This window comes from Gordionus sp. m RMFG-2023, chromosome 5, assembly GCF_954871325.1.
Source record: "Gordionus sp. m RMFG-2023 chromosome 5, tfGorSpeb1-WG-v2, whole genome shotgun sequence".
Classification (NCBI taxonomy): Eukaryota; Metazoa; Nematomorpha; class Gordioida; order Chordodea; family Parachordodidae; genus Gordionus; species Gordionus sp. m RMFG-2023.
Genome location: NC_088779.1, coordinates 21364297 through 21436385, shown reverse-complemented (window position 1 = coordinate 21436385; position 72089 = coordinate 21364297). Strand labels below are relative to the sequence as shown.

Genomic DNA, 72089 nt, shown 5'->3' with positions numbered 1-72089 from the left:
GGATGTCATGATAGGCAAACTGATAGCAAATTTAACATTAGCGGAGTTGGAAGAGTTTCCCCTCTTAAATAATCTTGACAACCAAACTGGCACTGATGATGTCAATGACAATGTATTACGTTTCCATTTTCCCAATATGACGTTTTCTACTACTAGTTAGCTCTTCATTAATTAATTTCTCTTCAATTTTTAAAAAATTTAGGTTCAAAAATAAGAGATTTCACCCAACCTTAAAAAATTAAGGATATATTTTTCCCCAAAAATTAGCTATAATAACTGAACAGCGTTACTATTTAAAAAAAACAACTCGTTTTTGTATCTATATTATTCTTTACTTTATATTTTAGCGATGTTTTAGGTTTAAAGATATTCTTTATTTGAAAAACCTTAAACAATTTCTAAATATTAAAACCTTGTTTATTTATAAAATATGACATACTCTTGCTATCCATTCACGGAACCTATTGAACGGGTGTTCAATACAGCGAATGCAACGCTGAGAATCGAATAAAAACTTTGAAAAACAATATTAATGGTGTTATATTTTTTAAAAAGTAACGTAATTTTTTAGCGACGATAGCACTTTTGTAAAGTAACGTTATATGTAACGACATTTCATTTTATGAGTAATGAAAACTCTAATTTTGATGCATTCGCCAATAAATAATATACTTTGGGGGGGGGGGGGCTCAATTAGCATTTTAATATTTTTTTATGATTATTTTTATTTTTGTATTGCAAATATAATTTTTTTTAAATAAAATTTATAATTTTAAATTCTTGTATTGTTTTTTTTTGTATTACAAACAAAGTATTTTAAAATAATTTTATGGGAGGCAATTAAAAATTTATCAAGCCTGTAATTTTGCATAAATTTCAAATTATATTCTGTTTTTTTGTTAATCTGAAAAATTAAGTTAATTTAATGTTATTCTTTATTTATATAATTTCTTGATCATCATTCTAAACTTTATAAGGTCCTATGTATTTAAAAGAAATTTCTTATTTATAAAATCTTGATTAGCTTAAAGGCCTACTACTTATTATAATATAAGCCTTTTTTTTATTAATATAATATTATACATACACATTAGTTATATTTAATAAATTATTAAAATGTAACTATTTAAAAAAATATATGTAGTTTCAACCTCAAATAGTACTGTAAATGATGATGACTATGATGAAGAGGACACCAATACAACTACATTAGATGAAATGACAGATATTTCAAAAATATCAACTATACAAACTTCACCTATGGCTGATTTCGTCACTTTAACCAAACCCTTTACGAATTTTGATATTTCTAACAATCATATGAACCCAAACTTAACAAATTCACAATTCATAAGAATAACAACCGCTATTAAACCTAAGCAGATTAAATTAACTGTTCCTACTCTAAAAGGCGCCGTTAAAATTAAAAAAAGTCCCTCTCTTTGGCTTACTATAAGCGGAATTTTAACGATATCCGCTGCTATTTTTATCCTATCCCTAATTTGCTTTAAATGTAAACCGCTCCTAAAATGTACTCGATCTTACAAGCCATCACAGAAATCGTTCGCTTATTCCAACTTTAGCGACGAAGAAAATAATCATAATCACACCTCAACTTTGCTGGGGCATAGCTTCGAAACTAGAAATAAAGATAAATCAATTGAAAAGGAGTCCGCGGTGACTTATCATTTTAAGAGAGGATCAAGTAATATAAAAATTTTGCAGACATCATTTAGTGATTATTTGCAGGCGAAAAAGGAAAATAAAACCATTTCACAGCCTTTAGGGAGTATAGTGAATATTTTAGATCAAGGTCATAGTTTAGCCGGGGAGCCAATTGATCCTGTTAAAATGTTTGGTGAAAATGGGAGTAGGAAGTATTGATTTTAATAAAATTGAAATGATACACTTTCTGTTTTAGATTATTATTTTTTTTAAAAAACTTAAATTTAATTTTATAATGTATTAATACAATTAATATAATTGTGAATTCTATAAAATTTATTAAAAGTTATTGTTTATGACATTGTTTTGCGATAATCGAATTGTTTATAAAACAATATTTGAATTAATACGTTATCTAACCAATTTTTTTACAATTATCATCAGTCAACATTTTTAATTCGTTTTTTTAAATACAATTTTTCTATTAATTTTTGTAAAAACAATCATAGGGTCAAATTAGAATTAGTATATTAATATATTATTGAATATCATTCATTGCATTTATAGCCTAATTATTGAAAAAAATTATTAAATCATAAATATGCTCACAAAATTTTAAGAAAATTTACTATTATATGATACCTTATCTTTTTATACAAAGAAAAAAGCTTATGAATAAATGAAGAGTATTAATATTGTTAACATCTTTCTACCATACCTAAAATATGAATCGAATCAAATATTTGCATTATTCGCATTCGGTTCATATTTTCGAATCAAATAATTGTATTGTTTATGTTTGTATGAATTTAATAATTGTATTATTGGTATTTTTACGAATCGGTGAATCCCTTGTTCATATTCCTACAAATAATAAAAACATTAGATTCCAAATTTTTTTATAAAATGAATTATTAAAATTTAAATAAGTGATTTATAGATATGGAAAAAAGGTTTCGCAATTTTTTCATATTCAGATATTGCATAAGAAATATAAATTTTGAAATGGATTTGTAGCTTAGTTGCTGTAATGGTTGTAATCTTATATTATTAAGTTCTTCATTAAGGTGTTGTCGTTTCGTTTCATAAAAAAAAGCAAACGAAAAAATTCATTTGAAGGTTTATAATATATTATGCTTATGAGGGTAAATAGATGAATGAATGTCATAGTGTTTCTGAAATATTTATATAAATGTGATTCTAATAGTATAAATATAAATAAATTATTTAATATAATACTGCTAGATAAATCAAGATCAATAATATTTAAAAAAAAAATTTTTATTTGAATAGTCACTTGGTATCAATAATTATTAATAATTTACTTTGCCGGCGAATGACCTTGTTTTAAGTAATATACATACCCTTCCAAGGGCGAGAGACTAAAGAGCATTTCCAAAAGACGTCCCATAATTGAAGGTTCCGTCCCCCAAACCCTCTTTTGCGGGCCAACGGATACTCGCCCTTCAGCCGGGAATTATCTGATTTTACTTGAAATCTACTCCACTACATTAAAATTTACAAGAATTCTTATCTTTTTAATATTTATGTATGATCCACTTAAAAGAATTATTTGTTCTTTGAGTTTGAATATATTTTTCTTCAAATTAATTCATAAACTTTTGTGTTCATAATTAATGGCATCAAGCTAGGCTGCCTTTATAAATAATTGATTTAAAATAATCTTCCCATATTTTATATATTAGGATTAATTTTATTGCAATTCTTATTTTTTCATGTAATATACTTTCTTTATTATATTTTCATTAATTTAAAAAAATTATTTTTTTTAAAGTAAATATTATATATCGATATATTATATATAATTAAATTGCTAATTTAATGAGGATTCTAAATATGTGAATATATATTTATTTATTAATTAAAGATGCTCAATTATTTAATTACAAAGTTTGCTCAAAAACTGAAAGTATTTAACAATTTTTTTTACATTTTCGTGATTTTGGCCATTTTTCTATATATTATTTTACATTTTCGTGATTTTGGCTAAATATTTTCTAAATATTTTTTTTTACATGTTCGTGAATTTGGCGAAAAAGTTGAATATCCATTTTAGATTTTGAAGCAACACGGCAATGGTGTGCTAATAAAGGGAGCTTGTTGCAATAATGATATATCATTAAGCCGGACTCTAACCTTTTAGCATATGACTAAATCTCACATTTGCCGCAAAAGGTTTGGCCGTAAAAAAGGAGCATAGGAGTTAGACAAAACGAGAATGATTTTTCTTTTTATATTGATGAAATCTATGATATTGAAAAATATCAATATTGGTAATTGTATTAAATTTACTTCTGATTCGTAACATATTTGCATTAGTTCAACATGTAAAAATCGTGCATTCCAAAAATAAGAAAAGAACCAAAATTAAAATATGGTTTATCACTGTATGTATGTTCAATTTCACATATCAGTCATAGATTCCAATATAAAAAAATTGCTAAATGATATAAAATTAATATAAGAAACGATTAAACGTTTACTCTAAATACAATTATTATATTTTAAAATAGTAATTTGAATATTTTGTTTTAAAATATAAAATTCCTTGGTTTCTGATTTAAGTGTTTTTATTTTATCCCCTATTTTATAAAAAAAAATTAAAGTTCAGCTTGAAAGGAAGAGATAAAACGGAAAAAAAAAGATAATTTGTTAATTAATATTTTATTTTTTTTCTCAGCTATATATTAACTGGATTAGAATTTACAACATTTGTAAATGAAGAGACGTAGGTGAAGCCCAAATTAAAGATTTACGTAAAGACCAAGGTACAGAAGTTAAACCATCTGGCATTAAGCAATCATCTGATAATAAATTAGCAGTCTAGGATTTTTGGCATTCGAGCCCTCGTAGGAGAACGACTAATTACTGAATTAATTCCTACATGCCTTCCATGTCTGCCTTGACTATATATACAATTAAACGTCTCCCTTTGGAATCAACTGATATTTTACATCTTATGCATGTATATGGTTGAACTATGTTACATCCAATTCGATGAGCTATGATAACTCTTAATTGTTCATCTGATAAAGGTTTACCTAGTTTACGACTGCTAATGCTTCCAAACATTCATAATTACTAGCACAGACATCATTTTGTAATATTTGAATATATTCCAATTGTATGATGTATTAAAACTGTGGGTAAAATAACTTCAGGTAAAGCTAAAGATATCCAGCAGTCAAGCCGAATTTAAAAGATTATCTTTAGGAGTGATAAAAGAGGATATTATGGCCTTGTTCACCAAACGTGATGCCAGAAATGAAGAAAGAGATATCTAGATATAATGGATATAAATAAACCTTACATTTTCGAGGGTAATTGTTATAAACCAGTTAAAATCTTCCAATTTAATATTTTAAAAATTTTCTAATATACTTTAAAAAAAACGATTATTAATAAAAAAGGAAGTAAATATGTTTTTAAAAGAAAAAAACTTTGGTGTGAAGTCATATCTTTTAAAATATTTTCAAGTCCAATAGGCCTTTATATAATTTACACATGAACGCCTTAAAGTTGAAAAAACTGCTTTGAACCAAGAAGATTAATTTCTCTGAATGATTTTAAAACCCTGGGCTTTGAGGACATTTGAATTTAAAAAAGTATATTTCCGATTTAGCAGTATTTAGAGTGTGACCTATTTTTAGATAATTCAATTCGATATAATCTATCGCTGTTAAAATATTTTTAGATGGTCCGCAGTATTGTTGTTAAATAGCCCGATTCGGGGCGATTTTAAAATACGGCTCGATTGAAATTACAATAAAAAATATATTATTCAAGCCTGGAGATTTTTACTCATAGATGGCAGAAAGATTTGGATTTGGACATCTATTTGCCAAATGACGAGGCTTACATAATATTATTTTGGTTAAAATCTTAATAGGGCCGATTTTAAAAATCGACCAAATTGGGCTTTTTAAAAATAATCCGCAGATAGTGTCATCATCCAATTACAATATTTTTATGTACAAGTTAAGAGTTTTTAAAGAGTGAATTGGGTTATGTATGCCTAAGCTAAATATGAGAGGAGCCAAGGGGTTTTCTTGTTTAATACCCTCGTCAGAAGGAATTTTATAATCACCAAATTTGAGAAGGATTCTACAGCCATATATGGCTGTTCAATAAATTTTTCATTCACTGGAAATTCTTCATAAAAAATGTTCAAAAATATTTTTCTGGATAAACAATGAAAGGCTCCAACTTACAGACTACGGTGTCTGGAGGAGAGCAAATAGATGTACAAGAATTTTTTCCAGCTAGGATCTTCGATATAAATAGGCTGAGTGTGGGCGGCTATTTTGCATCCCCCTTTAGCACCAAAGCCTAGTTGATATTTTGGAACAATTTTTAAGCATCAGGTTTGATGTGCTCAACGATTATCTTAAGCTATTAGTTTCCTAAAAAAATATCTTATTTTATTGGGCCGAACCCCACCATCAAGCTTAGATAGTGCCATTAATCTTGCCAAAAAGGATTTGATGAATTTGGCTAGGTAAATCTTTATTTAATATATTTTCGCTAAGTCTTACCAATGCATCCTAGGATTTTTAGGGTTAATAAAAAATTGAAGATGGTCGCAAAAGGTTAATTCCTCCTACTGAGTTTTTATTAAATGATAAAACTATTTTAAAGAGTTCTTCCGGACTATTTCGATTGAATTAGATTTTATAGGAGTTAGGAGATCCTCAGCAAAAATATGAGGATTCAATTCATTTAATAAAGTACGGGGCCAATTTTTATTAGATGAAGCCATTTGAGAGCTCCACATTCATCCTCTTGGTCTATTTCTTTTGAGATTATTTTACATTTGTGGGAACAGTCAGAGGTAGCACTTATATCAGGTACACAATTTTTTATTCCTAAATCATAAAAAGAATATATTCTATTTCTAATATCATCCTGTAAAGACGTTTTTTTTATCTGTTAGTTAATTAAGACTTTAAAAGAAAAGGTTAAAGGATTTTCCCATGCTTTAAGAGAATTTAAATTTGAATTTACTTACATAATAAGTGTTGAAAGTAAACACCTTGATTTAAAAGGTAGGTGAACAAAGATTGGTGGCTTTTCCCCTTTTAAAAAATTTAAAAAAAAAATCAGGATAAGTATTTTGAGTTATAATAGGGGTCAATTTCAATAATATTGTTGTAAATTATTTTATTTGAATATGATTTAACTGAGTTTATAAATGATTTTAATCTGGGCCCATGTTTACAAAAACAAATAGCTTGGGTATAGGCTATATCATACGCTTTTTTGATTAAAAATTTATTATATTTGTGATATATTTTTTATGGAGTTTATTAAATTAATCGTGAATAAAAAAGGAGGTATAATGACTGAATGATGTATAGCTATATTTCCAAAACTGTTATTTGAAAATTTATATGTTGAAGAAATTATGATATATTAAAAATGTGATTTTATTGTATCACGATTCATGAATATTAGGTGTTAAAAGATTGAGTAATGTTAAAAATAAAAATTTAGTTTAAATATTTTAATAAAAATAAGATAAATTAACTAAATTAGTCATTATTTTACTGATTAAGATAATAAAGGAATCTGAATGTTAAGGATATTTAGCAAAATATAAAAATAAGGTTTTGTGTACATTAATTGGTAATATATTTGGAGAATTTATTTGAGGATGTTGTATATATTTGTATGAACATGGGGTTTCAGAATCTCAATAATTCATTAACTTAATGATATTATTATGCTGGAATACATTCCCGGTAAAATCCATATTTATTTTTCAGAAATATTTTAAAATATGTGGTATCATGTGGATACTAGAGATCCGCAAATTACGGCCGTACCCAGCCCCGGGCCAAATCTATTTTTATAAAATAATTTTGGTTTGGGTTGGATCTGGCCTAAAAAAATTTTAAAAAACGGGTCGAGCTTAAATTTTTAAATATGATATTACATTTGTCAAATAAATTGTAGATTGTGGTGCTAATATTTTTTATTTATAGAATACTTTTTTAAAAAAAATACTGATTTTTACTATATATAAGTACTTTGGAAAAAATAAAAATTCGTGCGGGATTGGGTCGGGCTGTACTTGAAAAATTAGGTCCTATCAGATCACTAATAGATACCACCTCTAGCCATATCAGGACGTAAAATAATTTTAAAATAAGATTAGATGAAGGGGAACATTGCATTGATTGTGCCTCCATCTTAATAATATTTTTAGTTAGAAACAAGTTTAAATTTAATATTTTATAAGTGGTTTCCAATTAATTTATCCTGCTTGAAAAGATTAACGAGTTTTTTGAGGTCATTTCCCACATAAAATTTCTTACGTACGCCCAATAATGATTTTCGAAAAAAATTACTTTCCCAAATGTTTTAAAATGTCATTAATGTTTGCCCGATGTTTAAAAATGATTTGATTGTTGGTCCTTTATTTTAATATATTTTTTTTGTTAAATTTATATAATGAAATATGAAAAATTTTGAAATAAAGAATAAATTTTTTAATAAATATAAGATTTAATGATATTCGCAGTTTTTGATATATCTTGAAATGGTAAATATTATTCATAATATTGATTGCCAAATATAATTTTACAGCCACCGTTCACTATTTAAGTAATATTTTTACCATTTTTTTAAAAGTGGTGGGAAACTAAAAGGGTAGATATTAGTGTTATTAAAGTAGCTAGTGTTTTTGATAATAAGTTACATTTTGGCAAACAATAACTTTAACTAGTTATATTTTTTGGAATGTAACTGCTAAATGTACCAGTTACTTTTAAAATATTCATCTAATATATAATCTCCATAATCATAACACGATCGTTTTCATATCTCCCTAATGTATTTTAAATTTAAGGAGACTATATAGTATAATGTAAATTTTTTGCTCTCTACGAGAATCGAACTCATGCCTCGCCTCCCGTTTCAAAGGCATATGCTTTACCGTATGCACCAACTTGAATATAAATAAATTTAAAATATTAATTATATATATATTAAAGTTTCACGCATGCACCAACTTGAATATAATTAAATTTAAAATATTAATTATATAGATGTTGAAGGGTAATTATTTAGTTTGTGTGTATGGTTATTAAATATACTTTATTAATAAATTTTATATAAATATTAAAATTTAAGAATAAAAGGGAGGTAATAGTTGCAATGCTTACTGTAAGCATGTATTAGAAATATCAAAATTTAAAAATGTGATGGAAATCATATTGAATAAAATTTAAAATAGAGGTGCTTTAAGATATTTGATTTTAAATATGGGTTATAGATTAGTCTGAATTTTTTTTTGTAGACATAGCCAGGCCTGATCAAAAAACCATGTCCCATGCAACTTATTGATATTTTTAAAATTTTGCCTGTGTATTGAATGCACTAAATACACACCTAATATTATACATATTTCTGAATATTTAGGGGTAAATAGAACTCTAAATGCATCAAGTACCAATTCAATAGGAATAAGGTAGAACTTTAAATGACAAGTACCCATTCAATAGTAATAAGAGATTTATTTAAATACTATTGAATTATATAATTTAGGATTTTATACCATTATATTGAGGTTTCAGAAAAGATAAGAGAGATATAGAAGGGACAAAGCACACTTTGGTAACACAAAATCTTATCTAGCAAGAATAAATTTTTAGATTATAAATTACAAATACAAATAAATAAAATTACTAAATATATCATTAACATATTTTATAAAAATAATGGAAAATTTTAGAATAACCCCAAAATAAATATAAATTTTTAAATAAAACCTCATAAGATAGGAAAATTTTGTATATTTACTTATAGCTTCATAATTGTAGAATGTATGTTATTCATAACTTATTATAACATTTTTGATTAAATGTATAACCTTTTTATTTTACTTATATATAATTTGACTATGATTGAAGTTTACCTCCTATTATTTGTTAACTTAGACATATCTTTTTATTTTTTCTATTGTAATTTAATAACAATTTCTTAAATTTAATTTTATATTTTGTAACTAAGTAATAAATCACTTGGTTTGTTTAAAATTTAAATTAGGATGAACATGTTTTCAGAATGGTACTTTAATATGTATTCATGAATTTCATATAAATACCAGGAGCTCACCAGTAGAATCATAGGTAAATCAGATATTTACCCTTCATTTGATGATAATTTTGAAATTAAACAGATTTTATTCTTATAAACGCCTTACATCAGACCTATTTTTCTGGATCAAAATAAATTATTTGGGTTTTCCTGGGCTTGGGAAATATTTTTCACCATTAATATAGACTTGGACATAGCTTGAGAAACATCTTTCATAACTTTTATAGTCTAAGATTCCTGTAAATTTTTTAATTTTAAATATGGGCTAGAAATTGGCCTGAAAATTTCTTTTGAAGACATGGCAATGCCTAATCAAAAACCAAGGCCCATGCAACTTTCATATTCTGATTGTATTTTTAAATGCATTGTGACTTTTTATATATTTTATTTCAGTCCTCAACTATCAAAATTATTATGGTCTTTTGCGGGTTTGAGAAAACCAAGTGTGAGGACCTGGCTTGGGAATTTTTTAATATTAGGCATAGGTGTAATATTTAACACAGAATGTTTATATGGCCCTAAGGTAAAATCTAATTTAAATATATATTTATTCAAAAAAATAGTATTCACTCTTAGTCTTAATGGGTTGGCCTTGGTTGGGGTGAGCTGGGTTAAAATAGACTATGGTTTTTAGAGATTTACCTATCTCCAGGCTTGGAAAAAAAATTTAAATTACTATCGGTTGGCCAGGTTTGAGAAATTTTTTTTATAAAATTATTATGGGTTGGGCTGGGCTTGGAAAATATTTTTATAAATAATATTGGGCTGGGCTTGGGGAAAATTTTTCAAAATTATTATGAGCTTGGACGCTTGAGAATTTTTATTATTATTTATAGGTCAGACATTGGCCTAAAACAAATTTTTTTGCAGGCCTGGGCTTGACCTGATCAAAAAACCAAGGCTCATGAAAATCTGAATTTTGATTGTATTTTTAAATTCATTATGATTATTTAAATATTTTATTTCAGTTCTTAACTACCAAAATTATTATGATCTTTCATTGGGCTTGGGAGAATTTTTCATAATTAATATGACTTTGGACTTTGTCTGGGAATTTTTTTTAATATTAAATATTAGGTATAAGTAATCAGTAATATTTAACAAATAATATTGGTATTATCAAGTAAATGCTTTAAATTTATTTTTACTCAAACTATAGCACTTAGTTTTAATGGATTAAACTTGGCCTGAAGGGATGAGGGGGTAAGAAGAATAAAAATTGGATATTATTTTCAAAACAGATAACATGCATAAAAGTAAGAAGAAAATTTTCATTCTCCGTCATTTTTGACGGGCTATCTACTAGTATATATTATAAATATGCTCAAATAATTAATTTTATTTTAAGGATGTTATATTAAATAAAAATAATTAAACCTTAGTAATTAAAATTTTGATTAAATATCTGATCCTGTATACAGGGCCTTTTTATATAGTTAATATTGATAAATGAATCGGACAGATACATAATCATAGCGGTAGCCTGTATTTTGCTAGGGAGGTAGCACTTTTATATGGATTTTTGCCCCATAAATTTTATTGATAGGTTCTTTTTGTAGGCCTTATTTTAAAATTATCCGCTTGCCCCACTCTACTCCACTGTTACAAGAAATACATTTTACCACCCGCCATTCTTATTTTTCGCCCAGTTTCTCCATACTAAGGGATTTTGTGGTAGAGCAGGCTACCTGCCAGAGGCGTAGCAGAAGATCTCGAGGCACACCTGCGAAAAAATGTATGATGCATCCATTATATTTATTTAAATGACTGTTTTACACAGATATACATTAATTAAGACACAATTCATTTATGAAAACTTTATAGGACGAAAATATTTACAAATAAACAATATTTCATTATGGTTTCAAAACTATAATATTAAAAAATTATTATTATCTTTATCAATAATTTAGAAATTTAGAAAAATATTAGGATTGTGTCTATAATAACAAGTAGTGCTGTAAACATTACTACAAAAAAGAAACACGTTACAGTTACTCAATACGTCTGAAAAAATGAACGTGTTACCATTACTCGGTACCTTAAAAAAGGAACTTTCGTTACTGACTAAAAAAGTAACGGGTTACTCGTTACTTAAAAAATTAAATATTATAAACAATAAATATTTATTTTTTTCCTACAATATATAATATAAATAAAATTATACAAAAAGAATATATAATAAGATAAGATCTTTTTATAAAAATTTTTTCATATATATTATTATAATATAAATAAAATTATACAAAAATAATATATTATATATAATATAACATCTTTTTGTAACAATATTTTATTTATTTTTAGCAACAATTGATTTTCAAAATTTTGATCAGACAAACAAGAGCGCTTAGTGCTCAACACAGTTTTTGCCGTGCTAAACACACGTTCAATTGGCGCAGAAAATGAGAGAGTTGTTATAAATTTAATAAATAAAATTTAATTCGGAGAATTTACTAAAAATATTTAAAGAATTCTCTTTATTATAAAAAAAGCTTAATAGATCATCTTCACAAGGATCTTCATTCATTTCCTCATCAAATTTTTTTTTATCTTTATCAGAAAATATTCTGGTGTGTGTGTGTTGGATAAATGAATTAATTCTGCTCTTTCTTTACCAGTTCTTTTCTCAAACTGGAAATAAGTTCTAGCATTCTTTCTGACCTCTAATTTTATCTAAACCCATTTCCAATTTAAATAGCGGGTGAATTATTGCGGATAGTATATATTCATCTTTATGGATGTGTTTAAATCATTGAAAATAAAAGATAATCAAAATATAAATTTTAAGCAATATTTGAACTGTATACCTTTTATCTATGCTTTCCAGGATAGAATTAATAAGAGGCTTACAAAACTTGAAATTATTAAATGCATTTTTTTAAGTTTTAATATTATAATAGTTATCGGGGGTGTGAGATATCCCAAATGCATTTTTTCTTCACTCTCTAAAATTGAAAGAGCCATAGCAATCGATTCCTTAACCTTCTAGCTCATAGAAGACACAAAGGTTTGAGCATCTATTAACAAAATTTCGAGGCATGGGCCATATTTTCTTGGCTAAAATATTAAGTGAGCCATTTTTAAAAATCGGCTCAAATCTAACTGTTTAACAACACTAATGTACATATCATATTACTGAATAAACACTAACCATACACTATTCATCCATTAACCACTTGTTATCTGAAAATATCTGTAATTCAGATTTATCACAAGATTCTTCAAATTTTTTGGCAATTCTCCTTGTTATAACCGGTAAATCAGATATGTTTTCCTTAAAAATGGATGTACGATTTGAAGATTACCCATTTTATTCCACAATAGCTTACACTTAGAAAATTTAATTTTTGAAATGGTTAAATGGACATCCTTACCTGCCTTTTCAATATAAACACTTGCAATGAGATTTTAAGCGCGTGTTGAACAGGAATGATGCTTAGGTAAGTATACAATATTATCATTAGTATTTTGATTTTCAAGTAGATCAAATAAGGGCAGGGGAACTATTTCACATCCGATTCCTCTCTTTGTTCATATACTCTAATAAATTTTTAATAAATATATTATAATTTTTTTACTTGGAACCTTTTATATAATTTCTAGCATTGTCGGTAGTGTATTTGGTCACTTTATTTTGCATCTTATATGTGGTAAAAATTTCAAAGATTATTTTTGCTAGATAATCAAATGTGTGTTTTTGGTTTAGCCTTTTTCAAGCCAGTGTAATCCTTAAATTAGAACCTTTTTAAAAGACAATATTATAAAATATATATTTTATAGAACGATGATAGGCTGATCAAGAATCCACAGTTGTACAGACAATTTTTTGAATGCACAATAAATCTACTAATTTTTTTGCCATGGTGTCATATGCTTTGTTAATTTTTAATACGAGAGTAAGCCTAGACATCACATTTTTAGTTGGCTGCAATTTTTTGATAATATTAATAAACGCAGTTTTCTACAATTGAAAATGGTTGTAATTCTTCAATTAAAAAATTAAAAACTAATTAAACAACAGCTGATTGTGCTATTTTTATCTTTGAAGTAGATGGATTGAGTTGATTGGCTTCAATCTTTTTTAATTATTACTATTTAAATGTTCATTAATCTGTATCATTTTTGAGGAATGTACAGTCAATAATTTTTTAATTAAAATATTATTAATTCCTGAATATTTATTAATAAGGTTATTCAATAATTGAAGATAAATCCTTTAAAAATTTAATTGCATTTTTTAATCTCTCACTAGCTTATTGTCAAGGAAAACATTAGAAATTGAAATTATGATTGGCAAAGATTTATCTTTTTCAGAATTCAGAATTATCATTTAAAAAGGAATCAGGAAGTATAATTTAATTGCTTATATTTTAATTTAATGATTAAGCTTTTCAAAATATTATGAAAGAATACTTCTTTTAAGGGTTATTTTATAATACCCATGATTTAATAATCTATTATTAAAGTAATGCTAAATTAAATAATATATTAAATTATCTTTTTACCTTCATATGCTTTTTTTAAGTTTTAACTTTTGGACATTGAGGTTGAAATATTTGCGTTGGGATATAATTTACATTTACAAAGTTTAATCTTTGTACCCTTAATTTTCTTTATTTGTGTAAAATATGTTTCAAATCGGGGCCAGGGAAGGGTTAAATCATCCTCACCTAAAGAAGTAAATACTATGGACATAATATTCTTAAAATAAATTATAAAATAGAAGAATAATATTATTATTAATTTACTTTGAATTTTGATTGAATATTATTTAAAATAACAAGAATTTAAAATAAAAATGAAGGAATGGTGGTTGATATGAATTAAAAACTCGACCTAATTTATTTATATTATAAAATAAATAAAAGTAATTATATAGTAAAAATATGTTTATCTTTTTTAAATATTTTCTAAGAAAAATTTTAAAGTAACGAGTAACGATTTGCGTCAAAAAAAAGAAACGCGTTACCGTTAGTCGTTACCTCTAGAAGAAAGTAACGAATTGCGTTCCTTTTCTTCAAAAAAGGTAAGGAAGTTAGTCATGGCGTTACATTTTTAACGTTACTTTACAGCACTAGTAACGAGTAAAGTTAAAACAATACGTAACAATGTGCTTATATTTCGATAACTTATCCAAATCATATATATTCTATTATTTTTTATTTCCGATGTTAAGATTTCTCTAAATCGAAATATTTTGTCACAAAATGAAAAATCTAAATCATGGTTCTTTTATGCTATCAAATTTTTAACATAGTTTAAAATAGTATGCATAAAATTATTTAAAAGATTTTTAGTTTAGAAAATGAAATAAATAAAATTCATGGCATTCTCAGTTAGTTTGATTATATTGAAAACCGAAAATATTATAATCTTTAACCTATATAGAATTCTTGAAAATTTCCTTTTATTTTCTTTCCTTTTTTAATACACACCTTATTTTAACTATTTCTTCTGCCTTCTATTTAAAAAAAATTTTCGCGAAATTTAAAAAAAATTTAAAAAGTCAATGCAGCATCTACATGCCAGAATGTTCACTGAAGGCAAACTCAAAAACCTACACCTACCTCCTCAGCGGAGATACGTTATTAATTGCAAATTTTTAATTATGATAATCCCTTCATATATTCAAAAATTAACTTAGATGATCAATATTGAACCATTCGAAAAATAAAATTAGTAACCCATTTAATAATTATCACGGTCTCTCGATCCTCGGCATATTGATCTATAAATACCTAGTTATGGCGGAATATCCCTTTTGTAAGACGATATAATAGTCATGTAATGTAATTTCAATAAGTGTTTATTGCAAAACAATTAAATCAAACTAGTATTTTGTACATAGATCACTCATATTATTCTAATATTTCTAATTATCTTAATAAAAATTAATGTTTTGTGAAGAAAATATTATTTTTTGTCAAGTTATAAGATCTATTTTTAATTTAATGGCCAGTATAAATTTCATCACCGATCATAAATTTTGGAGAAACTGCTATCTATCCCTAAAATTATAATTTTTATGCATTAAATTTTAAAAATTTTTATTTCATTTTACGAAATGATCAGAGAAGTTTTCTTAGAGTTCCGATTCAAATAAATTGTTTGGAGTGTTAAAATGTAAGATATCTTCTGAAATTTTGTCAACATTATGCTGTTGTTCCCTATTTATTAGTTTATCTAAAATATAATTTATGCCGAAGTCCAAATCCATTTGGATGAAATTTTTTTTAAAAGCAAGGTCTTCTAATGAAGTTGATATTTTTACTAATTTTAAAGTATTTGCAATCATAATTTGATTTTTTAAGAATGAAAAAATCAATTGATGGATTTTGTAGTTTGATAAATATATTAATACCGATAGATATTGATATCTTGTTTGGAGAGATTATTACCCCCTATTTTATGATTCACCAGAATACTCTAATGCCAGCGTGTTATTTCGAAAAATATTACAAAACGTTACTGAGTTTGTTAATATCTATATAAATTTAAGAATTAATTGGGAAGGGGGGGGGGGGATAAATAAGTTACTTCATAACTCAATTTTTTTTAGCAATTTCATATTTCCTTCGCACATTTCATATGACTCTTGCAAAATAAAATAATTACCACAGTTCTATGGCAATTTGAAAATTTTGACCTGGCAACCTAGGGTGTGAATGATTTATTAATTATATATTTAATATTTTTTTCGCAAAAATTACAATGATCACGAAATTTTAATGTTAAAAGGATTAAATTTTTACAATTCTAAAATTTTAAGAATCGCAAATCATTTGCGAATTTATTTAGACCGATATTTTAATTTATATGGCTTATTGTTTTTTTGTTGAACACTAGTAATTCTTGAGATGAGAATTTTGCTAAGCTCAGATGAGGCGTAAAAATAACGATTATAACAATTGTCTCTTTTCTATGGTGCATCTTTGTTGAAATGTTAATTAAACATGTTTACAATATATATTTTTACCCATTTGCGTCAAAAAATTCTTAAAAAAGTTGATTATGACATTTCGCTTTTCTATAGTACATCTTTATTGAAATTTTAATTTAGCAGGTTTACAATACATATTTTTACCCATTTGCGTCATAAAAAATCAAAAAATTTTTAAATAACGATTATGACAATTGTCACTTTTATATGGTTACATTTTTATTCAAATTTTAATTTAACATGTTAACAATATATATTTCCCTTAAAAAAGTTAAATAATCACAATTATGACAATAGTCATTTTCTATAGTACATCTTATTAAAATTTTAATTTAACATGTTTACAATATATATTTTTACGCTTGTACGTAATGTTGTTAAACAGCTCGTTTTAGCCGATTTTTAAAAACGGCTAACTAGATATTTTAGCCAGAAAAATATTGCCTAAACCTCGAGATTTCGCTTATAGATGTCCAAACCTATGTTCCTTCTATAAACAAAATCTTCAGGCTTGCGTATTATTATTCTAGATGAAATACTGAGTTAGCCGTTTTTAAAAATCGGCTCAAAACGAGCCGTTTTAACAACACTATTTGTACGTCAAAAAATTTTTAAAAAGTGAAATAATAACGATTATGACAATTGTCAATTTTCTTGGTATATCATCATTATATTTTTAATTTTTAATATAAATTTTAACCCATTTGCGAAAAAAAAAGTTAAAAAAATAACGATTATGACAATTGTTAACTTTTTTATTGTGCTTTTTTATTGAATTTTATTTTTTACATTATATATTAAATTAAAATTTCAATAAAGATATACCAAAGAAAAGAAGTCATATTCGTTATTTTTTTTATGAATTTCATTTAATGCAAATAGGTAAATATATATATACTATAACATCTTATAATATCAAGATCTTTGAATATAATTGATCCAAAATATTTTTAAATGGAAACTTTAAAGAGCTAGATCATAGTTGCTCAAAATTTTTTATAAATAAAAAATCTTCAAATTTTATGATCTTCAAAAATCTCGATCTTTAATGATCGTTGCTCGAATTTTTTTTAAATAAAAATCCTCAAATTTTAAGATCTTCCAAGATATTTTGAGCAAATGTATAACTCTACGTGGGATATTACGCATCTGATACCATCCTGTGATGCATCGTTGTTATAATACAGAGGCAATAGTAGATTTTAATTTACCCCTCCCATCCTACTAATGTATATGTTTTCCACCTACTTAGGAACCTAACTCTTACCATTAAAATAAAATCAGGTCTCTAGAGTCTAAACCGTAAATGCCACTCCAATGAACCCATTTTTATTTTATATAATAATTTCATGAAAAACAACAATATACTGACGTATGTAAACGGGTTATCTTAAAAATTTATTGAAATATACGGAGCGCGCCCGCATGCAGATCGATAGTTGGGATGGGGGAGGGATCGACTGAATTCGATTAGCTAGGAATTTTGGAAAAGGGGGCTGGGGAACCTGATTTTGCGGAGATTTGGTCATCGCACAAAAATATACAAAGACAAAAATAATAAAAGAACCATCCATAATTTTTTAAATGACTTTAAGTCCAAGATTGTTAATACTCTGCCGGCAACAACTGCCCTGCAGTTTAAGGGCGGATTTTATCCTACTTTAAAATACTAGGGAACGGATTGCTCCACAGCAGGATTAGAGTAGATTTTGCACCAACATTAATTTGAAAAATAAGGAATGGATTGCACCGCACTGCAGGATTAGTGCAGCTTTTATTTATATTTAATCTAGGGGGACGGCACGGAGTCGATCAACTGTATTTGGGGTTTCATTTTGGATCAAAAAAAGGCAAACATTATTTCTTTCATCGGAATTAACGAGTTTCTTATTTGAATCAAACAATTAATATAATTTCCGAAGTAATAATTTTTTCCGTAAAAAAGGTTAAAAATAAAATGGAAAAAATACATTACCCACACATATATACACCAAAAGTTGGTCGACGACAAATATTGTTCTCACAAACATTAATCTGGCTTCAGTTTAAAATAGATTTTGGTCGTGAGAAAAATAATAACGCTATTTTAAATAAGTTAATATAGTGGAGATAAAAAAGAATGTTAAACAATGATATACCATAACAAAAGGGATAACTAATAACAAAGAAATGGTGGGGCATCGAAATAAACTTTGCCAGACACAACATTTATATACCAACCCCTTTTGTACACTTTAATTTAAGCATGAATTCAAATGATATATCATTTATAATAACATAGTATCCTTTCACAAACACATCTATTTTCAAACTTAAAGTTTCCATAGGCGTAGCAAGGATTTTGCAAAAGTAAGGAGGAAAAGGCATTATTGATAAGATTTTTTCCCTATATATTATATAAAGTCTATAGGTCCTCTAATTGTAAGCCTTTGGTTATATTAGATTTTTATTAAATTAATTTTGGGTTTTCACTTTTTTAAAGCTTTTTTCAATGGAAATTTTAAATTTTAGTCATTATTTTAAAATTAATAATCTATACTAACTTTCAAATTCTCCTCCTTAGAGTGACATATAGTACATTTTGTAGAGAAGAAGAAATGTTGTGGGGATAACTTTTTATCAGCTTAAAATTATATTTATGAGAATAGATTTTTCGAAGGGGGATTTCCCCTTCCTACACACTTCAATCTAGTTAGCTTGGCTAATTAGGAGGTCATTTTGGAACTCTGTCTAAAATGATATATAGAAATATTTTTAAAATTTAAATTATTTGGTTTAAAGGTGTGTATTACAAAATAAATTCTTATATAACTTTTATTATGTATTAATTAATTTATAAAAAATTGCCATTAATCATTATAAATTATAATGTATATATAGATTATAATAAATAATATGTAAAAAATATTTATACTCACTTAAACGAATTTGCATTTAATGTTTTAGTAAAATAAGTCGATTTAAAAATTTTTTAAATGGCTGATCCCATACACTAGCTTTGAATTCTCTAATTTAACATCGCTGACACATGGCATATAATAAATGAATAAATACATCATCCTACAATTGAAAGATTAATGTCAACTCTAACCCCTGGTGGCGGGGGTCCTGATAAAGCACCACCATTCCTTGATAAAATTGACCCTTTCAAAAAGGCTAAACGAAAACAAAAAAAGTCTCAATCTTCATCAAGATATAATTTAAATTCATTAACGGAACTTAAGCCTTTACCTTTATTTAAAGGTAATCTATTATAATTTTAATACTTGTACCTCATATTTTAAATTATATACAAAGTATGTTAATCTTATTTATTATTTTCATATTATAGTTAAAATATGTCCCATATTTTATAATCAATTTAGTCGGTTATAAAAATATCATAATTATTTCCTATTGTTATGAGAACTCCAATAATAGTTCAATTAAATGTTGCACAGGCTCATGCAAGCCTCCTCATCTTTTGATGTGAGATCCTATAGTTTTTAATAATGAACTCTTACTATGATTTATTAAAATATTATGATTAAAAAAATCACAAGAAAGTATTGATTGACTATGACTAGTTATTTATCTTTTATTTATACTGATACTAGCTATGGACTTATTTTAAGTTTTAAAAAACAGAATTATTTTAACATGGGCTTGTTTGTTGTTTAAAACTGAAGATTTAATCCAGTCAAATTAGTCAGAAGTGTTTCTTATTAATATATATTCTATGAGTATACCATAATCTTTTTTTCCATAACATTTGATTATTCAAATACATTTATGGGAATGGTCCTATATATTTCAATGATAAAAATATATTGATTCAAGATTTTAGATGGTGTTAGAAAACTTATAAATAATCACATATATGCAAAAAACATTTATATAAATACACAAAGCTTTGTAGTGTGATACTATATTATATTTAAAAAATATTTATCTGAACATGAAATTTAAAATGAATATTACCAGCAAAGATTTTTCTGAATGAACTATAAATGTTCCCAGATGCACTGATTAATTGTGCAGATATCACTGAAGTAGCTAACATTAACAATATTTGGCAGAGATTCAAATTTTTTCTTCTGAAAAAGGATTGTAAAATTTTATTTAGCCTTTTTTTTGTGTTATCCTAATAAGAAAAGATGATAGCACAAAATAAATCAAAAAATTTAAATAAATTCGATTACCAATCAGTTAATATCATGTTATTGATATTAATAAATTCCTGCATGTCAATATCAAACAATACATCTCAGACAATAACTATATTAAATTGATTTACACTCATTTATAATTTAATAAATGATAGTGATCATCAAAAATATAAATATGCCAAATATTTACAAATAATACTTATAGTTAGTAACTTATACTTTTTTAAACAAAAATTCACATTTCTAATGTTACTGCTATAACCTTGATGATTGCCATTTATAACTTCAATTTTTAGAGTATGGATTCTTAGAGAATGTTGGAAAGAGGTCTATGTAATTATGATAATAAAATGAGAATTAGCAATATAGTTCTTTATTTTAAACAAGTAAATTAATCAAGAAATATTTTTTTAAAAAACAGACAATTTGATTTTATACAAATATATTATAATTATCCAAATTGAAAATAAAAATGTATAGGAACTGGTTTAAAGAATCGTTTTCATAATTTCTGGATCTTAATTCTTATTAATATTCATTGCAGGTCTGGTACCTGGATTTAATATCTGGTCCATCTTTAATTCCATTCAATAATATTTATATATAAAATTAAATTTCAATAACAATTTCCCTATCATTTATTTTTTAATTTTAAGTTCCTCATTTAATTTTGGCATTAAAATTTAAATATTTATTTCTTTTCTTTTGTTTTTTCCAAATTATAAATATGCAAGACGATCAAAAATAAATTAATATACAAAATTTATTAGCTGTGGGAATTAATTATTAAATATTTAATAAAAGATTAAATTAAACTTTATATTGTGAAATCTAATCCTTAAAATTTATTCAACTATATTATGGATTTGGGTACTTTTTATTAGTCGTTTTTTTGGTAGGAATGCTATGCCTTTCTCTAACAGCTGATATGATTCACAATCATATTAATTTCCTTAAGATATAATCAAATACTGTTTTTAAATTTATTTTTTATGAATGGTAGTATAATAAGATGATTATTCAATGAATCATGTTTTTTATTTGTACTACATAACGTACAAATAAATATTTAGTTTTAGCAATCTATGATTAGAAAAATAATTTTTGATAAAAAAGATCTAACGCTTTTGTTCTTGAAACATCATCTGATCTTGAATCGCGAAAAAAGTCAATTATAAATATCAATTTTTACGATTTAAATTTTATTATCTAGACTGGACTTTTATTTTTAAATAACTTAATGACTCCCGTCTCCAAATTTAATTAACCTAGTCCCTGACAAATTATATATTTATGAAATAATTATTTTAAGAAATCCACGTTCGGCAATAAAATAGTATTTTACCTCGTAAAGTATCATTTCGAACCCATAAACGTAAAGTATAAATGATCATTAAGTTAGATTTAAAATTTTAAAAGTTTGAAAAAGATTCACATTAAGTTTAAATATCCGATATTGCTGCACTCTTTGAAAATTTGATTTATTTTGTATTCCCTTTACTCCTTTAATGTCAGAAAAAATTGCTTAATTATTTTTTAAAAATTAATTCATATTATGATTACATTAATCATTAATAAATTATAACATGACAAATTTTCAAAAATATCAGGCTAGGCTTATTTTTCTTAAAACGTACATAAATAATAAATTTTTTATTTTAAAAAAGCGATTTCAATTTAAAAAATTAAATACAAATATGAACGATATCAAAATAAAAGCAAATAAGAATATTAATAATTATATAAAATATATATATAGAAATTTGTATAGAAAAACTTTAAAAAAAGGTGCATAATCCTAGAGAGTAGTGAATGCAATTGGACTGGCAGATTTCGAGAGAAATTTGCTGGCGAAGGCAGAATCTATCTTTGGGCTCTCATGTAATCTTTGTCATTTTTTTCCTATGGTTTTAATGAAATTAAGTAGAAAGAGAAAGGTTAGACTTGCTACAAAATCGACACAAGTGTAGTCCTAGGTCAACGGGAGACTGTTAGTCCAATGATGAGTGATATACCACTCGGGCATATACCGTTTTCATTTGAAAGTTCCACTGGTTCAAAGGTGTATGGGATATTAACTTTTTGAGGGCAGCTAGGAGAAGGTTGTTAATGGATTTATGGTGGGTTGCCGTCCGCATGCATTGCAAGGGATGACAGGTATTCGATTCGATGGGCTGGTCACAATCGATTTGGCGACTAGTTTCAGATCGTTACCTTGCCTTGGTATCTACCCAGTATCAGTGTTAGCTATCTCTATTTCTGATTTACCTCTCTCTCTCTCTACTCCGAGCCTCCCCACCCCCATTGATTGGAGAATAGTTATGTGATCGCATTATCATAAGATATGGATGAAAATAAACTTAATTAATTCGCTGCTCAAAATCTCAATTAAAACTAGTTTTCTTCGATTTTCTCTATTTGTGTGTTCCTTTATTACAAATTAATTACAATGTTTGATAACGAAATTTCGAGTTTATCAAAGAAAAAATTTATTTCCCATTTTAAGTCATATACATAAATCCCCTGTTTTTTTAGATTTTAATTTAAAACAAATTCTTCCATGTTATTTTTTTGTTTATGGATTTTAAAATGAACCTTTTTTCCGAATGCACTAAATATCAGCTTTGTCATTAATTTTCAAATTATTATCATAAAAACATGACATTTTAAATTTATCAATTTTATACTACTTTTATAAAAACTTTTTAATGATTTACGATTATTATTCATATTATTTATTTTACAGTAAAATAGAATATCAAATAAGGAGGACTAAATAAACTCCATAAACCAATTTTTAAACCTCTTATCTAAGCTATAACTAAATTGTAAATACTAACAAATCTTGAGAAATTTTTATGCTTATCACTTTTTTACACCTTTTATTCGATTGATAATGCTGATTATTCTTTCCTAAATTAATAATAATTACCTCTAATAAAGACTATGCAAATTTTTCACCTAGGACCCGACTGCGGCTACATGACAATTTTTTTAGATCTAGACCTGGCCCTTTGCGGCCCCAGAATTTTTTTTAAAAAGATTATCGAAATGCAAAATATTTCTTTTCTCTTATAAATTTAATATTGTTAATCTATTCATTATAATAAGATGGAAATAAGTAGTAAAAATTTCTCACCCCCTTATATATCTTAAACTTTGTTTAAATATTAAAATTCATTTTATAATATGATATTCAATCAGGCAAGGGAGAATAAGAAGGAATTTTATAAGATTTTTCGGGTTACGGGCTGGGGTTACATTTTATTGTTTTTATTTACGCGGGCTAAGCGGGCCGGCTTTGTAGTGGCTCTAATCTATTATAATGCCAAAAATTAACTTTATAATTATTAGGGCTGTGTCGATTCACAAATTTTTCACCTACCCGATATTTCCCAATGTTACAACCCGATCTGATTATATTGATTTTTATTTACCATCTATCCTTGAACGAATGTCATAAAAATATTAAATTTGTTTTTTATTCTCTAAAGGTTAATAATCACATTTAAAAGATATGAGCAATGTTTATGGTTAAATGCAGTGTTGTTAAACGCCTTGATTTAGCCGATTTGTAAAAACGGCTAAATCAAGATTTTAGACAAAATATAGTTACCCATGCCTCAAAATTTTGCCAATAGATGTCCAAACTTTTCTATCTTCGCGGGTAAAATCACAAAGATTAGGTTTTGGATAATATCTTAATTTAGCCATTTTTTTAATTGGCGAAACGAGCCGTTTAACAACATTAGTTAAATATATGAACGCTAGATAACTTAAAATACTTTTCTTGTTGTAAATAATATAACAATACTTTTCTTGTTGTAAATAATATAACAATATTTTTCTTTTAAAATAATCCGATTTTTCACAACAAATACCTTTTATTAATTTATTATTATGAAATTAATTATAAAAAAATAATTTATGATCGGTTTTGAAAAGTTGGATCCGATAAAAACACGAAATATCTGGCCCAATCCGATATTTTATAATAAAAGTTTTAAACATAGGGATTTTTAAATAATTTTTTTATAGCAACTTATTTATCTTTACTTTATTCATATAAAAGAGGACATATTTTTATTTAAATATTTGAAGAAGTAAATTTTAAACATTTTACGAATATAAAAAAAATTTACAATTTGAAAAGATATCCCTCATAAAATATAAAGGAAATTTTAATTACACGAGTTACAAGCGTAGTTATGGACAGTGCATAAAACTTATTGAAGATATGGAATATTTTAGTTGATTTAGTAACTATTTTAACTTATTAATGTACATCTAACTTAATTTGGAAGTAAATGTAACAGAACAAATATTATATATTATACTCTATTAAGAGGTTGAGCCTAGATTATAAGATACTAACATATAGTATCTATGCATGTGAAGAAACCCAGCAAAAATATTTTACTAATTATAAATATCAGCCTTAATAAAAGGATCTTTTTAATGCTAATTTCTTTGAAATCATTAAATGTATTGCAATCATCAGGCATATTAGTTTGCTTCTAACAATTATTGTCATATCTGGTATTAATTAAATACTGAATCGTAAAGGTTTAGTAAAAGATACTGTTTTCGCCTTATATATTAAATAATGTCTGTTGTAGATTTTATAAATTTACAACTTTTTTAGTTTTACTATAATTAAAAAACTATACTGTCAAACATTTTATTTCGGCAATTTGATTGGTAGTATTTAATTTTATTATATATTTTTTTTGAAAAATATATTGCACTCTTGGTAGTTTTTATATTTTTTTATTCAATTAATTTATACATTCCGATATATGATATTTCGACATTTGGTTCCTATATATACAATTGATCTATATACTACAATGTATATGTATATTTAATATCTGGACATTTGGTTCCAAATACAGAATTATCAAAAATTAATAAATATATTTTTTGCAGTCTAGAATCTTGAGTTGAGGAGCACCTAAAATAGAACTTTTGTTGGCGATAATAAAGAAATAATTTAATCTTTAATCAACTCTTAAATTAAAATAGTTTTCTTAATAAATATTTTAAATGATAAATCTTATATATTTTATTTGTTGAAATATACATATAAAAAATAATAGTAAAAATAAAATTGATTTAAATCAATAATTTAAAAGATCACCAAATCTATTTAAATTATGGATTTATTTAAAAAAATCGCTAAATTGATTTGTATTTTGCACCCTTTTTAGACACTCCTCAGACTGAGCACCAAGACCTTTTCGTGAAGAAGCTACAGCAATGCTGCGTGATATTTGATTTCATGGATCCAATGTCCGACCTGAAAAGTAAAGAGGTCAAGCGGGCCTGCCTCAATGAACTCATCGATTACGTCACTAACAGTAGAGGTATCTTGTCCGAGCCCGTCTACCAGGAAGTCATACGCATGGTAAAATTTAATAATTTGAATGTGCAAGATTTAAATTTAACTTCAAAAAGAAGTATTTATCTTATTTGGTAAAGGGATTTTGGCGTAGGTGAAGAATCATTTTTTTTACATGAAACTTTTATATTCATAACAGAATTCTAGATTTCAAAGTTCTCCAATTTTTTTTGATTTTACGTAAGATATTAAGTATAATCTCAACATTTAGGCATTTTAGATTAAATTGAATTCTATGGACTGTCTTTTCCATCCAAATATGGTTAGATGGGCAGTTTTAAAAAATGATTTATATTATATGATATGGTTTGAGGATCAATGCCATTTAAATACGGTCCAAGGTTTTACCGACATTTTTATTTTTATCTCCATTCCGCTAAATATATTTCAAAACAATTTCAATAGCTTATATTTTTATTTTTCCCTCTTTTTTTCTAGTGTCGAAAAAACGATTAGTATAATTTCAAAAAAATGGAGAAAAGGAAGTCAATCTTTTTTATCCACCAAGAAAATAATTTTTTAAAAAAAATATTGGTAGTATTTTTAAAAAATTAGAAACATTTTTTTTAAAAATGATTTTATCGATTTTTTTAAATAAAAAGAGGTCTCATTTGTAAATATCATTTTATGCGCATTTTTTTGTTACTTTGTATCTTTTTTTTTCGAACGAGAATTTTTCCTTTAAGACACCGTTAGAATTTTTAATAACTTAAATATCTTAAGCTCATTCGTACTTAATATAAATAGAGTTGGATTATACGTGAAGCGTTTTATAAGGCTATGGAATATGGTAGACTGTTGGGGGCTAATTGGCACCAATTGGAAAAGACACGATATTCTAGAATGGGCTTGAGATTAATTAGAATTGTAGACCCTTTTCGGGGTTCAAATTTGAAATAATTGTTTTTTAAATATTTTTTAAACAGAAATTTTGACGGGGGTTTCAGACCCATTTTGAAAAATAGGTATTATATGTGTAGACAAAATTCGCACAAAAGTGAATATTCTCAAATCGGACGGCCTGTTAATTTTCTCTATTTGCTAAGTCCGCCAATTAGTTTTACTTTCGATAAATTCATTTTTACCTGGTTCAATATCATCTATTATTATAATTTATAAATATTACTCAATTCAATTTGTCATAAATTATAAATGAACTTTATATAAAAAACGAATCTGCTATTCAAGGTTATATGGTAACTTGCAAGAAATAATATAATTAAAAATATTACAAAAAAAGGTATATTATATGGAATTATATAAAAATTTGCTTTAAATTTCAAATCATAAATTGATAGGATTCATGCTGACTGATATTCTGTTTAAAGTTTAATAGTTAATAATGCTATTTTAATTAGAAAATGAAGTTATTATTTTTAGTTTTGTATCAAAGTCATCTTAATTTAAAAAAAACCCCAGATTATAATTGTATTATTTAAATTAGAGACCTAACGTAACGAAAATATTGATTTTCACAGCTATCCCTACCCCAGGGCTGATTTTTTTTTATAAAATTAGGGTATTATTTGGCTATATTTTGTAATTAATTTTAAAGAAAAATCGAAAATATAAAAATCAAATCAAATCAATGCTTAAATAATCTCTCGTTAGATTTTTCCTAAACGGTTTTAAAAATATCACTCGGGTTATTATTTTTGAGGCTTGGGATTTTTAAACTATACTATTTAGATATTTTAAAATTGATGGAAATAAAAAAAAAAATTGTTTTTGGATATTCGGAAAAATTTTGCATTTCTTCCAAGCCTATAGTAAAAATAAAATAATCTTATATAACCCTTAATAGCCCAGTTGAAAAAAATAACGCCACTTTTTTCACCTTCCGAATTAGTTCACTAAAGTCATTCTATGTCAAATCAAACACCTTTCATCCTATTTTCAATTTCTATAAAAATTTATAGGCACCTTATATATGTTTATTAATTTAAAACAAACATGCAGGCCCGGCCCTAAGCCCTACCCATATTTTTTAAATATACTTGGGCCAAGCCTGAAATTTAAAAAAATACCCCTGCCCCGTATATTTTAAAACCAAATATTTAAAATCGCAATTATTAGCTATAAAAATCAAAAATAAATATAGTACATTTTAAATAACCGGGCCGGGCCTGAAAATATAAAACTCGTGCCTGGCCGAAAAAAGGGTACCTTTGCAGATCACTGTTTTAAAAATAATATATTTAAAGTATATATTTTTATTTTATTTATATTATATATTAAAGATTGATGCAATAAAAATCATTTTTGAAATTTATGGATGTCAAAATATAATTAGCCATTTTTCGTACTTTTCAGAGGGAAATCTGCTAAAGTATAGGGGCCACTAATAAGGATCATTATCATCCAAATTTAAAATATCCGATGTAAATGATATCGATTAAGAGCATTTCTTATTCGATATCAATTATTCTTCAAAATTCGTTGTTTTGATCGTAAAGTAACTATAATTTCTCTCACTTTTTAATGAGATTTTTTATTCCATCTACTTACTGTCACTATGTAATCCATGCATTAAACATAAATGATTGTCATATTCTCCTGAACAAACACTTTTCTTTATATTGGGTCCTTCATCCATAAACATTTGAATTCTCTTTGACTCCAAATTGTTCATTTTCAACTTTATTTATCTCGGAAAAATTAGTTTCGGCGGTATATTTTTGAGTGGCATGATACGTAGCCAATGTATAAAATGCGTTATTAAAACTATTATCTACTTCGTGAAATGTAAAGGTAACATAATTTTTCAGTCTATCGCATTTCAAAAGTTATAGCAACAAATAAAATCTCATTTTAAAATGTATTTTATATTATTTATTCATTAATAATAAATAATTTGTATCACGCCGCCGAATTTTTCCATCGGCGGCGGAGTGTCAGCGCCGACACTTTTTGGCGGCGGTATAGGCATGTTCAAAAATCATAGGTAGCGGCATATTTTAGCGGCGGCGCACAGGTTTGAGTGTAGGTAATAATATTTTATTAATACGCAATATAATAGAAATACGTTGCTTATTTTCCTTTATACCAATTTTAAAAACTGAAATATCAGGAATTTTGTAGGAGACGCATAACCAAGGGTGTTTCCAGTCTCTAATTTGCAAGTTCTCGTAAATATCATTTTAAGTTAATAAAAAAAGCTTAGTAACTTAGGTAAAATAAATTTTTTATATTCTCTATTAATTGAGTTGAAATTCATTTTCTTATGATATAAACAAGTTTTTAAATTTAAATAGATATCAGGGTTAGCAAGTTGTTCAATTGGCTGGTCAAATTCAGTCAATTGACCGTAGGTGACCTGGTCAGCGGCCAAATACCATAAAAATCTGAAGAAAAGAAATTAAAAATATGTTTGAAAAAAAGAAAAACGATACTATGCTCCTTATTTTTAGTAGACTTGAGGAAATGATAAAATAATCACATTAATTTAAAAGAAAAAAATTTAATAATGTGAAACAATCAATTTTATTTATTTCATTATTTTATTACATTACATAGTTTAATTACAATATCCCCAATATAATAATGTCACTTTCAATATTTATAATAAATACCATAGCATAATAATAAAAATTTTATCCAAAATATGTTTGTAAATGATTAAAAAAGATGTTTACATATAGCATAAAAATACCTCATGATATTTCATTTTTAAGTGAGTAAATAATTTATTTTGATATAGAATGTCATTTGTGCAATATAATTTTGATTAGTATAATATGTTTGCAATACCTCTATTATTTTTATGCAATTCATTAAATAGCATATTGCAAATTTGGTTGTTGCGCTGATGTACTATCTTTTCCTTAATTTGTCTCATTATATATACTATCATTTAGGATTTTACAGATAAAAAATTAATAACGTTCAACGTTTATATATCATTTTCCGTAACAAGATGTAAAATGAATATTTTTTTATTGTTTCCGAAATATTAATATAGACATGATTCTAATAAATATATAAATTTGTATAAAAATTTATTATGATTTTATATATATCAGGATCAAATAATAATTAAAAAAATCGTAATTAAATGTTTACTTGGTACTATTCAATAACATCAATTTGCTTCACTGGCAAATGGACTTATTTTATACTTAAACCTTTATATGTAGATATTGTTTTATTAAGCCTTTAGATTTTAGAATGATATTTATGATATAATAATTTTATATATTTAAATAAGTTTTAAAACAATTAATGCCAACTTGCGGATTGAATATTATTAAATTATATTTTTTTAATTTTAAAATTACATAAAAATATTAAAACTATGTATTAATAGACCAAAAGAATTAATAGAAATTAATTTCACTTTAATTATTTCAACTTTATAAAAATTATCTTTAATGTTCTTGATTTTTCAATTCCAGTTTTAAATGAAATAATATATTTCCTTTTTTCACTTTTTAATTCCGAAATAATTTTTCAAAAAATAACAAATTATTATAATACATAATTTAATTTTTATCCAGTTGTTTGTTTTAAATTTATATATGTGTGTTATATTTTTATAATCATTAATTTTTTTTTCATGTTGTTTTTAAATTCGTTATAGACCTGCAAAGGTACCATTTTCACGGCCTGGCCATTTTTATTTTCAAAAATTTTTCTCGGCCCATCCTGTTTTATATTTTCAGGCCCTGTTTGGCCCTTAGGTTTAAATTATACGGCATGGCTCTGGTATTTTTTAAAAAACAAGCCCGGCCCAGGTATATTTTAGAAAATTAAAATGCGGCCCGTTAGCCAGGCCGTGCCTGTAGGTCCCTGATATATATTTAGATATATCTGAAAAATATTTTACTTTTTTATTACGAACTCTTTGTCAACAGTTTTTATCACCAATATATTATATTAATTTTTAAGTCTTAACTAAATGTGCGCTTTTTCCAAAAAATAAACGTAAATTTTATATAAAAAAAATTTAACAAGCTAACATAAGATTTATATTTTATTACATATCACTTCTAACCTCATACTGGTTTGCTTAGAATAAAATAATATATTCTTAATTTATAATATTAATTATTAATGTAATATATCATTTATAATTAAAGCCAATAATATTTGTATTAATCCATCTTATTTCATTAATAAATTGATTTCTTATTTAGAATAAACCAACCCCATTCATTGATCAACTTTAAATTATAAATAAAATAACAACTCATTTAAATATAATTCATTGCTCAAGCCTTTAAAAAAATAATTATAGGTGTCTATTTATATTTGTCTTAGTAAAGAATACAATATATATATATATATTCCTAAAAGCCTAAAACAGAGGGAAATCATCTTTTACCTATTTTTTTATTAGTTATATTATATTTACCTAAAATAGTTTTAAAAAAACATAATAATTAGAATTATTGATCTATAATTAAAATTATTAAATGTCAAATTTATGCTATTTTAATTGAAGTGAACAATAATATTGCTACAAATTTTATGGAGGAAGAAGTAAATATAGAAAGAAAAATGATTAAGATAAACGCGACCAAAGGCCGTTAACGGTGGGTCTGGATGCCAAGCTCCCTAAGTTTTTGTAGGGACCCCCCCCCAAGATAATTCCTAGTAGCATTTTCGAAAATCTGCATCGAAATGGCCTAAAATTTCACGTAATCACATTTTTAAATATAACTTGCGTTGCTCATATATTCTGGGTTTTTGTAATTGAATCCTTTATTGAGAATCGGAATCGATATTACAAGCTTATTGGACTGAATTAATTAAAGTTTCTACAATAATATAAAATATAACATGTTATTTACATAATAATAAAGACGCCTGTATATAAATTGGCAAGTTTAAAAGGATAAAAAAAACAAAAATAGATTTATTTCAAAAATAATTTAAAATATATTAATATGCAATGACGGATAACATTAGAAATGCAAATAAGACAATAAGATATCTAAAGTTAATATTTTGTCGAGAAATTATTTACGATCTAGTAGGACCAGCCACTAATTGGCTAATCTAAAAAAATAAGGGTTTGAGATGCGGTCATTTTAAAATCATGAAGAGGGTGGTAGGTCTCAGGTTACTCGAATTTAGAAAAAACCTAGATGAGGTATCCGGAAAAGTGTCAGCTAATGTTCATTCATACCGAAATCCAGATATAGTTAAGTCTAAATTGAATAGAACATTTGCTTAAAGAACCCTCTTGAAACTTTACAAATATAGTGTAATTCTAGAAATATTTATTTTAAAAAACGAACATAGCCTTCTTTAAATGGAGGCTATATTGAAAATTTAAATAACTTTATTTGCTATTTTATAAATATAAAATTTGTCGTAACATTAGCATCGCTCCAATCTGAACAATATTATTTAAAATTCATTATTTGCGATTCAACACACCATCAAAATCGCACAATTTGGGTGCCCTATTACTATAAAAATAGAAAGAATAGATAGAATTACAAAAAAGCGAGATGTAAAAGGACTTCTTACGTATATTTTTAAAATTGAATTTGCAAATTTGTCTTCTTTTGTGAAGGCGATATCGTAACCATCTTTAATTGAAACCCCATAAGGTATGTCTCTTAGCCTTTCCATTTTCTTTGAATTAATCTTATGATTTTAAGCAATTTCTTCTCTTTCTCGACCTAATTTTGCTAAACATTTGCACCTCACCATTTTTTGAGAATTTTGCACTTCGTCATTCAAAAAAAAAATTTTTTTTACTCACTACGTTGAATAAAAGGCATATTATTTTTTGAGTATATCGCCAACTTAAACCGTTCCAAATTCCTCTCAATACAACAAGTTACTCATTATACCACTCTTCATTCTCCCTAGCTAAATGAAAAATTTAATTTTTTTTAAACAATATCATTATTTTTGTTGAATATTTATCTATTCTACTACATATTGTCATATATGTTGTAGTAGATTGATCTATCTTTAAAACTTGATAGACTCTTCCTCTCACCCCCTTTTAATTTTATAAAGGCCTAATTTGGAATATGCATTATAATTTGCAAACAATTTTGCAATGACCTTTTGAATTACTCTAAATTTTGAAAAAAACTCAAAAGTTTATAGCGAAATCATCTGATTTTAGGTTACTCTATATACTTGAATACAATTTCGGCCATATCAAGTCTTCGAAATTTAAAAGGATTTGCTTTATTATTTTAAGGTTTAATGCTGTGTCCTGGTTAGGCTTATTTCATTTCCGAATGGCTGGCTGTTTGACCGGCTTTATAGCTTCGACTAAACAGTCTAAAAAGATAGAGAGAGGAAAACAATGCCAGTAAACTGTTAAAATAAACCAAAAAGTGTCAGTTTAAAAGCTGTTAGGCTAAACAGCAATAAGTATCAAGATTGAGTCGAACTAGGACATAGCCTAAATATTGCTAAAAAAACGCAGATCAATGAAGTATGCAGCATTCATCAAACCTCTACGACTTATATATTATATACCTTTTATAAAAATCGATTTATTTTTAATTGGTTTATAATAATTATACTCGTTTTAACTTTCGATTTAATGTTCGTGACAATTTTTATGAAATTATATTTATAATTAAAATACTTTTGTAAAAAATAATAATAATTTTGCTATGAAAATTTTGAAAAATATTTTGTTGATTAATTTTTTATTTTACCTTTTTTTCGATCATAGGATCATTTTATGATCTACATCGATAAACTTGAAAAATGAGGAAAAAGGGTATATTATTGATAAAAGGATTTCAAAAAGATTGGGCATAAAACTCAAAAAAATTTTTAGCTCCCAAATCTATTTTTTTAAATTCCAAGTTTTAAGAGCTATTGGAATTAAAATTTTTTTAGGTTGCGTCTAAAACGTCATAAATTTCTAAAACTTTACTAAAAAACACGAGCCTTTAATAGAAAAATTTAAATATAGCCAAAACATATTTGGGAAATTTTAAAAACTTTATCATTAGGCTTCCGTTTTTTTTAAACTTTTGAAACAGGTATTGGACTTATCCTTAACAAACATGGATAAAATTTTCATAGTAAAAGTAAACAATATTTTACTCTTAAAATCTCTTAATGTCCATCATTTTATTAAATTTATAGTTTTGTATCTTATTATTATATTTAATGAAATAGAAGTTATATACAAAATAAAATTAATGTTAAACGTGACTATTATATTATGTTAGAAAATTTAAGATATTTATTTAATATTAAATGAATTTTAAATAAAAATAATTATTCCATAAAGTTTTGAACGAACATGTACGCGTTCTTTCTTTGAAGTGGAACCTTGAAAGCGAGTGCGTTCGATTTTTGTCAATGAACGCTGAATGCTATCGATTTTTTAAGAAATATTTTCAGCACTAGAATTTATATTATTTGCAGATTTAGTATTTTAGTTAGACATCTATCAAATACAGCGAAATTAACTTATTATAATTTATTTTCAAATTTATCAATCAAAATATTAGCAAAAATACAATAGCTTATATTTTATGTATAAATTATTTGGCCGCGTCCGAGGATTTTTTATACACAATTTGCCCTTAAATTTTTGCTCGGTCCGTTATTAAAGTGCTGGAGATAAATCCCCCTGATATAATTACCACGAACAAAAATTTCAATTTTCAGATCTCTAATCAAAATAGTTAGTTTTCATTTATTCAAATAATGCCCAAATATTTATTTTAAAGAATAGTAAATAATGTTTAATATATGAAATATTTGAATCAATATCGTAAAATTATTAGACATAGGAAATTTTTTTAATTTAACTTTACTCAAAATAACTTTCAAAGAATCAAACCATCTTAATTTAAAATAAGGGTAAAATCTGATGCCAAAAATGTTATATTTATTATTAATTATAGAAAGCGTTTAGGGGGTTAATCTAGTAAGCAAGTTATTTGCACATTAAAATTTATATTGTTTTTCACATGGCTATTATTTTTTGAATTGTATTCTCTAATTCTTCTAATAATTCAACAAAAATCATTCCGCCCATCAACTTCTTTAATTTGTCAAAGCCATTCGTTATAAATTTTAAAACTTTACACTAACATTATTCAATTTCACCTCAGGTTCAGAGCACGTAATTTATCTTTATATGAACCTCGCAGCTGCTCATAAAATCCTGTTATATTTTAGATACAAGTATTAGCGGTATTCCCCCTTCCTCCGCCCATTCTGATTATTATTCTTTGCTAAATGATAGCAGGGCTGTATAATGTAAACATTACATATTTCGCGCTTTACTATAGAATATTGATTGAATAAAGTTTTAGATAATTTTTATAAACATTTTTTAAAAATAATAATAAAAACAAATTACTATCTCTAGATTGAAGTTAATATCTTTCGCACTTTACCACCTACCGAGAATCAAGATTACGATCCGGACGAGGACGACCCTGCCCAGGAAGCCTCATGGCCACACATTCAAGTAAAATTTTTGATAGATTTCTTAATCGTTACATGCTAATTGCTTGAATTTATTCGAATTATAGATTTAAGACCTCAGTTTATACGTCGCACTAATTATTTGATTATTAGTTTTTTAAAATTATTTGCGATTATTCTCAACTGTCGATCGCAATCTTCATTAAACTATATTGATATGTATTTTTAAATTTGAAATAATGAAATCTTGATTTGGTGGTAGGCTTCAGTGGGTATGATTATTTTGAAGGTCAGTGGTCCTTGTTGGACTAGGATAGCGGGACCGGATTATTTTTCGGTCCGATCTTTTTCCTTAAATATTTGATACCTATTAAATTGAATATAAAAAATAATGAAATATTTTTCTTCTAAGAAGTCTTCTAAAACCTCAATTTTCTTCAAATTATTGTGGAATAAGGGAGCTTTAAACGGTTATCTTATTGTACCATCACAGAGGGTTCTTGTATATTTTGATATACTTGACTATGTTGTTAAAAACCCCGATTTAATCTATTTTTAAAAACGAAATCAAGATTTTATTTAAAAAATATTACCTAATTCTCAAAATTTCACTTAAAGATGGCAGAAAGGTTTAGCGCATTTTTAGTAAAATCTCGAAACTTGGATAATATATTTTTTTTAGCTAAAATCCTTCTAGACACGTGAGAATATTTTTTTGACAATTCTAGTCCATGGTGACTGGGGCGTTAAGACTGATTTAGCCTTGATTTAACTCAATATTTTATCCAGAAAAATTTTACGCAAGCTCGAGTTTTTGCTCATATATGGCACAAATGTTTGGACACATTTTAGCGAGATCTCGGGCTCTGGAAATATTTTTTTGTCTAAAATATTGAGTTAGCCATTTTTAAAAATCGTCAATTGAGCCATTTAACAACACTATCTTGAATATAAAAAGCATTTAAAAAATCACCTTTTTATATCATTCATCCCCATTAGTTGGTTTACGATTTTTTCCTTCGATTTCTCGAATCTCCGGACTTTCAACCCACGATCGGCAAAAAATATATCGACCAAAAATTTGTTATGAAGGTTAGATAATGAAACGTTTTACATTTTCACAAAAATAATTTTAATATTTTTTTATATTCCTTTAAATATTGATGATATTTGATAATAATAATTTTATACGATAATTTTTTTTATTTGAATTTTGAAAAAGAATTATTTTTTGAAAAACCAATAATTTAAGTAATAACTATTTTTTTGTAGAAATATAATATTTATAAAGTTAATATAACAAAATGTTAATTTAATTATTAAAAAATAATTTTTTTTGTGATTATAGCTTGATGGGTTGTAAATAGATTAACCAATTTATAAGTTTCTAAATTTTATTTTATATTAAAAAAATGTAATTTGGATGTTTTCCCAAACGTCGTGTAAGGTTTGATTCTACTACAGTACTCGAAATTTCGTTCTGGGTTCCATATTGAAAATGTAAAAATTAGGGGTTGCTTTCATTTACAACTATAAATCTTTTAAACGATCGATTTATTGGTATTTATATTTTTTAATCAAATAAATTTTTTTTGTTAGCTTATGGATTTGTTCGACAGCGAAGATCCTAGAGAAAGAGACTGCCTAAAAACAGTCCTGCACCGGATATACGGGAAATTTTTAGGACTGCGAGCCTTCATTCGCAAACAGATTAACAACATATTTCTTAGGTCTCGAATCGTATAACATTTTATTAGTTTCAATTTTTTTTTTATTATACATCATAATTTCTATTCCCTTTATCAGAAAATAAGTGTGCAATTGATTTGACATAGTTTGACGAAGAATAAAAATTATCGCTTTATTGATTTAATCACTATATTTGATATTAAATCAAACAGGGATTCACCCCTACCTCACCTAATGTTTTTTCCCTTAAATTTAAAATAATCTCTGGTCACTTGAAAGTTTTTTCTTTTCCAATTTCTTACCAAAACTACTTGATATTTTAACAAAATCAAAGATTGGACTAATGTCTTATAACGTTTAACGAGACTGATGATTAATTTATTAAAATGCATTTTGAGGCGTTGTTCAATACAAATCAGCTGGTGACACGTCATTTTGGTTCCCCATTAATATTTTTATTTATAAAATTCTAATGTAAATTGTTTATACGGGAGACTAAAATGGCGTGTCACCAGAAGATTTTTATTAATACAATTTAAATGAATGAATCATCAATTTATGTATTATATGCCATTATTGGACCGAACATTAATCTAAAGTTATAAAGCTCTTTAAGGATTGGTCTTGTGTATATTTATTATATTTAACTTATACTTATGCTTAAAATTAAGATTTTTTTAAAAAATGTATTTCTCAAAATTCAACTTTAAGTATAAATAAATTTTTAGTTTTTTCTGTGTTCAAACAATATTAAAATATGAATAGCAAAAATATACCCTTTTAAAAAATTCCGAAGAGTTATGGTTTTGAAATCAATTTATTTGGTTTTTAAATTTGAATTCTATATAAATGATCAATCCTTTGAGACCCGGGCCTGGTTTGGCCATAAAGGATTTTAAAAAAATTAAAACTCAAACTGGGCTGGGGAAATAATTTTTATTGCAAATTCAGGCCACGTTTTTATTTACTTCTTAATATTTTTATAGGTTTATATATGAAACGGAGAAATTCAATGGGATATCCGAGCTCTTAGAAATTTTAGGCAGGTATAGCGTTTGATTATCCTAATATGATATATTAATATTTTTATTAAATGAGATTTATCTAAGTCTGGAATTTAGTCTTGCAAAATCGCTCTATAATCCGGTTTTGAATATCTATTGTATAAAATGGCAAAGGCGATTTTTTAGCCTAGAAAATAGGTCAGTTATGAGGAAAACGGAAAAAATTAAGTTCGCCTCAAAGCTTAAAATTTTTTCAGCAAACGATTTTACAACACTACTTCTCTTCTAGGACTTATTAAATGATAAGTTCAAAGTAGGGTTGCAATATTTAAATTGGTGAAAAAAATTCTAGTTCTTGTCCTACAATAGATTATATAAAATAACTAACAAGTGAATAGTTAATGTTGTATTATTAATTTATTATTATCTGGATTTATATAATTTTTTTTATAGTATCATCAATGGATTTGCCCAACCCTTAAAAACCGAACACAAACAATTTTTGAGCAAAATTCTTATTCCTTTACATAAGACTAGACCACTGGCTATGTTTCACCCTCAAGTTAATTCATACATAAATAAATTCATATATTCTTGAAAGTAAATTTTTTTTTAATCATACCTCTTATTATTTTTGACATAAACCATTCTTATTGTTAATTATAATTTAATATCAAGTCAATTGCCAAAAAAAATATGTTATAAAAGGGATCCTTTTAAAATCATTTAACTAATTGCAAATATATTATTGAATATAAATTTAGGTAGCTTATTGTGTTGTTCAGTTTCTCGAAAAGGATCCAACTTTGACAGAAACGGTAATCTAAATTATAAAAATAATACGTTTAAGAAATTATTTTGCTTTTTATTAATTCCAATTTTACTTTTATTTCATTATAGGTAGTTAAAGGATTGCTTAAATATTGGCCAAAAACATCTAGCCAAAAGGAGGTTTGATTGTTTTATTAATGATATAGTGGTAAAATAAAAGTTTCTGTAAAATATAAAAGGATAAAATAATCATTTACGCTATTATAAAGTACCATCCCTGGTTAAGGTGAAAATTATCATAATGAATCTCATAGTGTAGCATGTCAATTTAATTTTTTTAAAGAAATATCATTAAATGGAGAAATTTCTATAAGTAAAAATTTTATAGGAAAATAAAAATGTTTGTAAAATATTATAGTTTATATAATTTTAATTTTTGTAATTAACATCCGAAAATAAGGTAATGTTTTTGGGCGAATTGGAAGAAATCCTTGGCGTAATAGAACCAGTGCAATTTCCCAAAATTGAAGTTCCCTTATTCAAACAAATAGCCAAATGTATAGCCAGTCCGCATTTTCAAGTTTAAATTTATTAAAAATTCTATAATAGCCAGGAAGCTTAATAACAGAATCATTGTTAAATTATAAGATTTATGATATTCAAGATCACAATTTTTTAAAAAAAACTATTGTTCACAGTTTGAACATTTTTAATAATGTTGCTAATAAATCATTTATTAAAGAATTTTAAAATTATAAAGCTGATAATTAATTTTTTAAATTGTAAAGCTGATAACTAATTTTACAAATGTAAAGCCTATTACGTATTTTTTAATTATATAAAATATATTTGAGATTTGCTAAAATAGGCCAAAGCTTATTTTTTTTTAAAAAATTGGTTTGGGCAGTCAGGGCTAATATTTTTAAGAATAATATGAGCTGGGTCGGATTTGAAATAATATACTATATATAAAAATTAATTTCTATATTAAAAGAAATTTAGACTGTGCATAATAAATAATTTAATTTCGGGTCGAAATATGGGTGGGCTGTACAAATTTCTTTTAAATAATATTTGGGGTCAGGCTTGAAAAATTTGGTCCGATGATGCTCATAGCTAAAATATATATCAAACCTAAATGATTTTTTTAAAATAATCTGATTACTATTTAGGTAGCTGAACGAGCCCTCATGATGTGGAACGATGACTACATCCTGAGTCTGATCGAGGAAAACAATCAAACCATTATGCCCATTATGTTCCCCAGCCTGTATCGTATCTCCAAGGAGCACTGGAACCAAAATATAGTTGGCATGGTTTTCAATGTGCTCAAAAATTTTATGGATATGAATAGCACCCTCTTTGATACACTAACTACCAATTACAAGAATGAGCGGAACAAGTATATGAATGTTCTATATTCATTTTTATTGAAGAAAAAAACTCTGAATTATTAAATTTGACTTTAAAGTTTCAGGATACCCCAGGTTCGTATCAGACGCGTAACCAAGGGGAGTGAAATCCCCCCATTGAAAATTTGCCTGTTCTTGTGTAAATATCATTTCAAGCTTATATAAAAATTCTCCCCCACCCCTACACTCTCCACCTTCCCCTCTCCTTATATAATACAACATATCACTATAAAAAAAAATTTGAGATAAAAATTAGTAAAAGTTAATACATTTTTAAACGACGGCACTCATTCAAAATTTTTAGGAAAAAAACATTTCAAAATTTTTTAAAAAAATGATAATCCAAAATTATTTTTATAAAAATCCAATATAAGACCTAAATATTTACAATAAAATTTATGGGGGGAAAACCCGCCTAATAGTGTCCCCCCTCCTAGCAAATTCATGGATATGCCTATGGTTCGGATTAATGATAATGTGTATAAACCTTTTATTGCTAATTATAGGTAAAAAAAGTGAATGGGAAAAGAAAAATAAAAAAATATATATCTTTAATTTTTTACCAATAACTTTTAGCAATAAAAGGTAACGCGTATATTTTTACATATTATTTTTCATTAATGCAAGCATAAAAATATATATACTTTAAATTTCACAATTTTTTGAGTTTATTCTTTTCATAAATGTTGGAAATATTGAAACTTTTATTAAGGATATTATGCAATATTTCATAAATACTTGATAGGTAGGTCGCTTTGTGTAATTATCTTTTAAGAAAATTTGTTATTTCATTTTTTCCCTTTTTCAATAAATTTGTATCCCCCCTTGATATATATTTGCTTAAGAGAAAAGCAGAAGGAAAAGGAACGCGAAGAAACTTGGCAGAAGTTGGAGGCCTTAAGCATAGATACCGACCATCATAATGCCCGAAACGTTCGTAATCCATCCGCACATCATCCTCTTACACCTTTAAATCCTAATGACCCCCATGCAACCAACATAAATTCTTCCACTATAAATCCAACTAATGTCACAAACGTTGGTAGGTCATATTTATAAAAGAAATTTATTATAGTTGTTAATTTTTTTAACATATAAAAATTTATAAATAGCCATGTTTTAAGTAGAGCTCTGTATAAGACACCTATTTTTCCAGGTCCAGCCCGATTCAATTTTCTAATCTAAGTCCGAACTCAAAAAGGTGAAGTTATAGGAAATTGAATCTAGGGAAAAGTATTATTTTTCAAATAAACAGTAAGAAATAAACAAAAATTCCCATTTTTCTTGAAATATATATTTTTTGAGCATTAGGAAAATAAAATAATTAATCCTCTGACTGATGCTAAGTTCGGTTTGAGTGGACTCATAATGGTCCACACAGGATCTAATATGTATACAAAAAAATAAGCAACTTTTGATAGAAAATTTTATAAATATTTAAACAAATATTTATTTAGCCCTATCTAACTAAGTTTATACTGAACGTAATTTTACATCTTTGTTTAGATAAAAAAATATCCAACCCATCACCCAATTCAAATACCACTAATACGAGCTCTGTTCTTAACCCGCAAAATCCTCATACTTCCAACCAGACAAAGGGTAATAATTTAAACCCTAATCCCATTACAACATCGAACGTCACAAATTACAATCTCCCCGCTTCTCAAATTAGTAACAGTAAGGTTTATATTTTAAAGTGATTTTTTGGGGCATTAAATTAATTAAAACGGGCAGTATTTTTATTATCAAAAGAATAATGTTTTCAGTATTTATAATATTTATTGTCTAGCCAGTTTTTATTTTAAAGTTATCATTATTAATAAACTTATAAGATCCTCATTTAATTTTTTTAAATATAAATATTTCATTTCTTTTATAATATAAACAAGCCAAAATAGAGTTAATGAATATATTTATTAATAAAGTCATATAAATTAGTAATTATGTTTCATTTAATCTATAATAGATAGTTTGAATGTGATTATATTCAAAATAATTAGGATAAGGAAATGTAATATAATTATATTTAAAAACGTTAGACGTTCGAAATTACTTACCAAAAGTAATAATTGTTATTATAGTCAGTTAAATCGGTTAGAAATCACAAAAACATCCCATTTTTTAAATTATAGTCTACCCCATATCTGGCTCCCTTTTAAACTTTAGGCCTACCTAGCCTAACCTTAATAGAGAAATAATTTAAAACAAAAAAAAAATTTTTTTAATAAAATACACCACCTTGCAATATAACTATTTTAATTTGATTGTTTTGAATAGAATTTAATTTTAATGGCGTATATATTATGAAAGTAAATCAAAGTTTAGTTAATAGAGTAAATAACTACTTTTTACCTGTAGCATATGCAGTTCACCTAGGTATTGTAAAAATAATTGTATAGATTCTGCCAAAAAAGTGATTGATAATTTGTCAAAAATTTAAAACATTTACCAATTATTATTAAACCCATTTATCTTAAATAATGCCCAAGTATATAAATTAATAATTTGCCTAAAATTTTAAAAATATATCTCTAATAATTGGTTATATATACATATTATACAATCCTATCCATTTTATTTTTTACTTAATTATGAGATCGTCTATATATTCTTTTTTTTCCCCAATAAATTAAAAAATTAATCGGTATATTCTTTTTTTTTCTCGTAAAAAAATATCAATGTATTTGTTTTAAATATTATCGATATTAATATGTTATTTTTATATAAATAAATGTTTATCATATTTATTATTATTTTTTATCAATGTCATTAATAATTTATTTTTTTATAATAATTAGAAGTTATAAAACTCTTTGAAAAATAATAAAATTCATTTCTTCCTTTATAAGAAAAAATAAGTTTCCGGAGCAAATTTTCTGCTCTTTTTTATGTCTTTCAGGATAACACAGGTTTTAAAATATTTTACTCAAGATTTATATAAATTACCTTTTTATGATTGCCAATCTTTCTTATAAAAAATATTTTATTTTTCAATTAAAACAACGAAATGAATTTAATTATTTTTCAAAGTGTTTTATAACCTCTAATTATTACAAAAAAATTAATAAATATGATAAACATTTATTATAAAAAAAATAACAGATCAATATCGATAATATTAAAACAAAATACATTGATATTTTTTTACGAAAAAAAATAAATAAATATACCCATTAATTTTTTAGCGCAAAAAGAAATGAGGATAAGTACATTATATATTTCAGAGACCTGCAGAGGTACCATTTGCATGGCCCGGCCCTGTTTTAAATTTTTTAAAAAAATTTTTTACGGCCCAGCCCGTATTTAAAAATTTAAGGCCCAGCCCGGATATTTTTAAAAAAAAATTTTTACCACCCGGCCCGTACCGGATTTAAAAATTTCAGGCCCGGCTCGAAATTTTTTAAAATTATATTCGACCTGGTAAATACAAAAATTCACCTGAGGTATTTTACCATATTTTTCAGTGAGTATTATCGCTTATTATTTAAAAAATACATGTAAAAGCTAATATTTTGAGAATATTATATTGAATTTATAAAAATTATAAAACTGTTATTTATAAAAATGGATATTTTGAGCATATACTATATTTTATATTGCATTTATAAAAATAAAACTAATATTCATAAAAATAGTAATAATATTTTGAGCATATACTATATTTTATATTTCATTTAAAAAAAATAAAACTAATATTTAATTTATAAAAATGGAAAATATTTTGAGAATATAATATATTGTATTTAATTTACTATTTAATTTATAAAATAAAAATAAATCGCTATTTAAAATAATGCATGTATAATAAATAGTATTTTGAAAATATAATCTGATTGCACAATATTAATATAATTTATTTTATAATATAAATTTTTTATAATATTGTAAAAAAAAATAATGAAAAATGTTGGATTAAAAACTTTCATGACTCAAGGTAAAATATAATAAATGCAATAAATATTTGACAGTTTGCAAAGTAAAAAACCAGCATGATTGACGAAACGCTATACTCAAGAAAGATATTAAAAATTCACAAATTATCATGAAGATAGAGAAGCATACCTACCTTTTCAGGTTGAAGATTACTTCTTCTTTCTTCAAGAATTCTCCCAGTAGTGGAAAAATTCCGCTCACAGCTTGCACTTGAAGCAGGAATTGCCAATACCCGTTTTGCCAATTTTGCTAAAATTGGAAATTCGCTTTGATGAGCCGCCCACCACTCTAACAAATTATCCACCTTAAATGTTTCATCTATTTTTTTATTTATGTAATTATAATATTCATCATCGGGTATTGACATATTACCAGAATTACCATCGCCCCATTTGTCATAAAACGATTCAGTTTGTTTAACAACAGCGTAATTTGACTGGTCGATGGTATTTCATTTACTTCCTGAGCCTCTTGTAATTTAATATAATCTTTTATATAGTTTTCCGTCATCTTGCGATCTGTCCCTGACAACATACGTAATTGCTTGAATTTGGGACAGAGAAAAAGAGAAATAAAATGATACTTGTGTAAAACAAATTTTTCAATTAAAAAATGTTTTATATTATGTAAAATCAAATATATTTCTCCTTTTTCGCTTTGAAAGGTATTACAAACTTCAAGAAGTGATATTCCTTTATTTGATTGTTTTGGTAAAATATATTCTAAAAATTTAGATATGAGTTATAAAAAAATATATTAATAATACTTGAATATTGGGGCTTATTTAAGATATTCCTTTATTTGATGTTTTGGTAAAATATGTTGTAAAAATTTAGATATGAATTATAAAAAATATATTAATACTTTGAATAAATTTGCAGGAAATTAATAATTAGATCGATTAGTGGGTGTTAGGTAGTGTTAACCATCACCCAATATTATATTAATCATATCTATAATATAATATAATCTTATAACCATTAACTCATAATGTAAAAATTTTTATAAAAAATATTAAGGCCCGGCCCGGATATGTTTAACAATCTTAGGCCCAGCCTGGATATATTTTTAAAAAAAATTTTAGGCCTGGCCCGGATATGTTTAAAAAATATTTTTTTAGGCCCAGCCTGGCCTGGGTATATTTAAAAAATTTTAAATACGGGCAGGGCCTGCAGGCCTCTGATATATTTAACCGATTATTACATGCCTCCACTACCTCAGACCCCGACAAGTATATCCCTAGTAGTTCCAACTCTTCGGCGATGGATCCACTATTGGCGGATTTCACACATCCCCCCCCCCATTGAGATTTGTTTCCACGGCCGGGAGGATTTCACCACGTCAACCGATCTTGACTGTAGGAAAATGTGTCCCTAACCTTGTCAAGGGATAAAAAATTATCCTCGATCAAACTTCGCTCCTGGTTCTGCTTCGGCTCCTCATCCGTCTCAAAGTCTAGGAGGGCACTGAATTTACAGGTGATCCCTCGAATAGTATATGTAACTTCCGAACGCTCCTTTGCGACAGCAATCCTGGGTAGCTAGGCATGAGCAACTCCTCGCATCCCTATGATTGGCTATCACTTCTCGGGCTGGTAGTATTCTGATTCCAACTGGCCTTGGGGGCAGTATCGTTTGGGAAAAGGGAAAACAACATCCTTCAGCCTTCTTCATCCATTCAACCTCGAAAAATGCTCAATCAAATAGTAATATTCTCCCCATACAAGCATCTATGAACTCCATACATAGTTTGTGGAGGTCAACTATAGTTTAATTCGCATAACGAAGAAAAAATTTTGTTATAAATTTACAAAAATAATTTAACTTACTTAATTTTCCTTTCATCCAAAAAGAGATCTTTTAAATATTTTGAACAAGCTTATTTATAGAGGAAAAGAAAAATATAATAGTTTGAGGGATGAAGCCCAAAGATTCGGGTAAAATGACATTTATTTAGAAAATGAAATAGATGGGTGTTGACGGTTGGACAGCGAAAAAATTGTTGTCATATAATTCTGTTTGAAAGGATGGCTGAATGAAAGTCGTGGTGGAAACCTCCCTCGAAAAGGCCTCGGAGACAAATCCCAATGGCGGGAACCTGGGAAATTGGTCGATAGTGACTATCGGCCGAAGAGTTGGAAGAACTACTGTGGTTCGACCTGTCAGGGTCTGGGGGCATTTAATAATTGGTTATATATATTGTACTTATCCTTATTAGAATAATTCATTTTATTATTTTCATAATTATGAGATCGTCTATAAATTAATCGGTAATTTTTTATATAAATAAATGTTTAACATATATTTATTAATTTTTTTGTAATAATTAGTTATAAAACTCTTTGAAAAATTCATTTCATCGTTTTAATTCAAAAATATAATAATTTTTAATTGATATATTCAAAGTATCCAGAACATAATAAAATACGAATAATTGGCAATCAAAAAAAGGTAATTTATATAAATCTTGAGGAAAGTATTTTAAAAACCCGGGTTTTCCTAAATGACATAAAAACGTGTATCAGAAAAATTTATAATGTCTAAAGTAATTTAAAATTAATCCTTATTTTTTTATTTAAAAAACCAACTTTTTTCAAAAAAAATTTTATATTTATATTTTTGACAGAAATCCTGAAATTTAGAGACGTTATTTAAACTACATTAATTATGAAAAATGTAACTGCATTTACAATTGCCCGGTTTTCGGATACTATAAACCGCTTTTGTCACTGGAAAGTTATTATTCTTTGAAAAAGTGCTGACTAAACCTAATTTCCAAAATTAATATTTTATAACAAATTCGCAATCTACCTAATGGATTCATTCTTATAAACATCTCGCTTTCGATATTTTGACGTGGATTAATAGATTTCGGCGTTCCTTAAATTCTAATTATTCAGTAAAAAAAAATTTAAATGGTTATTTGTGATATTTTTTTTATATTTTTCTTCTCCGTTTATATTTATTATGTTATTTAGAAATATTATTATAACTTTGTAATTTGTTCGCATTTTTTAAAAAAAAGGATGAAAGTTAGCATTCGGTCATTTTCTTATCGCTTTGTATAACTTATGTGATCCTTTATTATCAAATCAATATTATAAATTATTTGACATTAATCGTAAAAAAAATTTCTCTTGTATATTATCTCTTCTAAAAAAACTTTAGATAATAAATTTATTTTTGTAATTATGATTTATATTTCGAAGTATCCAATTATAAATGTTTAATTATTATATTTAAAAGAAAATGATAAAATAAAAATAATGTACAATTCTCTCCAAACCTCCAGCTTATTAGTCTCAATTTTAAAAAATTTTTAAGGTATATTAATATTTACATATTTTTAAATTTACTAATCCACATTAATAAATTAATTATAATTAATCATGCCTTTTATTTATACATATTAAGATTAAGGCATTCTCTGATATTACTTTTTGTCATCCTTGGCAAAATTCGTGATTTTTTAATAAAAAAAACTTTTTTAAAAAATTTAAATTCGATTATCGAGAAAAATATCATATAAGATATAAAAATTAATTATATCACTATAATAATACCTTGCTAATAGAGTTAAAGCTTCAGGAGATCCTATTAGGAAATTGTTGAAAAATTCATACTGATAAATCTTATTCATTAGAAATTTTGTCAAACAAAGAGCAGATTGGTATATAAAATTTCGATGATATGCATGCATATTACATTGTTGTGCAGATTTAATTTAAATCACTTCCATATAATTTGAAAATAAAATTATTTGACTTGCAAAAAATTGTTATAATATCATATTTAAATGTTCTTATCAATTTTTACAAGTTAAATAATTATATTTACAAACGAATTAAAAAATATGGAAATGTTTAAAATCAAATCTGCACAACACTGTTGATTTTTTCTAGTGCTGTAAACATTTCTAAAAAAATCGAACACGTTCAAGTTCACTTTCAAAAAAAAGGAACGCGTTCACGTTCATGAACCGTTCAAAATTATGATAAATTTTTTTTTAAATTTTCTAATATAAATAAATGTCTTATTTATTACACAATATTAGCCATGTTAAAAATAATATAGTTTTATTTTGATAATATAATTATAAATTCAAAATAATATATCAAATAAAAAGATATTTTTATTTATAAAAAATTTTTCTTATTAATTTTTAATAACAATATTTTTCAAAATATTTATCGATAGACAAGAACGCTTGGCAGTTAATACGGCATTAGCTATACTAAAAACGCGCTCAAGGGTAGATGAGGTTATTGCGGTATTATACTTAATAATTAACTCTTTTAACGTGGGGAATTTATTAAAAACATTTATTGTTTTGTTATTTGCTTCAAAGAATTGAGATAAGTTATCCTCCTCCAATCCATTCTCTACTTCCTCGACAAAAAAAAGGATATCTCGAAATTAACACTTCTTGCATTATCATTTCTAGGGTTTTCAAAGCATTTTTTTTTCAATAACGCTATAAGTTTATTTTTAATAGGTTCGTTCTGTGGATGTTTTATCCATGGCCATTGAAGCTTGAATACTGGATGTATAATTGCAGAAAGAACATATTGATCTTCATATATATGTTCAAATCTTTAAAAAAATAAAATATATGTAATTAATTGAGAGTGATAGGTTTAATACCTTTTATTAATCCCATTTAATACAGCGTCTGTCAAGGTTGACCATATTTGAGGCCACTAATTTTTTTTAATTTTAAAATAACTATCGTTATTGTTGGGGTCAAATATCCCAAATGCATTTTTTCTTCAATTTTAATGATTTTACTTAATTATATAATATAAAATAAAATATTTCAATCAAATGTCGTTTTAAATTGGAACCTGAAGATTTTGGGCACATTTTATACTTGGTAAGCATTGAATTAGTTCCTTCAATATAGGATGTTACTGTAAAACATTTATCATATTTGGCCATGGTAATGATAATTCATCTGATTTTGGATTTTCAGAATCAGATGATAAGGATTAAATAATAATATCCATGCTTATGCTAATCTATTAAATCTAATATATATAATCTCCATAATCATAACACGATCGTTTTCGTATCTCCCTAATGTATTTTAAATTTAAGGAGACTATATAGTGTAATGTTAATTTTATCTCCATAAAAAACACGATCCTTTTCGTATCTCCCTAATGTATTTTAAATTTAAGGAGACTATACAGTGTAATGTTAATTCTTTGCTCTCAACGAAAATCGAACACAAGTCTCCCGTTTCAAAGGCATATGCTTTACCGCATGCACAATTTGAATATAATTAAATTTAAAATATTAATTATATAGATATCAATTAATATCTGATATATTTAAAATTCTACCGTTTATTACTATTACCATCCTAGCTGATGGGGTTGAAGGGTAATTATTTAGTTTGTGTGTGGTATTAAATATATTTTAAATTTAAGAGAAAAAAAGGTAAAATTGTTGCAATGTATACTGTGAGCATGTATTAGAAATATCAGAATTTAAAAATGTGATGGAAATCATATTGTATAAAATTTAAAATAGAGGTGCTTTAAGATTTTTGAATTTTAAATATGGGTTATAGATTGGTCTGAAATTTTTGTTGCAGACATAGCCAGGTCTGATCAAAAAACCATATCCCATGCAACTTTCATAAATTAATTAATAGTTAACATTTTTAAAATTTTGCCTGTGCATTGAATTCACTGAATACACACCTAATATTATACATATTCCTGAATATTTAAGGGTAAATAGAACTTTAAATGCATCAAGTACCAATTCAATAGGAATAAGGTAGAACTTTAAATGGCAAGTATCCATTCAATAGTAATAAGAGATTTATTTTAATTCTTGAATTTATTTATAATTTAAGATTTTATACCATTATATTGGGGTTTCAGAAAAGATAAGAGAGATATGGAAGGAACAAAGCGCACCTTGGTAACACAAAACTCTTATCTAGCAAGATTAAATTTTTAGATTATAAATTACAAATACAAATAAATAAAATTACTAAATATTTCATTAACATATTTTATAAAAATAATGGAAAATTATAGAATAACCCCAAAATAAATATAAATTTTTAAATAAAACCTCATAACATAAGATAGGAAAATTTTGTATATTTACTCATAACTTCATAATTGTAGAATTTATGTTAATTAAATGTATAACCTTTTTGTTTTACTTATATATAATTGACTATGATTGAAGTTTACCTCCTATTATTTGTTAACTTAGACATATTTTTTTATATTTTCTATTGTAATTTAATAACAATTTCTTAAATTTAATTTTATATTTTGTAACTAAGTAATAAATCATTTGGTTTGTTTAAAATTTAAATTAGGATGAACTAATTTTTAGAATGGTACTTTAATATGTATTCATGAATTTCATATAAATACCAGGAGCTCACCAGTAGAATCATAGGTAAAGATATTTACCCTTTATTTGATGATAATTTAGAAATTAGACAGATTTAAATCTTATAAACCCCTTACATCAGACCTATTTTTCTGGATCAAAATAAATTATTTGGGTTTTCCTGGGCTTGGGAAATATTTTTCACCTTTAATATGGACTTGGACATAGCTTGAGAAACATTTTTCATAATTATTAGAGTCTAAGATTCCTGTAAGTTTTTTAATTTTAAATATGGGATTAAAATTGGCCTGAAAATTTCTTTTGAAGACATGGCAAGGCCTGATCAAAAACAAAGGCCCATCTTTCATATTCTGATTGTGACTTTTTATATATTTTATTTCAGTCCTCGAGTATCAAAATTATTATGGTCTTTTGCGGGTTTGAGAACATTAATTAAAAATGACAATTAAAAAATAACCAAGTGCGAGGACCTGGCTTGGGAATTTTTTTAATATTAGGCATAGTTGTAATATTTAACACAGAATATTTATATGGCCCTCAGGTAAAATCTAATTTAAATATATTTTATTCAAAAAAATAGTATCTGGCCTTGGTTGGGGTGAGCTGGGTTAAAATAGACTAAAAAATATATATTGTTTTTAGAGATTTACCTAACTCCAGGCTTGGAAAAAAATTTTGAAAATTACTATCGGTTGGCCAGGTTTGAGAAAATTTTTTTATAAAATTATTATGGGTTGGGCTGGCTTAGAAAATATTTCTATAAATTATATTGGGCTGGCCAGGGGAAAATTTTTCAAAATTATTATGAGCTTGGACGCATGAGAATTCTTTTATTATTAATTATAGGTCATGGCCTAAAACAAATTTTTTTTCAGGCCTGGGCTTGACCTAATCAAAAAACCAAGGTCCATGAAAATCTGAATTTTGATTGTATTTTTAAATTCATTATGATTATTTAAATATTTTATTTCAGTTCTCAACTACCAAAATTATTATGATTTTTCATTGGACTTGGAAGAATTTTTCATAATTAATATGGCTTTGGACTTTGCCTGGGAATTTTTTTTAATATTAAATATTAGGTATAAGTAGACCTGTGCGCCGGCCGGCCGTTGGACGGCCGCCGACCTTTTTTGGTTAGGCCGAAAACGCCGCCGTTAAAATTACGCCACACGGCCGGCGCAGAAATTTCTTCCTACCTTTTTATTCTAAATAATTGATCAACATCACTCTTGTAATTTTTTAATATCAATTAGGATTTTGATATTTTTATTTTCTACTATTTTAAAATCTTAATTATATTGACGTCATTATAGAATTTAATCAATCAAAAATCTAAAATTCCAAAAGTTACCAAATTTTACATATTTTTAAAATAGATGCATCTACTTTAATAATATAAATAATTTTAGTATCCTAACTGGATAATATAAAATACATAGTCTGGAAATTTTTTGCAAAAGAATTAGAGAAATTATTACTGTTCTAAGATATAAAACTGCAGAGGTTGAATTTGAATTCGAGGAATATCAAAGAAAATGCCTAAGTACAATAGATTTAACATCAGACATGCTAGATCTTGACAGCATTGATCCATAACCGGATACCCGGTTTCAAATTGGCAATTCCAATGATAATAATAACAATATTCCACGCATATGAAAACCTTAAAATTAAATATCCCAAAACACGTTGGCATAGTATATTAATTATGCTAGAAAGCATATCTGGATTAAATAAGAATTTAATTAATAAGAATTGGGAAGCACTTTCTCAAATTATGAATCTAATCTGGTAGATGAACTATTAGCATTTCTTTCAAAATTTAAAAAAACTGTCGAATTCCTTTCAGTACTAAAAGAGCCTACTTTAAACTTGGCGTTACTTTTTAGAGGTGAAATTGAAACACATTTAATAGTAAATGCTAGTGATAGTTCTGAAATTATTTCACGTAAGGAAAATATGCTAAAAAAAATTTGCGTTACGATTTCCGGTTTGTAATCTGCAAGTAATATTATATAAGTATATACTTTTATTTTTTATTTAAAATTATCTAGGTATTGGCTTCTTTTTAGATCCAAGATTTTTAAAAATGAGAATTGTGTCAAAGTATTTAATAGAGCAAAATTGCTCAAGAATTTATAATAAAACATCTTAAACTTATAGAAAATGATGATAATCAGGTAGTAAATATAGCTAATGAGGATGAAGATGAATTATTAAATTTAAGTTATTTGACAAAATTGGCAAATAAACATTCAACAAATATAAATTATGATTCCAAGTTAGGTGACTTAGAACAAGAATGCCACAGTTTTCTTGGAAAAAGACATTCACAAGATATGGACATTCTAAATTTTTGGAGAGAAAAGAAGAGTGAATTTCCCAATCTTTCCAGGCTCGTTAAAAAAATTATTTGCATTCCGGCGACTAGTACACCTAGTGAAAGAGTTTTTTCTATCGCTGGATTGACGTTAAATTCAAGGAGATCATCATTATGTCCCAAAAATTTTAATAAAATAATTTTTATTCATGATGATTAAATTACGAAATCGATTTTGGATATAATAAGTTTTCTATTAAATGAATATTAAAAAATATGCCGAGATATCTGTAGAATAGTATATATTTATTTGTTTTTTTTTAAATTAATTAACAATTAAAAACATTTATCTTATAAAAATTTATATATGCGCCGATTTACGCCGATTTTTTTGACGGCGGCTAAAAATCGGCGCGCCGCCGGCCGTCGATTAGATTTTTTAAAATTGCGCCGGCCGCCGATATTTCGTCGGCGCACAGGTTTAAGTATAAGTAATCATTAATATGTAACAAATAATATTGGTATTATCAAGTAAATGCTTTAAATTTATTTTTACTCAAACCATAGCACTTAGTTTTAATGGATTGAACCTGGCCTGAAGGAGGAGGGGGTAAAAAGAATATAAATTGGATATTATTTTCAAATAACAGGTAACATCTAGCATAAAAGTAAGAAGAAAATTTTCATTCCCCATCATTTTTGACGGACTATCTACTAGTTAAAATATAAACAATAATATTCAAATTAATAAACTATGTGTTAAAAAAATTGAAATGTGAAAAGGAAATACGCAGCCGACTTAAAAATATAAATGATACTTTTTTAAAAAAAATTCGGAAATTTAAATTTTTCAAATAAATAAAAAGTATTTTTAAAATTAAAAGAATGTTACGCGTTCGTCATAAAAAAGGAACGCGTTCACGTTCAAAGTTCGTCAAAAATAAAAGGAACGCCGTTCATCATTTTTTTCAAAAAATCGAACTTCGTTCACGAACGCGTTCGTTTACAACACTAATTTTTTCTAATTTGAGAAAGTTTTGTGATTCTTACAAATTTAACGATTCGTATAATTTTTTTTTAAAATAAATTTAGTAACTAAAATTAACTGATACATCTCATTATAATGGTACAGTTATATTATTGGATTTTAAAATTATTTCATACATAGATCAATTTAATGGAATGACAAACAAAATTTTTGAATTTAAAATCAAATTTGCTGAAATTTTAGCACCATATATATAATATTTTTCTACTTATTTTCATATATTTTGTATGTTTTTATGATAAATTTATAATTAAAATGTCTAAGAGTCTTTGAACCTTTGATTGCCTTAAATATCAATATGTGAAATTGTTATCAATTTGAAAAAAATATTATTTTAACAATATGATATTAAAATTCTGAAAGAGTATTAAAAACATTTTACATCTACTTTGATTTCAATAAAAATTTATCCTTATAGGAGAAATCAAATATACTAATTATTTCACTTTACTAATCAAAATGGTAAGATAAATTTTTTAAAAATAAGTTTTTTCTTATAAATAAAAACTATATAGCCATTGTAATTTTATATAAAATTTATAGGAGTAGTATGAATTGTCATTTTAGCAGTCTTCATTAAATTAAATACAAATCAATCACTTAATGAATATAAAAAATTTAGTAATCTGTAACGTAAGTTTTTCTCACAAAATGCAATAACTTTGACAAATTTAATATATATTATTAATTCACATAAGAAATAAGAAATTAAATGACATTATGTTACAAATAAAATTAAAAGTGAAATGAGTTAAGGTATTGGTAATTATTAAAAATAGATGTATATAAGAATTTTACCTATATGGCCGTAATAGAATTGTTTAGTTAAGTTGGGAAGTTGATTATTTAATGGATTTTATTTAAAATTAAAGACAAATTTAATAATTATTTTACAATTAAAATATCTCGATATTTTTAAATTAAAAATTCAACTAAATTGAATAAGGTTAATATAAAAATTATATACAAAAAAGTTAAACCAATAGCGTTTCGCCCTCTGACTGTGAAGATTGAACAGAGCTATGCTAGATATTTCCATCTAACTGGAACTAAATTAATTTGGGAAAAAATGAGGAGATTGAAGGATTCATTGATTACTATTAAAAATTAAGAATTTAATATATCATATCCCTTGAATTTCATATTTTTAATAATTTGCCTTAGTATGTAAAATCTTCTAGAGATGTATTTGATATTATTTGTACCCTATACGATTAATATATATCGCGTATTTTTATAACATATTCTATTGTTGTTTTTCATTCTGAATTTGTTTATACATTTATTTACTTTTATTACGTTATTGTGATATATTTGGAACCTAGATTTTCGGTTTATTTTACTAATAAAGCATCCAAATACAAAAACCATAAGGGCCAATCTATTTGGCTAGATTTTGTCATGTACCTTTTAGGGCATACAAAATCTAGTTGCTGGTATTTGATTGAGCGAATTTTTAGCTAATGGGCTTTCATCTGAAGTACTCTTTAATACGAAATAGGTTTGTGATAGATCTCTTACAGTTATTTAGTTTTATAAATTGTTTCATATTGATATTTTATTCCATTAAATCTTTAATAGTTTTATAGTACCATATTTGTACTTTATGTACTGTTTCCATTATATGTATAATAAAGCGCCATGTGTTGGCATCGTATACTAGATTGTGATTAGGATTTCTTATTATGTGGGCTAAAAATTGGATTCGGAGGCAATTATTAATAATGGATTGGAATCGTATACTTTCTGTTTTTTAATTTCCCATATATCTCTTTCATAGAGTAATATGAGAATTATTGTCAAGTTGAAGTTATGTAGTCTAAATGCCGAGTTACACTTGCATTTATAGCCATATAAAAAGAAAATATTAAAATCTTTACCAAATTCCTTACCTCCCGCCCATTAGTCTAAAATTTTTTACCCATCCGTCTATTATTTATAAAACAATTTTTACCCAAGCCCGCTATTATAAAATTTAATTATGGCCATTCTTTCAATTTTTTAAGCATTTAATAAAAAGAAATTTAGCATTACACCACTACAAATAGTTTTATAATTTAGGAAATTACTATATTAAACATAAAAAATATTCAATTTAAATTATGGATAATTTATTTGATCAAATAAAATATTCATGAAAAAAATATGAATATAAAATTGATATTATATGTAATTATATTGCAAAAATATTAATGAATCGACATTTTTAGATACAAACAAGTTCTTCTATGTTCTAAAAACCTTCCAGTAATAGTAAATCCTTGTTCACAAGAAGCACTAGTTGCAGGAATTGCTAATATTTTTCTTACTAATCTTGATAGCTTTGGCAAATCTCTTTCTTGTCGTTTTCACCAAAGTAAGATGTCCGTTTGAAGTATTATCCTCTTCCTCGATTGAGGTCTTTATATAAAAGTTAAACCAAAATAAATTCAAAAAGTAATTAACTTACAACTAAAAATTTTGCTAAATTATATATATCAAAACTGGTTACGTTAAGATTTAAATATTTTGTTATGTGTACTCTCCTCTGTAATAACCTCATCCTCAAATCTGTTGTGGTTTAATTTTGACGCGGATGCTATTTATTTCAAACATTGCATGTAATAAATAGCTAAGCGAATTTTTATAATTTATTAATATACCTTTTAATTGAATTCTCTTTGTTTGGGGGAAACGAGTAAAATCAAATTTTCATCCACGTCGATGTTATATTCTTCTATGAAATTAAATCCAACATATTTTCAACATGTTTTTTTACTTCATTAATTTCTTCCGGCGACAACATCCTCATTTGTCAAATTTTGGTATTAAAAATGTCGAAATTTTATGGAGCATATGGATTTCAAATAAGATTTTTAGCTCTTTTCTTTATTAAATCTATATCTTTTTAGCAATTTGTCTTTCTTTTCATTCTATCCATATTTATTTGATTAAACTCATGTAGATGATTACACCTAATTTTTTTATAAATAAAGAAAAATTGAGCATAAATACTAAAATATTAATTTTCATACTATATAAGAACGTTCTGTAGTGGGCCTCCCTTCGCCTTCAAGAGCATTAATTGCATCTTTAAAAAATAAAAAAATCTCATCATACATAATATAGATGCTTAGCATCTTATGCTTTATATCCCATCTTATCTTAATATTTGGTTGCAATGCCTTGGTCAGATATTTTACGCTGCCACTTTGTTTGAAATAAGTGGTCAACGATTTTGCAGTTGCCAAAATACTACTAATTTCGAGATCATTTTCCAAAATAAAAGTGAACAGTTAAGTCTATTAAATCTAATATTTGAAAAAATAAATGAAAAATATTGTTCATTAAATATGAATGTTTTTTATTTAGGTGTATGGAGAATCTCTCTAAAATTATTACAATATCTATTTAATAGATAAATTTTATATAATTATTCAAAAATTTACCCTTCCGGCACTTTTTTAATATTTGGTCCGTTACAAAGATGAGCTTGGGAAAATATTCTCTGAAAACACCAAGTTTTGAAAAAAAATTTAATAATTTTTTAAGAATATTCTCATTTCCCCTTGAAATTGTGAAATAAAAATAAATTTTTTCTAATTTACAATTTTGAATAAAATGGATTGATAGAGATATTAATCGGTTTTAGTAAAATCCGCACACCACCTATCATTAGTACCTGGGCAAACGAAAATTTTCATTTCGCCAATTTTAGGAAATAATATTTCCTTAAGATCCTCAGTTACTTTGTCTAAGTGCCTGCTAACTGTTGTGGGGCATGGAATAATTTTTTAGGCATCCAATTTTTTATATGGCCCTTAATCGACAAATCTTTGCAAAATATTTACAAATCCAGGTCCTTGAATGAATGGTTTGAAATGGCCTAAAAAAAGATTATATAATAATTTAATTAAAATAAATGTCTCTAACACAATATTCTACAAAATTGGCAATTAAACCCGATTTTATTATTTTGTTTAACTGAGAATTACTTTTTTGAAATATCCGGTTATCTTTATTATCTATCAAATTTTCATAATTTGCAGATGAACATTGATGCCGAAGGAAGAAGAAACCTGTTTGTTATTATATTTATAGATGGGTTAGCAATCATTGCAGCGAATCCGATCTAGCATTTTGTCATTTTCATCGAAAATGATTTTATTGTTTCCACATTGAAGATTTGAGTTTATTATTATCTGAATCATTTTCTTTTAACTTGTAAAAATTATTTTTTAGATATATATAATATTCTTTATTAATAATATAATTTAAAAATTAAATTAAAAAATATTTTTAATTAAAAATTATAAAATTTATATATTGGTATTTCAATGAAACTCGGGGAAATTTTAAATATTATTTTTTTTTCTTAAATATTTTTAAAAAATTTTTTTATCAAAATAATAATAAATATGTGATCGTCTGGATATTGGTGGAAATTCTTTGATGTAATAATAATTCAAAGTTTAATTACTCAAAAGTTTTAAGAATTGCATATGATTTTTGTTCAATTGGCGTAATTTTAGATTATTTTTTATTAAAAAATAAAAAATATACCATTGTCTTAGTAAAATTAAGGCGAGCATCCCTAGAACTGGAAGAAAATCTTCCTCTGGTTTATATATATGTGAATATTCTTATTTATGTAATATTAAAAATATATCAAATTTAAGTAAATTAATTAAATTTTTAAATGATATAGATTTATATAGAACTATTTATTTTTTCCTTAAAATTATATATAATATATATATATTATCAGTTTATATAATGTTTATTCAAATATATTGCTTAATTATCTAGTATTTGATTTAATAGTACTCACTTAGTAGCATTCAATATGGCACACGCCTTATTAAATTTTAAAATAATATATTCTATAATGTAAAATTATGTGGAAATTTTCACAAAAAAAAATAGTCCTAACTTATAAAAAAATAAAATATTAAAAATTTCCCCGAATTTCGAGTTACCAATTTTAATTTTCAATAAGAGATTATTTAATTTAAGAAAAAGGTTTTATTTCATTACCAAAAGGAAATTTTAATTTTTAATATATAAAATAGTTTATTTATTTTAAGAAAAAAGTTTTTAAAGGAAAATTTTGGTTTTTAATATCCAAAAAAATTAATAAGAACAATTTTTTATTAATATTTACTTAAATGATTTAAAATAACAAAAATTTTAAATTTTTTTAACTCGCGTGCCCATTGTTATTGTTTAAATTTCTTAACCCCCCCCCCATAGTTTAAAACATATTTTAACCCGCCCGCCTGCCCGTTTTAAAACTTTTTTGCCCACCCAATGCAGACCTCTAGCCGAAATCAAATAATCTGACTTCAATTTTTCTTCTATCAATCAAAATTAATTTAAAAAATATAGTATTTTTATGAAAGAATATTTTGGGGATATTTTTATGATATTTCCTATTACAATTTTTTGAAAATCTATCTCTATATTTGAATATAATTTATTTAGAGTAGTGTTTGGGATAGATAACCATTCATTGAAGGATTGTTTATATTATATTTTTATATAGGAAAACATCAGAAGCATGTTTAAAAAAAAGCAGAGTACAACATTTGCTCGATATCTAAAATAAATTTAAAATGAAGATATTTTTGAGATTGCTAAACTGAATTTATGATATATAGTAAATCTTTCATGAAATCAAGTAGTGTATAATATATAAATACATATAATAGTATTTTTAAACTCTGAAAAATGGCCCAGTTAAAAATTCTCATACAGGATTTATCATTAAACTTTACCGGTAATTCCAAATTATTTTTGTAAAAAATCTTTTAAAAATAAATTATTGTCATTTTTCTAAATCATATTTGTAAAATATAAGTTGATAGGTTAAAATCTTTATGATTATTGTGAACTATAGTATTTTTAAACTTTAGCTGAGAGTGCTCAACAAACATTATTAATGATCGAATTTTACTTAGAAAATCAAAATAATTATTGTAAAAAATATTTTATAAATATTATATAAGTATACGTAATAGTATTAAAAGTTGTAGTTGAAAATGGTCAAAAGGATTTTTTATCAATTTCACCTATAAATCCATCATTTTTGTAATATATTTATAATATAATTTAAGTACAAATAGCATTTATAAAATAAAATTAGTAATGTTCATTATCTATATTTATGATAATTGATAACTAATAAATTTTTTAAAAAAATCTTAGTACATATATTTAAGATTTCTTATTCATCTGCCATAATACATAATATTAATTATTATTCAACATTTAAAATTATGTATAAAATGAAAAATAACGAAATACATAATTTATAATAATTCAAGTGTATAGCGGTAAATAGCTGCTATAATTGTTCAGATAACATCTATAGTTGCTAGTTCGATTCCAACTAGGTCCTTTTTGCATTTTTTTTTTACAAAATTTGACAATTTTTCACAAATTGACTGAAACAAGGATAATTAATTGAGAACCATTTTTTTATAAAATATTTTTTCAATATAACTACAATTATTTTCAATTGTCCTTACAAAAGTATGGTATACCATGTCAATATTACGAAACATTTTTTTGCGAATCCGCATTAGCGAAGTCAATATCGTGAATATTTTATAGCGAAACCGTTATCGCGTATACATTACAGCGAAACTTTTATCGCGAATTAAAATAATCTTATAGCGAAGTCTTTATCGTGAAGACAATATAGCGAAAATTATTTCGCGAAACATATATTGCGAATATATTATAGCGATTTAGTATCTTGACGTCTTTATAGCGATAATTGCTATTAGTGATTTAAAAAATTAAATACAAATATGAACAATATCAAATTAAAAATAAGTAAAAAATATATTTAAAAAAATATATATATTATATTAAAAAAGAACTAAAAAAAATTTTTAAAGGGAAATCTTCCAAAACCCATTAATTAGCCCAGCTTGGCCGAATATGTGGTAGACGATAGACGAGACTACACTTTGATTTTTGCAGGACCCTTTCAAAAAAAAACTAAGGTTATTATTGAAGTTGCAATGAAGGGCATAGATATAGTTAGTCAATTCAATAAAGAGTACTGAAACTATAGTACTTAGACAAATTATTTAAAAGATTGAACCCCAAGAACATAATCAATAATGGAATTCTATTTCATGGATAATGTTTTAAATAATTTTGGAATATCTTATTATAAAATACATATAAATCTTGTCATATCACCAAGGATCGACCAGAAAAACTAACCAGATCAGTCCTATGTAATATTTAAAGAAAAGATAAAAAGAATTATGGAAAAGCATTTATATCACTTTTAAACTAACTAGCTCCCAAAGATTTGGAAATTGAAATTAAAAGGAATCACTTGATAATAAAGAAAGGTAAAAGGATGTTCACAGCAAGGAAACTATCATAGACCCTTCAATGGCAGGCATGATTGCAGACCCTTTGTCCTAGCCTAACACTGATTTTGTAGACCAAACTCCTGAAAACATTTTATCCAACAGGAAGAAATTCCCTAGTGGTATCAAAGTTAAAATGTTTAGTATAATTTTGCCCTTTTTCTTATATTCAAATTTTACCTTTATTTTTCTTATCTTAATATAATTCGTATAACCATTTTCTATTACTATTATAGTTTATTAACCTTTTTGTTTTATTACTCTTTCAATTAAAAGATTATATTATATTTTTATTACTATAATATATACATTTTTTTGTATTATAAAGATATGTTTTTTAAGTATAAAATTTCTAATAAAATGCATTTAAAAGGTCCTATATATCTTATCATTTTCAAAAATCAATCATGACTTAAAAGTCTATGTATATTTTAATAGTATTTATATTTATTTGATATTGTAATAAATACAAAATATTTTTTTAGTATATTTTAATATAAATACTCATTATTAAACTAAATATTAAATACAAAAAAAAGGTATTTGCATTTTAAATACAGATATTCACACCCTAATTTTATATAATGCTGATTAAAATAACCAATACACAAGTAATATATATGGCCTCAACATTGATATTTGAATTTAAACTTAGATAAGAAAACTAGTTTTTATCTATTTCCAGTTCTTACATGAACGAACTATCTCAAATAATGAAAATACTTTTTCTAATGTTCTTGCATTAAATATTATAGAATTAAATTAATTTTACATTAATTATTTATTTATCTAAAAACATAAGTTTTTTGAATGGATCAAACTTAACTTGGAATTTTATCAAGATCAATAAGAAACTCATTAGGTATAGAAAATTGCCATGTTCATTTGCCATTTGAGTCTTATTGGTTGTGTAATAACTTCAAGTATGGAGAAATATGACCCTTTTATATTAAATTAGCCCATGGTTTAAGCTATTTTCAATAATTTCCTAAATAGATCTCCTGAAGCATCAACCCTTTATATGTAATGCACTATTATATGTTAAAGAAATTATAATAATATTCACTTAAAACTTTTATTATAAATCTGTAATTGTTATTTGATTTTTAAAAAAAATTGTATTAAATTATACTGTGCTTAATTTTATTTGCCTATATTTTAATGGTAACACATTAAAAGTTAGTTTTTTTTTCTATAATAAATAATTTTTATAATATAAATCAATGGTCAGATATTTGATGTACAAGCATGTTGTCAAATAAATATATTTACACAGAAAATAAATGCAATGCTTTTTAACTTATATTTTTCATGAGGTATTGAACCAATTTTTTAAGGTTATAGCCCCCAATGCGCCTAAATATAATTTAGGTAATGTTATATATTATTGGTGATTTAAACCTGCTGCAATACCGCATATAAAATTTGTAATAGTTGGCCAAGTATTCTCACTTTTTATGTTTGGACATTTTTGATAGAACTCTACATAACCTTGCTGAATATACAATTTTAGTATAATTAATTGGTATAATATTACCCATCCCCCTTGTTCATCGATCCATTCTGAAAGATTATTTTCAACAAATTGACTTAACCAAATAGCAATTTGTCCCACTAGTTGTGGTAAGTCTTTATTAATGCATTCTAAACAAAGTTGACCAGAAAACACAAAGAGAGCTGTAATTCTCCCCCATTTTATTCCTCCATCCTTAAAGAGTTCTTTAGCAACAGCGACAAATGATGGATAAGCTGTTTGCACACTTATAATATTTAATTGCACACAAAGACCTTCAAATACATCCTTATATCGGGTTTCAAATTCATCAGATAATTCTTTTAGTGTGTATAAAACTTCTTTAGAATCGGATTCTTTATCTGATACATATAAGTATGAATATCCATGTTTTTTTAACACATATGCTATATAATCATAGACAAGAATACTGGTTTCATTATAGCATACAGGCAGGGTCATTAATTTTTGCCTCTTTCAGATGTCCATAGGAGCGAACAAAAAATAAATGATACCGAGACTTCTGAAAAGATAACGAGAAGCTGTCATGTTATCTGACAGAATGTAGGTTTGTAAATCTCATGATCAATTTTGATAGATGAATATATATATCAGGTAAAATAAAACACATAGCTATTGTCGTGATGACGTTGAAGAAGTGAAGGGCTGTCAATTATTATTATTATTATATAAAATAGGCTATTGTTACTATGCAACTATTGTTGCATTTAAAAAATTATAAAAAAAGATTTTTTAAAGAACGCATGTTGTTTTTTTTTACCATTAACAATATTTATTTATTTCAAATAATTTTTTTTTTATTTATAAATAAATATATTTTTTTTCATAAATAAAAATTATTTTATTAAAAATTAGCTCTCCATTTTTTTTTATAATTAATTTAACAATGTATTATTATACTTTTTCATGATTTCTTTTTATGAGAATTAAATAAGTAGTTTAAACTACCCTTAATGCATAAGTAGTTCGAACACTACCACTAGAAATAAAATGTTAATAAATAGGAGTCTATTCGACTATTAGTGTTTTTTTTTGGAATTATTTTTCTTTATGAATTATCTAAGCATGGTAGGTTAAATAGAGGACAAAGTATTTGTTTTTTGTCCTAAATTTATTTTAAGGTATGATTTTTCTAATTTAAATTTCTATATCTTTTCTGTATCCATATTACTCACGCATTACTCATGCCTAAATTTATTTCAAGGTAGGATTTTCTAATTTAAATTTCTATATCTTTTCTGTATTCATATTACTCACGGTTGGTTTGTTTAGGAATTATTCACAGGAAAGTTGCAAATAGCTTCATTAAATATAAATGGACTAAATAATAAATTGACGGTTCTTTTAAGATTGTTGGAAGCAGAAGGAGTAGATTTAATAGGCATCCAGGAAACTCATTGCCCAGGTAACAGTACGGCAAATTTTAGTGTATATAAGATGTTTTGTTCGGGAACCACTTCAAATAGTTGGGCCGGAATCGCCTTTTTGACTAAGAAACGTTTACATAAATACATTATAAAATTTGTACCTGTGTCGGAGAGGTGTGGACTTCTATATCTGAATATCAAGTTTAGACCCACTATTGTTGTGAATTTTTATGCCCCATCTAATAGGAACATGAGGAAAATTTTTTTGGACGAAATGATAAATATATTAAACTCTCTCTCAAATAGATATAACGTAATAATCCTGGGTGATCTCAATATGAAAATAGGTAAAGACAGTGAATATATAAGTAGAGGAGTTATTGGGCAAGCTGCCATTCAACAATCTAATGATGTAGACAGCATAAAATTCCTAGATTACTGCAGTAACAAAAACTTTAAGGTAGAAAATACTTTTTTCTGCCATCGTGATATCAACAAATATACCTTTGTGAGGGGCAGGCAGATATCTCAAATTGACTTCTTTATTTCTAATATTCATAGTTGGTTTGTGGATGTTAAAGCATCTACCAGGGTCAATATATCTGATCATAATATGGTTATTGCAGTTATAAAAATAAAAAAATCTGGGGATACCATAATAATAGTATTCCTAACTTAATGGCCATCAATGTTACCTCGTCCAATATAATTTTTCCACGTAAATCAAATAAGTTTCTATTGCATGGAAATAAAACTCTCTTTGAACAATCCCTTATTTTGAAAAAAGGAACCTTTATTAATGTTACCAGAAATGGAAACGTTGAAGATTGTTGGGAACTTTTTAAGAAAGAACTAGCGGAATCTTATGAGAGACTGCCAAACGTAAATATTGTATCTAGGAAAGAATGGATGTCTGATGAAACTCTTGAGAAGATATATCAACTAAGAATGACGAACAGCTCTAACATTGATTTATGGAAAGACATTAAAAGATTACTACGGAAAGATAGGAGAATTTTTATAGCTAAAAGGCGGCTGACATTGATAAAGATATGAAAGAGAACAGGATCTACGATGCATATAAAAAATTAAAGTACTTCTGCAAATCCAGTTGCTTCGTGAAACTCCCTATGATTGTCTTAGCGAATGGGAAAACCATAACAGACCAAGATGAGCAAATGGCACTATGGCTGGATCATTATATGTCGATTTTCGACTCCCGCAAGGCTACTCCTTTAACTACTATGAATTCTCATACAATTATATCCCCGGCTGGTTTCTCTTCAAATGAAATTTCAAACATTGTAAAGAAACTACGGAACAATAGAGCTCCGGGTTTGGATAACATTACTGCTGAATATTTAAAAATATCCCCGAACATAATCTCTTCTTTTCTCCTTGCTCTCTTTAATAAAATTTGGGAAAGTGGGAAAACTTCGACAGAATGGAATAAATCTCTCCTGTGCAACTTCCCGAAAATCAAGGAACCTAAGAAATTCGCGGACTATCGGGCAGTAGCTCTGACCTCCTGTGTATCGAAAGTCTTTATGACACTCATCAAGAACAGGATCTTAACTTCTAAACCCCATCTTCTTTCTAAATATATCTTCGCATATAGGCCAAATAAAAATATTTTGGAACCTATTTTATCGCTGAAAATAATTATGCAAAAGTGCTGGAAATACAGGATTCCGTCTTATTACACTTTTATTGATTTTAGTAGGGCCTTTGATAATGTAGATCATAACGCCTTATGGGTAGCACTATCAGAATGCGGTGTCGAACAAAATATTATCTCCATCCATCTTAAGGAATCATTATTCCAAATTAACTTCATGTTTTAAAACAAACGATAAAATATCACCCTCCTTCAAGATAAAAAAGGGAGAAAAACAATGTTGCACTTTATCACCGCTTCTCTTTAACATCATAATAGATAAAGTCATAAAGGAGGTAAATGCTGCTGCAGACTTGGCTGACTTTGGGTCTAATGAAAATTTTCACTTTGTTAATAAGATCGTTTCGTATGCCGACGATATTGTTGTAATATCAAAAAATATTGAAGAGACTGTAAGTCTGATTTACCTTATCGAAACCATAAGCCTCAGAGTTGGTTTAAAAATTAATTTCAATAAAACGGTTATTCTTTCCTCGCCAAATACACCACCGCTCCAAAATCTTTTGGTAGGCGGGAACGTTATCAAAAAAGTAGATAATATCAAATACCTGGGTGTGATGCTCAATAACAAGGGGGAATGCAAAGAGGAAATGAAGATTAGAACGCAAAAAGCCAAAAGAGCGTTCTATATGTACATGAAAATCTGTCTATGGAAATATCGGTTTTTACGAGGTTGAGGCTATTCAACTCTACTATTATCCCCATTTTATTATACGGAAGTGACATATGGGAAGTTAAGAAGACTGACTTAAGACGCATTCAATCCTTTATAAATAATTGTCTGAGAACTATAAATGGTATTTTTTATCCCAGAGTTATCTCTAACTCTAACCTTTGGAGGAAATCTAGCCACACTCCGATAAATATTACGTTAAAAAAACGTCGGATACAGTTCCTAGCCCATATAATAAGGAATTCAGATCACAACCTTGCACATGATGCTATCGTTTGGTTATATACACATAAAGGGAAACAGTATACTAAATATAAATCGTTATGGTATTACAAAGCTATAAAAGACGTGATGGAGCTGAATGTAAACATGAAACAATTTATAAAGCTTAATAATTGCAAAAGGTCTATCAGAAAACTCTTTCGCATCAAAGATAGATATTTCAGATGAAAATTGTTCCTAGGGATCTCTTGTTCACATACCTTTTTCTTACTTTTCTTCTTCGATTTCTCATGTGGATTTATTCCTCTCGAAAGTATTTTCTTTTTTACCTCTAAAATAAATAAACTTACAGTAAAACTTTTTAAGTTAAATTATCCACCTCCCACCTTTAAAGTAATTAATTTTAAAAGCAGTTCTTGGATATAGGCTATTTTTTGGTCCCGCTCTTTTCCTCTAAGCCTATAGACGTTTTAATAACATTTCTTATAAATGTTGTGCGGGCAAGTACGTGCGGCTTGCCCACAAACGTGTGGAGGGCTCCTCATATTTTTTTTTTCCCCCAAATTAATAAATTCCAATTAGATGGAAATGAGGAAAACCTAGCGTTGCTCTGTTGTGTATTGAACGTTAGAGGGCGAATGCGCTATATATCACTCATCACGTAAAGTCAATATTTTTTTTATTAAATTTTCTTTTTTAAGCTATAATTTCGAATAATAGATAACAGCAGAAGAATTCCATGAAAATGACCAAAAAAACAACTCAAAATTTATCTTAATTCTTTTTATACTATAGGCATTACAATAAACTAGATAAATTGAGACTCTTCATAAGCAAATATTTTTATTAAGCTATAAATATGTTTTTTTTTAATTAATTAAAATTTTCATGTTTAATCTAATTTTCACAATATATATTTAGTCTACACTAAAAATAGATAATAGCAGAAGAATTCCATGAAAATGACCAAATGAACAACTCAAAACTTAGATAAATAGATTATATCTTAATTCTTTTTATACTATAGGTATTACAATAAACTGGATAAATTGAGACTCTTCATAAGAATATTTTTATTAAACTATAAATTATAAATATGTTTTTTTTCTAATTAATTAAATTTTTCATGTTTAATCTAATTTTCACAATATATATATTTAGTCTACACTAAAAATAGATAACAGCAGAATAATTCCATGAAAATGACCAAAAAAACAAAATAGATTATATCTTAATTCTTTTTATACTATAGGCATTACAATAAACTGGATAAATTGAGACTCCATAAACAAATATTTTTCTAATTAATTAAATTTTTCATGTTTAATCTAATTTTCACAATATATATTTAGTCTACACTAAAAATAGATAATAGCAGAAGAATTCCATGAAAATGACCAAAAAAACAACTCAAAACTTAGATAAATAGATTATATCTTAATTCTTTTTATACTATAAGCATTACAATAAACTGGATAAATTGAGACTCTTTTTAAGCAAATATTTATTTCTTTTTCATAACATTTGTATTTTAAATATGATTACACTATTTAAATATATTATTATAATAAAAATAGATACAATTATAATAATTTTGAATGCAATTTGTGAAATGACAAGGTTTTAGGTAATTGTAATTGATCCTGTATGGGTAGTTCTATATTCTCTTTGGATAATTGTAGATTTACTTTGGGTAGTTCTAGATTCTCTTTGGATAATTGTAGATTTTCTTGATTCGTAATATCCTGCATTATAGAAAGATCGATTTCATTATCTATTTCTTTATTTAAAGCTTTTTTTTGTTAAAAATAGTGTACTGCATTTTTTTCTATTTATTTTTTCAGGCATTTTTAAATTTTTAACTAATTCTAAGGAATTAGAAGATGATGGTAAACTAACAAAAGGTATGTAATAATAATAAATAATATTTTATACCTGCAAGAGTTGTATCTATCTCATAATTTCCAGTAGCGTTCTTTAAAAAATGAAAATTTTACTTTTTTTATAATTTTTTAAATGCAACAATAGTTGCAAGTAACAATAACCTATAAAATACGTATCAGGTCAATTCAGCGAAACTTTTATCGCGAAACACTTTTTCGCGAAACTTTTATAGCGAATGTCGTTTATTGCGAAGGAATTTTATAGCGAAGGTAATATAGCGAAACCAATTCAGCGAATTTTTTTCCGCGAAACATTTATAGCGAAGGCAATATCGCGAACTTATTATCGCGAATTTATTTCCGCCAAACCTTAACCGCGAATACTTTATAGCGAATATTATCGCGAACTCTTTATAGGGAATTTATTTTCGCGAAACTTTAACCGCGAATACTTTATAGCGAATACATTTTGGCGAAACTTTGATCGCGAACTCATTATCGCGAATTTATTTCCGCGAAACCTAAACCGCGATTACATTTTAGCGAAACTTTGATCGCGAACTCGTTATAGCGAAACTTTAATCGTGAACCATTTATAGCGAATTTTCTACCGCGAATGTATTTGCGCGAAATTATTATAGCGAGCGCATGATCGCGAAAATTGTGAATTCATTTTAAGTGAAATTGATATATTCAATATCAATTTACCAACCGAAGTTTCTTAAATCATAAACGCGAATGTTTTAAGAATATTTTATTACGTATTGTTTATTTAATAAGCATGTAACCTCTATCTGATGTGATAGAAAATATATTAGTCTTCCTGGTCTCACTCACTCATGGTTGTAAGTATGGAGCGGACATTTTGGGTTAAGTTTTTACGAGAATAAGGTAACCCTCCCCCCAACATAAATTTAAAAGTGTGCTTTATGTCATTTAAAGTAATACTTTATTTCTAATCTAGATAAAAAAAATATACTGAAAGCTAAGAATTTTTTATTGATTTTATAGAAGATTTTACTGATAATTAATGCCTCCTAATTACAATTTTGAGATAATGCACATCGATATAACTTTGATATAATAGTAACTAATTCATTTGAATAAAAAACGACATAATGCAAAAATATAATTTTTAGCAACTTACATTGACAAAAGGTTATCAAACTAGTATAGCTCTCTGTTACCATTTTAGACAATGTTTTATAGAATGGACTAATAAGGAAAAATTTATTGGCCTAAACCCAATCTACAATTTTTGAATGAGAGAGTATAAACGACCAATCCAAATCATAAAACTATATGGTGGTTAGACCTTCCTCTTAGATGACATGATGGAAGCTAGATAAGCAATCGAGAAAATTATTGTGAGATATTAAATTTCTAAAAGATTATCTTTTATTTTAAATGATATATAAGTTGACCATTATTGTTTATCTAAAATATGCAATTATATGCTCTCAGCCGCATAGTAATAATCTTAAATTACATAGCAACACAAATAATAGATGCTGGTTGATTTGCAGTAATAGCCATGAAACTCACGATGTAAACTAATATCAGAATTTATTATGTTGGATAAATTGATAAAATAAAAACACTAATAATCTTTGGAAGAAATAATAATGCATATATTGAAGCCTGGAGTTATTTATACGGCAATGCCATATTAGAAATGAAATGTTTTCTAACTATAAAATAAGGAGCAGAATGATATGATATAACAATTAAGATTTTACTTATTGTCGCACCACCTTGATATATTATATCTCAAAATAATAGTAGTTTGTAATAATATCAAAAATATACTTGTATTAAAAAAATAACTCAAGATTGTTTTTCGAAAAAGATAAAATAGCTTTCCTAAAAACACGTAAAAAAAGAGAAGAAAAGATATCAAATTTATTACATCTATTGCAGGATGAATAATTAAATGTTTAATTTTTAAAATTATTTATAACTAAATAGATGGCGTTAAATACTTGAATGCAATTTGTTATTATATTTATTATCAAAACCATTTATTAGTAAAATTTATTATAATATTAATTGTAATATATTATATAACTGTCAAATACGATACGTCTATAAATGTGGCATTATATCTAATATTTTATAAAAAACTGTATATAGTAGAGGATTATAAACTATATATCTACTACCTTGAAAATATTTTTAAGGTATGATAATATAATTTAATAAATATACAGTTGATTAGTCATTTTGAACTCGGCTAATTACAATATTAAATTTGTTAATTTTCAAATAAGGGTTAAATAATAATTTAAATAATAAAAGTCAATTAAACTTCAACTGTTAAAGCTAAATTAATATTTAGTGAGTTATTGATATTGTTGTATATGCAAATTCGAATGTTAATTTTGAAAAGTGATTATTCATAAATAAATGGTAGACGAAGATAATATTTTTGGGGTAATTTGTCTATGTAAATAATCTTAAATTGAACATAATATTTTTCTATAAATTTTATATATATATTCAAATATGCAAATTTTATATATTTAATTCTTCGAAAATTGTTTAATTTTATATATATATATATATATACATTGTTAATTCAAGAAAGTTCAGTTTTGGATAATTTGGATTCTTCGAAAATTATTTTATTATTTATTGACCGATGATTTTTTGATTATTAATTTACAGACGATATTTTGATTATTATTTTGGATTTGATAGAAGTTGAATAAAGATTCCATAGATATTCAGTCTCTCCCACTAGCCTCAGCAATAAATATCAATCCCATATTGGTACAGTGGTGCCTTACAGCGATTGATCCAGGCTTTAGAAGATCAAAAGTCAGTCAAATTATACATTGGAACAAGGTAAAAAAAAATAATAAAAAATATATATAAAAATTTGATAATTTCGGTTCTCTTATTGATGTTATATAAATTTTGGATCTTGGTATTGGTTTTATTCGTATGTTTATATTTATTTAATTGTTTAAGATTAGTTAAAATTATTTTAATCAAGTGGTTATTGAGTACACTTTAATGTATATTACGCAAATAAATTTATTAAGTTTAATACTTGAAAATATAAGTATAATTATATTTTTGGTGCTAATTTTAAGTTTCACGTTAGGTTTAATTATAGGAAGAAATACGACTTACGT

The 72089-nt window shown here is 26.0% G+C and overlaps 3 protein-coding genes across 6 annotated transcripts in view; 2 read left to right on the top strand and 1 right to left on the bottom strand.

The window, feature by feature from the left end:
* The window catches only part of LOC135929498 (leucine-rich repeat-containing protein 70-like), a 10937-nt gene extending 8746 nt beyond the window's left edge, over positions 1–2191 (top strand). For 2 of the 3 annotated variants that reach the window (XM_065466105.1, XM_065466104.1), the window contains 2 exons: positions 1–155; positions 1145–2190. The exon at positions 1–155 is cut by the window's left edge and continues 17 nt beyond it. In XM_065466105.1, coding sequence (XP_065322177.1) covers positions 1–155; positions 1145–1884 — 895 coding nt within the window. In that variant the 3' untranslated portion in view covers positions 1885–2190. Of the gene's footprint in view, positions 156–1144 lie in introns of all 3 variants that reach the window. The other variant, XM_065466106.1, reaches the window with a different exon arrangement.
* A 17475-nt stretch (positions 2192–19666) lies between these two features.
* LOC135930058 (serine/threonine-protein phosphatase 2A 56 kDa regulatory subunit epsilon isoform-like) lies at positions 19667–47583 on the top strand. Of its 2 annotated transcripts, none has more exons than XM_065466840.1 (14): positions 19667–19972; positions 26088–26284; positions 35595–35696; positions 36653–36745; positions 37253–37383; positions 38329–38388; positions 38800–38908; positions 39111–39164; positions 39247–39297; positions 39578–39697; positions 40290–40519; positions 41375–41571; positions 42036–42209; positions 47091–47583. In XM_065466840.1, exons 1-14 carry the CDS (start codon positions 19807–19809, stop codon positions 47117–47119), a joined length of 1713 nt encoding a protein of 570 aa, XP_065322912.1. In that variant the 5' UTR covers positions 19667–19806; the 3' UTR covers positions 47120–47583. The 2 variants fall into 2 exon arrangements, with proteins under 2 accessions (XP_065322912.1, XP_065322913.1); XM_065466841.1 differs by having other exon boundaries at positions 42036–42214; positions 47091–47582.
* A 15148-nt stretch (positions 47584–62731) lies between these two features.
* Positions 62732–63618, bottom strand: LOC135929667 (bcl-2-like protein 2). The gene is made up of 3 exons (XM_065466354.1): positions 63130–63618; positions 62994–63087; positions 62732–62948 (listed from the first exon to the last, which is right to left on the bottom strand). Exons 1-3 carry the CDS (start codon positions 63565–63567, stop codon positions 62902–62904), a joined length of 579 nt encoding a protein of 192 aa, XP_065322426.1. The 5' UTR covers positions 63568–63618; the 3' UTR covers positions 62732–62901.
* Positions 63619–72089: the final 8471 nt, after the last annotated feature.

Excerpts from the sequence above, each read along its gene's own strand:
- LOC135930058 (XM_065466840.1), top strand. The coding sequence starts at position 19,807 with ATGTCAACTCTAACCCCTGGTGGCGGGGGTCCTGATAAAGCACCACCA. Across the intron at positions 37,384-38,328 it reads ATTAACAACATATTTCTTAG|GTTTATATATGAAACGGAGA; the intron begins GTCTCGAATCGT and ends ATATTTTTATAG. Across the intron at positions 40,520-41,374 it reads TACAAGAATGAGCGGAACAA|AGAAAAGCAGAAGGAAAAGG; the intron begins GTATATGAATGT and ends TATTTGCTTAAG.
- LOC135929667 (XM_065466354.1), bottom strand. The coding sequence starts at position 63,567 with ATGACCCTGCCTGTATGCTATAATGAAACCAGTATTCTTGTCTATGAT. Across the intron at positions 63,088-63,129 it reads TCGATGAACAAGGGGGATGG|CAAGGTTATGTAGAGTTCTA; the intron begins GTAATATTATAC and ends TTGTATATTCAG. Across the intron at positions 62,949-62,993 it reads TATATGCGGTATTGCAGCAG|GCGCATTGGGGGCTATAACC; the intron begins GTTTAAATCACC and ends AATTATATTTAG.